Raw genomic sequence first — 72089 nt, 5'->3', positions numbered from 1 at the left:
AACCCATAAGAACATGCAGCAGGTCAGTCATTTAGTATAGAAGGTGAACCCTTTCTAGAATCCTCCGAGGCCAACGGCATCCTGGCCTGTATTAGAAATAGTGTAGCCAGCAGGAGCAGGGAGGTGATCATCCCCCTGTACTCAGCTCTGGTGTGGCCGCACCTCGAGTACTGTGTTCAGTTTTGGGCCCCTCACTACAAGAAGGACATTGAGGCCCTGGAGCGTGTTCAGAGAAGGGCAACAAAACTGGTGAGGGGTCTGGAGCACAAGTCTTATGAGGAGCGGCTGAGGGAGCTGGGATTGTTTAGTCTGGAGAAGAGGAGGCTCAGAGGAGACCTTATTGCACTCTACCACTTCCTGAAGGGGGGTTGTGGTGAGGAGGGGGTGGGCCTCTTCTCCCTGATAAATAATGACAGGACGAGAAGGAATGGCCACAAGTTGCGCTGGGGAAGATTTAGATTAGACCTGAGGAAACATTTTTTCTCTGAAAGAGTGGTCAGGCACTGGAATGGCCTGCCTAGGGAGGTGGTTGAGGCACCATCCCTAGCGCTGTTCAAGAAGTGTTTAGATGAGGTGCTAAAGGATTTGATTTAGTAGTTGGGTAGGGATAGTGATAGGAGGATGGTTGGACTAGATGATCTTGTAGGTCCTTTCCAACCTAATGTATCTATAAATCTATGAATTCAAGACTGACAAATTACACACCTCTTCCAGATATAATTCCTTTCCTATTCAACTGCTAATCTCCACTGGCAATACTTAATTCTTGTCTAAAAAAAAAATAAATTATCAACTACTTTTAAATGGCCTTGAAAAATCCTACACACCATGCTGTGGGACATTTTATCAGATTATATTTTAGTTAAAATGGTTATGGACTTTATCATAGAGTCCAGGCAACACTTTTCAGTTACCTATTAACCACTGCCACCCACTAAATAGTTTTAAGCAACTATTTATGGCATCAACTCAAAGACAGACTTTCATAAAATCACAACTTTTAATCTAAAAATTCAGATCTGTTTAAAATGGACAATTTTTTTGTACCCCAGAACATTTGCACTGAAGTTCCTGACACAAAAGAAGCACAATGACAAGGTGTTTTTACCGTTTCACATGACATTTCCCAGTTAGGGACATGGCCCGTCAATCTGCAGTAGACCTATGCTGATAACTCACAGAATTAACGTTTCTCCTCATGATTTACAGTCTAGAAGATCTGGGGAGGCAAACATCTGAAGGAGACATGCAGAACTTCTTGGAGCTGTAGGGAGCCTTGAGCAGACATATGGGACATATGTCAGCCTGTGTCTGACATCAGAGGTCATAGATTGGAACAAATTGCAAGTGGTGATCCAAACTGCCTAATTCCCACAGGATCAAGTCCAGCTCCTGAACAGCCTTTGGTTTGCCTTAGCATGGCAGTCCATTGTGATACACGTTCTGTGAGGTCAAGTTCAGGGCACTACATGATTGCTCCTCATACAGGTGCTGTGCTTCAACAACACCTGTCAGCCTTCTTCAGCACATAAAGCACTGGCTGCTACAGAAGCCAAGTGCCAAAGTGGCTCTGCAGGGTCCCTGTGATGTCCCGAGCTCTGGCAGCAAGCCAGGGCTAAAGAGCTCAGCTGGAACTGTGCCACTTTATTTTTTGCAGAATTCTTGTGCACCTCTACCATTCCTAGTATTCTGTTATGAAGGTACTATTCTAGTACTCTACTATTCCTAGTACTTTTTTCAATATCCATAATATTTCTTCTCCAATCTTGCTATTGATTGGGCCCTAGTCTTAAATCACCAAACTGGCAATGGTAGCTTTGAAGTTAATTTTGCTGCTTTAACACCAAGAAAGAATATTAGCCATTTTTGTTTCATTATCAGGAGCATATACTATCAAAGGCACTAAATGTGATCTTTTTATTTACCTTGGTGCATAAAATTGATAGTTTCATAATGTTGAGAAATACAGGGAAGTCAATGTCTTGCTGATTTTCTTTTTTTTTTTTTTCATATGCATCCTGGCTTTGTTAAATGGGCTAAAGCCCGCTGAATTCTTGACTGTCAATCACCCATTCCCTTGTTTCATTACGCAACCCATTTCTTAAGGTTTGTCACAGCAGGAATTGTTTTCATTTTTGTTCTGCTAATGGAACCTGATTTGGAAAAACTCAATGGAAGTCATTTAAGGAGCCTTAGCTTCAAATGAAAAATATGAAACAATTTAGTTCCCAGTGGGGAAAAATGTGGGTTGGAGAAATAAAAAAGCAGTGAAAGAAAGAAATGCAGATAGATATAGAATCACAGCTCAGTTTAGAGTGTTGGAGCCCAAAACACTGCAGCAGTAATCCATGCAATGAACCAACTGTGTGAGAAACCCACAGGGAGTTTCCAAAACATTTTCCCTCTGAAGGAGATAAAAATAATTTCCATAAGAATTATAGTCAGGGGTTTGTAACCCACACAAAGACAGCATACTAGGTTTCTAGCCAACTGTTTCTCCAGTGTGGCTGCATAAAAGTTTGTAAAGCTTCCTCCTGTTCCCAGATAATGGACTTCATTCTACAGCTCACGCAGTAGAAACATTCTTGTTTCAAGTCCTGCTGACACCCCTCTTAGAAAGGTTGCTTGCTGTATCTCTGGATAACTTTACACACATGTATATATCCAGGTGACATAATATCACTGTACAATTTTTGTTTGTTCAAAGTTCAGCCTGAAAAAGTTTTCATGGTACATTTACCGCTTTATTTAATCATTTTCTCTCTTCAAAAATTTCATACAAACAAAATAGGTTATTTTTTCTATCATTTTTTTTTTCAAATACTGTTTAGCATATGTGTAGCAACAGAATCAGAACATTCACTATTTGCGACTCACTTTATCTAACTCTGTGACTGGTTTTACATTCACAGATACTCAGCACCATATTATCAAAACACTTTGTCAACAAATTTTCAGTAAATAATCGTCGGGAAAAATAAGTCAAAAAACATCACATGGTACTGTGGTATTTAACTGTGATTTAATGTAAAGGAAGCAGTCTTAATTACATCGTCAAAAGTTTTATACAAGTTTCCTATCAGTTCTGTGAATTATCTTTTTTTTTTTTTTTTTTTTAATGATAGTAGCACTGGGAACAGCATGCAACACAGAAAAACTTAAAAACTAAGCAGGTTGGACAGCCAAAGGTAGTGTTAGCAGAAAAGCAGTGAATACTCCAATATTTGAATCCTTCTCTCAGGATGATGTTTGGAAACCTCAAGGAAAAGAGTTTGAAGAAAACCCAAGTCAGACTCTGCATGCTGCTTTCTGATCAACCTATTATAAGCTAAACAGGAAGTCTTCCAGATACACACACAAAAGAGAATTTCTCCATGTCCAGCTCCACCAGTGAGCCTAATGGTGAACTTCTACTCTCAACTCTTTATATTTGACAAGATAACTGACATGCCCTTGGATCATGTCTGCCCTGGTTTCAGCTGGGACAGAGTTGATATTCTTCATAGTTGTTGCATTGATTTGGCTTTGGGAGAAAAACAGTATTGATAACACACTGATGTTTTAGATGTTGCTGAGTGATGCTGTACAGTCCCACAGATGTTTCAGCTTCTCTTACTTCTCTGACAGTGAGAGGGGATGGTGGGGCACAAGGAGCTGGGAGGGGATAGAACCAGGATAGCTGATCTAAACCGGCCAAAAGAATGTTCCATACCATATTACATCATGTGAAAAAACTTAAAAACCCCTTCCCCTTTCCTGGGGGGTGGGTATGCAGGTCCCCTGCACCAATTGTCATGGAACTGGGCCAAACCAGCCCGTAAAGCGTTGACAGTGGAGGAGCAGCAGCTGCTGGGCATTGATCAGTGGGTGGTGAGCACTTGCACTGTGCATCATCACTAGTTTTGTAAATACATGTTATTATAATTTTATTCTTGTCCTTTTCTCTTCCCTTTTTATTTATTTTTATTTTTTCTTGTCTTAGGAAATAGTTTTTCTCTCAACATGTTCTACTTCTTTGTCTTTTTTCCAGTTCTTGAATAAGAAATTGTGGTGCTGAGCTGCCTGCCAGAGAAGTCACAACACAGAATCACAGAATTTTTGGGGTTGGAAGGGACCTCTAGAGATCATCAAGTCCAACTCCATTTCCAAAGCAGGCTCCCTAGACCAGACTGCACAATGTCATTGCTGCTAAACTCCCAACCATCACATTTCTGTACTCAGCAAAATCCAGATGGATTCACGTGTTCTCAACAAGAGATAATTAACCTTGAAATCTATCTCCATCCTCTTACCTTGAAGTCCCATATTCCCACTATCCCAGAAAGTATACATAGAAATACTGCTTGAGACACAAGCAAATAATTTTCATATGTATTACAACCAAGGTCATTCACTCTAGAGTACCTGCCATAACCATGAAATGGATATGTTGCCTAAAGGTTTGAACTGAAGGAGGAAGAGTTTTGAAAACTCTGTTGTTATGGTATTAATAGAATAGAACCAGATGGCGCAGTCATCAATAATCTGAAAATATCCCTGGTGCATAGTCAAAAGCAAAGTAGCATGAACAATGAAGTAAAAAAAAAACCTGCACTCACCAATGAACTTTGAAAAAACCTTTAATGGCAACTCACCCTATGTGTACCGAAAGGTCACACACACATACAGCAAAAGCCTTTTGCAAAGGGTTGCATTCAGAAATGCAAATTTTTTACTTCAGAACGAAAATCTTCATACTGAAATAAGACCTAACCATTACCTGATTGATTTTAGTGTTGTGTTCTCACGCAACAGAGCTAGTAAAAAAATTTCATGTGGTAGATTTAAATGACACCAAATTTTTATTGTACATGGCCCACTTATGAGTCAAAACTTCTGACAAACCTGATTCGTCATTCTCATGTGGGTTTTGGTATTGGTCATACACAAAGTCAAAAGGACTAAGAATTTTCCATGCTGTTCAGGTCCTACTTGTAGAGCTGTTTACAGTTACCTATTCTATAGTTGATAGAACTTATAATTTTGTTTATCTCTGTAGTTATATACATGTGTATAAAGCAATGAAAGAAATTAATATATATATTGTTCCTCAAACAATATGTGCATATATATATATATATATATATGCATACATATATATTTATAAGCAGTGATCTATCCTGCTGTCTGCACAAAAAATAGTACTAATCCTCAGCTGCTACGTTTTGCATTATTATAAACCTCTCTGTATAAGTCTGCATCTGGTAGCAGAATTAAAGATAGTAAAACAAGCACCACAGCAAACTGTTATTTCAGCATTCACCAATGCTAATGAGATTTTTATTATTTTTGTAGGCAGTTATGAGCAAGAAGTCCACACATACAATTGCAATTAATGCAAGCTTTAAATTTCAAGTTCTTTAACTTGAAAACCAAAACCAAAAACACATGCACGTGTTTACTCATGTTTTAGAACCTTTACATGGATAGAATCTGGAATCTTTTTTTTTTTCCTCTGGCCTCAAGGGGAGAAATAGTATCAAAAATAAAGCAGATTTCTCTTTGCTAATCCCAAAAGAAAAAAGAAAAGCTGACACAGCATATTTTTGTTTTGTACACAGAAGCTATTTCTCAGCAACTCAGGCATTTTGTAGCGCATGTCAAAAGACAAGTAGGATTTTTTTTTCCTTCCACAAATATTCCCTAACAAGAAATCTGTGAGTCTTTGTTCTGTGCAAAATCAAGCATCTACTTCATGCCTTCAGAGATTTGCATGCTCAGAATTTGTAAAACAAAGGATACACCGAGTTTCTCAGGGCATGTCAGATTTTAGGAGTCGGAGCATCTCTTTACCAATATGAGAAGCAAATGGAACAAAACATGGCAGGAGGTTATATTTGTCAAGGAGGAAAGAGCACAACTGACACTAATAAAGCCACCCCAGCCCCACAGTTGCCTGTCTGTATTGAAGAAGCAACTTAGACCAATAATTTTTTGTGGTGATGTACAGGGAAGACTGAGTAAATCTTCAGAACAGGAGAATACCCAAGAGTTTTTTCTATTGTTTTCTTTGTACTGGTTCACTCTTCCTGCTGCCCTGTACTGCCAAGCTTCTCACAGATTCCCCTGCACAGAGACTGCTCTGGTTGGCACTGCTGAAAGACATGTGGGCTGCAGGAGCGAACAGAGAGCGTAGCTTTGGCTGTGATAGCTTTCCTAAAATGTCAAAAAGTGATTTTCTCAGGGGTTATAGGCACCAGAAAACTGGGAAGAGACATGTAAATTTGGATGCAGAGTTTGAGGCATGCTAGAGATAATGATACATATAGGATACTCACATAGATGTAAGAAGAGCCAAAATTATTTTTAAGAAAGCACCCAGTTTTAAAACATTTGAGAACTGCTTAGAAGAAAGGAATTAAAAGAAGATGTATAAATATGGAAAGGTTGCTTTTACTCAAGAGAGCAAGCAGATAAGCAACACTAAAGCAACCTCCAGCCCTGCTACAGCTGCATGTTATAAAAATGCAGTAACTTCAACTGCTGGATACTTGACCTTTCAGTGATGTAACCATGCCTGAATCTAACACAAACATATCCTGTTCCGTCAGTGATTGTAGACAGATACTTTTGGGGAGGATATTCTCTTCTTTTTCAGAAAGCTATTCACTCCATGAATCATTTCAGAGTTGGAAGGAACACCCATAACAAAAATATAAGGGCCAAGATATCCTCATTATACATTTAGAAAATCTGTAGTTTTTATATGTTCAGAATTATCGAAAAGAACATACTACTTGCGTAGTTTTTTGTTTATTTGTTTTTTAATAAATCCAATGAAAACCTATTCATTTGAACGAGATTCACTGGAAAAGCCCAAACAGAAATATGGTTTTGGTTCTGCTTTTTGCTTCCTATTTATTTAGACAGATGGTGATACCCCTCTTTCTGTGAATAATTTCTATTCATGCACACTTCAGAAATAATTTCCCAAAGTTAGCTGTACTACTTTGGAAGGAAATTCCTTTCCAGCAACACCCTTTTAAGAGCAAGGGGAAATTATTTCAAAGATACATTAGTGACTTAAGATCCCACATAATTTTCAGAAGTGATTTAAGCCCCCCCTAGCCTAGCCTCATTGCAGCCAGTAAGACTTAGGATTTTAAGGGATTTACATGGATGGTTTTCAGCTCTGCTTGGCAGAGGATTGCAAAACAACCTGGAATTCCAGCACCAACTTGCCTGAGCGCAGCTTGGGATCCCTGGACAGGAGTTTTAAGCTCCTAAGAAAGAGATTTTCAGCTTTTTAAAGCAAACAGCTGAGCAGGGACCTGCCTCAATTAGCCAACAGCGCTAGACCGAAGAATGGGGCTTATGTGTCCAAGCAACTGATGTGATGCCAGTCGAGGTGGCTCCCCTCACTCCAGCTCCTTGGCTGAGAGCTCTGCTGGATGCAGACACTGCAGCCAAGGCAGCTCTTTAGGCAGCCTGTGCCCCAGTTGTCAAAACCTCTGCCTGACTTGAGGGCCATCTCTGCTGAGCTTATTCTCCAGCTCCCTCAGCCATCATATAGCGTGGTGTTGGGTTTTCCTTCCATCCAGCAGCAATGGAATTTCTTTTTCTGTCTGGGGCCCTGGGAATCAGTGTGCTTCAAGTATTCTGGGGGCACTGCTGGATGGGTAAGCCACAGATGAAAGGTATCTTTTCATAGTCAGTTTAGTACCCCAGAATCAGGGCTTGCAGGACCTTCATTTAAGGCAGGGCTTTGAGTAGCTCTTTACTGTAGTGTTGAAGCAGTGATTAAATTGTTTTGAAAGCCTCTAAAGTCAGCATGTGGGAAAGTGTTGCTGAATTGTACTGATGTTTTCACTGTGATGTGGTTTTAGAACTCTCATTGAAGCCTCTTCAGGTGCTTAATGTGGTCTTATGATCTTGTGAAGGAAATGAATTGTTTTTGAAAAATGGGATTTATTAACATAACCTACTCACACTGAAAATCCTAAATGTGATTAGCATCATGCTAGCATAAGTAGGTAAAAATATAGGTTTCTAAATATTTCTATGAATCTGACTCTTACGAGCTTGAAAAGACATGGGTGCCTATCTGCAGCCTTAGAATCCAAAATACCTTTACATACTGCCTCTAACTCCCCTGAAACTTCGTTTTATTTGCTTGGTATTTATTTTCTGTGAGCATCTGAACTGCAGTTCACAGACTGAATATCGAATAACTATAAACATGTTCGAGAACCCTGAAAATGAACTTGTCTTCCTTCAAAGTTAACTCTTCAGCGTTGCTTATGCTGTTGAGGCAACTGCACGTTGTACGTCAGGCTCCGCTGAGATGCACTCTCCTCTCGCTGCCTGATTGCTTTGGAGTCCTGCCACCTATTGGTCAATGGAAGCAATGACCGCAAGGCTGTAATCCATGGGAAACCACAAGGGAAAACACATCCCACAACGCCTAAATGCTAAACAGCAAGAAAGCTAACAATGTGACCAGAAGTTGTTTAGCCTCTTTGCAATCAACAGACAATTTTCTGTAGGCATTGTAGAATTCTCTTTTAACTCACGTTATCCTGGTAGCGTATAACTTTCAAGGGCCTGACTGTACTCTCAAAACCCATCTGTACTGTCAAGAGCATTGGAGGATGGCAGCAGAGCACAGGCAGAAGCCCAGAGGTATGTGTGGTGAAGAAAGAAAAGCTTAATCAGTAAGGGGTAACAGCAATGGTGGGGAAGCTGTGTGAAAAATTGTTCATTTCTATGACTGCTGGTACTGAGATTTTTGACATTCTGTAAGGAAAACCAAGGATTTTTCCAGACTTAGATTAACCTGCTTTTAACTTTTCTTAAGTGCCTTCTACCTTCAAGAGGTGTTTCAGACAACAATCTTTGTCATGGAGATCCTTCATGACATCCTCCAGGGCAGAATACAACAAACCCTTCCCTCCTGAGTAGAGGAGCTTCACATCCCAGGAGGGCCAGCCAGCCTTCTGCTCTCCCTGCTGTGCAACGCAGTCTGCAGTGAGGATTGCACAGAGGAAGTAGGGATCAACATGTCACAGCTGCAACATGGGCTCTGGAAAATGAGGCGGTGTTGTCAGCATAGCTTGCCCTGACAGCTCAAGCAAGTTGTGTTGTGATTGTTCATGCAAAAGGGGCTGGATGGATAAGACAAAATATTTTAAGAAAAGGGCTTGAAAAATATATCACCAACAAGAAACTTCCAATCTGTTAGCGGTTCTTTAAATATTGGGAACATGCAACTGCTTAATTCACAAGCCTTGCTGTCTTCTGTTCATTATTTTGTGTACCCAAAAGAATTCACTAAAGTGCACTCCACACGATGACAGTATGACAAGGGCCAATTTGTGAATAACTTGTCAACAGCTTGAATGAAACTCTAGAAATCCATAACAGGTGCTCGATAGCTATAATCGAGTGACAGATGGATTAGATACATGAAATGACAACAAACTGACTGAATGGGAGAGGGAGAGAGAATGAGGGTGAGAGTGGGGGAGGTTCATTAACTATAGAAGAGAGTAAAAATACATGAATTATTGAAGAAGTGGCACACACCAATTTGTGTGGATGCTTCCTGCTCATCTTCATTGGGCCTAGGAAGAGGAGCTGTGATGCCAGCTACTGCACACAACAGCAGTACTGTTGTATCACAACTCCAGGAAGCACAACACCAGAGCTTAGCACTGGCCTTGCTTGCAAAGATCACAGTTGCGTTTCGGTACAGGCACATGAGCTGATTTGGCAGTGAGCCCCAGAGCAGCTCCCAAAGAGTCATCAGTATGACCATGCTCAGCTCCCATCAGCACAGAGAACCATAGAATATCACAAAGTTTTCCTTTATATTAAATCTACCTTTCCCTAATTTTCTTCTGGTGCACAGAGTGCCATGCCACAATCCCAGATTTGCAATCATTCTATCCAAACAATTCTTTTCCACAGTTACCTATTAAGGGAACAAGCAAAACCTTGACAGCTGGTTTACTTTCACGAAGTGACCTATCATTTTTTCTTTCCTGACAAATCTTGCTGTGCCTTGTATCTTCCCGGTGAGAAAAATTTGTAAAATTTTGGAACTCGTGTGCATAATGAACAAGATGCAGTTACTGAATACTTCAGCTGCCAAAACAAGACCTGCAATGGGTAAACATGAATTCTATTCTCTCTGCCACTAGTGCCATGTAAGCACACAAATAGAACTACTGCTTAGAAAAAATAATTTATTGTGGGAATTTTTTTGCAGTGCTGTAACCTCTGTACCAGAAATCCATATGATAACAGAGTATAACCCTCTTAAAATAAGATACAATAAGATTTTTGAACACAAACACAATTTAATCTTCTTATATTTCATCATAATTCTTATGTTCCATTACCTGTAAGATGTTCATAGCCCACCACAGTCCATGCTGCTCAGTTTTCCTAGGGGGGCTGTGTTCCCTGGCTGCATGGACAGTGGCCCCTAAAGTGTCACTCCATCCCACTCCTATTCCAAAACTAGACCTTTAAACCACAAACCTAATGTGTCAGAATTAACACAGGGAAGGCACTGTTTCCATACTCAAGTGCCTTTCAGCTCCTAACAATTAAGAAGTTGTGTTCATAGATACAGAGTGTAGGGAAAATACAGTCTTGTACAAACATGCAAGGCTTATGTGTTAATTAAATACCTTATTCTCTCATTTAAGCTCCACTTCATAGTCTTTCTGTGGTACATGGCTGCTTGCCTTGGGTGAGAGAAAAATGTCATTGTAAATTTTTTATCCCTGTCTGCAACAGTGTTCATATAATGAAGGGGCTTAACTCACCACTAACCTAACAGTAGGGAATGATAATGTAATGGTTAGTGCTTCCTAAGGCAGAACAGGTACATGCAGCTATAAACAGAAGTATGTTAAAGCAAATTGCAGATCCATAGAGAATCAACCATATTTCAGTCTCTGGAAGAGTTTGGATGCCTGGAATAATTCTTTATCACAGCACAGTAGAAACAAAAATTAGACTGGAAAAAATGACCTCAGAAAAAGATTCCTGCTCAGGAAGTCATTTTTTCCAGTCTTACTCAGAACTGTTCCTCTATTTTGGCTGAGAAACCCATTTTATGTGTACTAGTCTTGGATCTAGCAGGGTTGCCCTGTTCCAGAGTCAAAAAAAAAAAAAAGGAAAAAAAAGCTGATTGCGTGCTCTTGTGACTATGCCTCCTTTGTAATGCACACTGTAATTATCACCATGTAGAGAATTTTGCCTGTCTACTCCACAGCTGCTTGTGGGTGAAACAGCAACTATATGTGAGTGGGTACACAGATGTTCAGCTATTGAATCACTTCTTTGCAATCCAGACCTGAAAATAATTTGGATATCAGGGATCTTCAAGCATCTCATCCAATGTTGGCTTTCCTATTTTGAGAAATCAAATCAAACTTTGGCCTTGTTGATTTAAAGGACTGAATCCCTATGAAAATTGTGCTTTGCCTAACTTTTTGGAGGAGCATCATTAACTCTAAGAAGGCTATGAGGCACATTCACTAGAATAAGGGTTGACTGAACAAGCCCTGGACAATAATTTTCATTTTGTTCTGTTTTACTGCCGACAGGCCAGGCACAAAAGCCCTGTCTGAATGCCCTAACGCCTTGTTAATGGTTTTATCACCAATTTACACTTAGGATCTCATTTAGAGCATCCCAATGACCAATCCACATCTTGGTCAAGATTACTGCTGACAGAAAGATGAAAGGAACACTATTACTCCTCTAATTTCAAAAGTGGAAGAAAAGACGGATGAAACACCAGCACCTCCACGGCTGTGGATTGATGCACTTGTGAGACCAAATGGTAGGCAGATGTCTGCTTACATCTTTCACTTCTGCATGATAAAGAGTGAGAATCTGCACTATTTGCACATAATAAACTGTTTGAAATGTAAATGGTGTTTAAACCATGCGGATTTGCTTTCAGACTTTCCCCAGATCTGTAGTTTGCAGATGCTAGAGCCACAAATAGTTGCAAGTAGAGTGTCTTTTCTCTGGCATCACGAGACTTGGTTGAAAGAAAAGGTTTTCACTTGTTTGGATACGATAAACAGGAAGCAGAGACAACCCAAAATGCTTCAAATTATAACTTGTAAAATCCACTTACATAGATCATCAATGATTTACCACAAATATCCCATATGAACAAGGAAGGACTTAAAGAAAGCCATTAAAACAGCTTACGTAACTTTTTCCCTTAGCTGGTCTGACAGTCATACACGAATTTCTCCACAATTCTGATCAGGTTAGTGCTTTCAGCTTGAATCAATGGGTAAAAGGAATAGATACTCCCTACAGAGGCTGTGCCTCCGGGACATCATAAAACCTTTCATTAAGCAATTCATTCTTTGTTATTATCACTTGTCACTGGTGTAGGGATTCACGTGTAAAGACTATGTCTAGGTTGTGAATTTACTAAAGGAGGTTTTGGAATACCATGAAACCAAACATAATAAACATGACCAGATCTCCATTTAAATCTGAAGATAAAGGTTGTCCTTATAAAAAATTCCATGTGTAAACTGTAATTTCTATGTCAATTTGAGACCTGGAATAACAATACTTTGCAAGATCCTATATTTCAGAGTTAGGGCTATTCCTGTATCACTGAAATGCATGAAAGTTTATTGGGAGAGGTGATGCACAAACATAATGTTAATTTTCAGATCTTCTGCATCTTTCTGAAATACCTTTGTAGTATGTATGTAGTACCAACTATAACTTACTCTGAAGAGGACACAGAATTCAAAGGATGGAAGAACTGAATTGCATTTCAAATAAAAGTGTTCAGTCCACAGGGGAAAAGAGTGATAATATTAAAATTTTGGAAGCTACATGTGCCCCAGGCCAATGCTGTAAGTTCAGCAGTAGGCTTTCACACCCTAATTGCTAGGACTCCTTTGTGAATCAACATCTCCAAGAAGCCAATTCTCCATGATGCTTCTTTAATATACATCTTCTAATTTGCCCCATGTATATTTCAGTTTGCCATCTGATAATTGGAATTGTGTGGGTAGCAGCCGGTACCATCTGGCTTGTTAATAAGTAGAGGATAAAAATGTCTAATGCCTTGCTCTACATAAATACAAGAATTACCCTACAAATAAACAGCTCTCTGAAACCCCAACCGGTGAGAACAAAAGAAAATAATGTGGTTGTAGCTCATTAAAAAACACTGAGAGAATGAGAGAGCAGTGGCAAAGCCTCATCACTCCTCGTCTGAAGTTTTAGTGTAACTAAAACATATGGGAAAAATAATACAAAATTAAACGTGATAATGCACTTTTCACACCAAAACATATTGGGCCACTATACAAATGATGCAATTAAAACTGCTGCCTTCAGGAGCCAAAACCCAAGCTGAATAAGTACAGTACAATTAAAGTTTTTGATTTAAAACCAGCAAAAGATTTATCATAATGAACCTTGGAACTGAGATAATATGACTTGGGGGCATCAAAGCTAAGCTATAGAAAGCCACATGTCCTACAATGTGGAGTTAGAATTGGAAGACTGACATCAGCAGATTTTAGGGCACAGAAAGGCTTACAAGTTCATTTGCATGTGAATGGCCAAGACCATGCAAAATCTTGCATGTAAACAGTGAGGTATTGTAATCAATACTTTAATTAACAGGAAGGCAGTGCAAAGCTGCCTGCATTGGGGAAATAAACTCTGATCCCACAGGCTAGATGTGAAAGTCATGCTGTTGTGTTTGGATGCTGCTGGAGCTCATACAGAGCCTTATCTGCGAGGCCTCATACGCACTGCGACAATGTCCTCTAATCTGGGTATAGAAAGGGCATCACAAGTGCTCCCAAGATGGGGAATGGAGATTTAAGCCTCTTGCAGAGGAAGGGCTTCCTTGCCAGGGCCAGGACTGGGGATGGCCAGAGGAACGTGCTGGAAAGTGTGACTGCAGCCTGCTGCATATAGGTGATCACAGGGTGGGAAAGAAGCTCCCTGATGTAGCTGTAGGTGTCCCTGTTCATTGCAGGGGAGTTGGAATAGATGACCTATATGGGTGCTTTCTAACTCATTGGATTCTATGATTCTGTGTCATCTGTTCTATGCCCAGTCCGTGTCGCTGTCACAATGATCACAAAAGCAAGAATCCCTGCTTGCCTGCATAGCTCAAATATTTATATTCATGTGTAAGACTTGCAGTGCTCCATCCTTTGACACCACACCAGGCATGAGAAGTGCAGCTCTCCATCTGAGTTTGAATAGGCTGCTGCTGACAAGCTAGGTTGTGCTTCATGTCCTTGCCAAGCAAAGCATGGAGCAGCTCAGCTTCCCCCCACTCCTCTTACAGTAAATCATAATTTTACTCTTGTTGCAATTAGCTGATTTTTCACAAAATCCATATGAGATGCATTACCTCAGATAAAAGTGCTTCTGTTTTTATAGCCCTTGCTTCAGTTGTTTCCAAACTTGGTTTCTGCATTTTGAAAATTTAGTTGCAGCTTGCGCAGCAGTGCTGGCTGGAAAATATATTCAAGAGAAAAAACGTACCAGTCATAGGAATAAAATGCAGACTGTGATAATGTCTTAGGAAAAAAAGAATAAAAAGAAAAAATAGATGATGGGCTGTGTGGGAAGTACTGATAAAGTGGAGTTTTAAATCAACTGTGGGGATTTGTTCTGAGCCTGCAGAGTACAATGCCGAGCCACTTCTGATGGGCACAGGAACTTAACTGGATGCAGTAGATTTGAATGACTTCACTGGTATCATTCAGTGTCCTGAATGAAACCACAGGATCACAGTTATCTATAGTGACTGCCATCCAGGACTTGATACACAGTGTGGAATTGCAGATATCTTTCATCAAACACAGCCCACATTACCAAAGAGGCTGAGCCCTGGGGATAGCTCCCCATGCTGACATTTCCTCATCTGACTGTTGAATGTACAGGACTTTCACACACAGCAGTCAGCAGTGAAGTCCCACATGCAGCTGAGCTCTTCAGCCTGAGCAGAAAGCGCTCTGCTTTTCTCTTAAGGAATTTGATTTACATACATTTTTCCAATAGATTTTCATGAGCTTTTTAAATCCTTTCCTTCCCTAACTTGCATTAACCAGACATCAGGATGAAATAAACTGTTTCCCAGTTCTGGGCAATTCACTCCTGAAGTAACTAAATTCTTTGTGCTTCTAAAGAATCAAATCAATTTCATTCCAAACAATTTGAAATCAATGTAGAATCTGGTTCCGAATCCAGATTTTGCTTACTGTGTCAGAAATAATCAAGGAGTGCTCAGAGATTGTACATATGACTGTGATTAAAGAAGATTGCATGCCATAGACTTTAAGCCCCAGTTCTAACTTCAGCAACAATGACAGGAAACTTTTTAGAAAAATGCTATCTTCAGTTAAATAAGGAATGAGATTTAGTCCTTCCTTTTTAATTCTTGTTTTCCTTCAGAACTTAAAAAATGTGCATGGGCATTAAAAGAGGAGTTTGGTAGGAGTTAGAATTAGGCTTGGTGTAACATGAGAGATGTTTTACTCTGCAATACTGGGGATGGGTACATTTACCTGCTGAGAATTTTTGGATGCTGTGTAATTTGAATTGGCCAGAAGAATAGAATTTGGAAAAGTCCCTGCTTGGCAAAAATAGCTGAGCCTCTAGCTTCTAAAAATGAGGCCCCTTCAAAGAGATCCGAAGCTGGGCACCAAAATCACTGATCTAGTTTGAAAAAAATCTCATGCAGCAATAATTCCAGGAGGAACAAACAGCAGTTTAAATAGTAAGTCTTATCACATAGCTGAACATTCCTGAGAATTACTTGAACAATATCTGTGGAAACATTTGTTATGAACAAAAATGCAGTTGAAGCAATTTGTACTACGAAGTCAGACAGGAAATCAGGCTAATCCTTGATGAAATTATGTGTGAGCTTGGCTGTCTAAGACTCACTAGAGCAAAAGAGACAGAAGAAAACCAAGCCAGAATGAGATACTGAAAGGTACTGAAATTGGGTCACTGTCCTACATTACGCAGAAGCTACATGGAGCTCTGTCTATCATTCCACAGCAACCCAAGCGAGAGGCACAAAGGATTTTGTCAGCTGCAGATCTCCTAGGAACATCCAAGAAATGCAGCTGCACAAATCATAAAGCAAACCGTATGAGGGAAATGCTAAGGAAGTTAGAATAAATTACACAAGAAGAGAAGGACCTCCCTTCTGTCAAGACTCTGCACTATTGTAAGATCACAAATTCCAATCAAGAAAATCTGAGATTTATCCAAAAAAAAAAAAGAAAAAAAAAGGAAAGAAAGAAAGAAAAAAAAGGTACAATATGAGTAGGATGAAGGGTCTCTGAGTAGAGTTGCCATGATGTCATTAGATAGATATGATCAGCCAGCAGGAAAGAAGAGGTGCTAAATTAGTAAATGGAAATATGATTGCAGTAGGAAACAGAATCTGATTTTGCCACCATCATCTCAAAAACCTTTGCCATGAGCAGTTAAGGGACAGGATGTAGACCTCCAGAGCTGATAGGACATGCATGTATTACTGAACTTACTACTCGTCCTTCTTTTTGACATTTGGAGCTTCAGTTCCATTCCAGATAATTCAATCAATGTGATTTATACATTTTTACTGAAGTAAGCACTTCTCTGCCATTTACAGGCAGAGTCATAGAACTGTTATTCTTGATCTGATCTATCTGAATGCTGATCATGTCATTTTTTCTAGAGTCCATTTTGGCTTATCTAGCAACGTCTACTCAAATACATAATGACCAGCTACTTTATCAGCTTTAAATTTGCTATAATTTCTGAAGAAAATCATTTTTGATCCATCCATGGGAAGTTGGAATCCGAGACAAGAAATGTACCCTGAACCATCAGCATGAATCCTGAATAAAAATAGCTTGCTTTCAGTACAAGTAGCAGTGCAAAAAAAAGAAAGTCCATTTTATACTGGAAGTATCACCTTTCTAAAAGCAGTAGATTTTTATTTGTGCAATGTATAAGCACTGAAAATCTCAGAGAAAATGGCACTGTAACAGTGGGCGGTTCCAAACTGCTGGAAACTTTACAATGGTTTTTATGTTTGAACATGATTTAACAGCTGTTAAAGGTCAGCACAAATCCTGTACTTTATCAGTGTAAATGATGTCTACAATTGCCAAGAAAAGAATGCAATAAATAATGCAGTGATTATTTTCTTAGATCTTTTTTTTCCCATCAAAAATGAAGTGAATCTCTCAAGCAGTTCCACTTTTCTCCTCCTTATTTCAAACTGACAAAGTAAAACACTAATTAAATTATTTATACCAGAAATTTACTTACAGGGATGACACGTTTTGTACACAAAGCAAGTAAAACATCTGACACGTTGTATAGTGCCAGGTGCAGTTAAGAATGTGTAATACAAATCTGCATCTAGAGGCTAAAATAACCAACAAACTTGCTGCAATGTTTCATTATCAATTTTATTTCCTACCATACACCAAATGTACAGCACAGAACACAATTTTGTTGCTTTGATGTAAGAAATATTAATTGTATGAAGAAACAGTATACAAACTACTCCAAATTAAAAAATGCATACATCATTGCTCTTTACAAAAGATCTAATTTACAGTGTAGCTCATAAATGCATTTAAACACAAAAAAAAAAAGTGAAAAGAAAAAAAAAATCAGTGCACATTACAAAACACATCAAGTACAAGGGAGGCAAATAAATACAAACATACTTCACAGAACATCCTGAGCAAACAACCAAACACAGATAAATTAACCTGAAGCCAGAGTAAATCATAATAATAAATACATAGGTAAGAGATTTTTTTTAACTTAAATAAAATATATAACAAATTTGTTAAAATATTTAGTAAATTAAATTTTAGTCTTTGTAATGAGTGAACTCATTTTGTATGCATTTAACAAGTATAACAAATGTTTGCTTTTTAATTTTTTTTTCAGTGAGTACAATAACTTTAATAGCAAATTTTTGTTTGGTGTCTTCCTATTTATATTAGACAGCACGTATGGTAGCTTTTGAAAAACTGATTTAAAAAAAAAACACAGCTCCTAAGAACATACATTTCCCCCTGTCTAAACTAGGATTGGAGAGTTGAATCAACTCTCTCTCTCAAAAAAAAAGCAAGCTCCACCTAATGCAGAACAGTGACCACAGTGCATGAGAGTTTAATCACTTTTGAATAGTTCTTTTGTGCAGGAACAGTAATAATATAATTGTATATGTCAAGCCTGTGAATGCCATCATATTCAATCTAAATATAAATGAGGCTAATAAAAATAAACACTTTCATTATAGCACGGAAAAATTAAACGCACGCTAGATCCATGTATACATTTACACTGAGGCACATATGCACATGAGGTGTGTGTGCATACAAAAAAGGCAGTTTAGCTGGTTGTTTATACCTTTTTCTTAAAAAAAATAAATATAAAAAAAACTTCTGAAACAATGCTTAATTACTTACAATCCCTGAAATAGACATTGCCTCGGTTACAGCAACCGCTAATTTCTGACGGTTCAGAAACTCCAAGCGCGGGCTGACCAGCGAGGGGGGGCATGCATGGGTGGCTCTGAACAGCTGCATGTCCCCATCCCCTGTGCCTGCATGCCCTGTAGTGCCTGGTACCCTACTGAAAGACTGGCAACCGACCCAGTATCAGACTAGTCTTGGTGAATAAGGATGGGAGAAACCTATCACTGTGCTGCTACCGTTTGAATGAGATGGGCAACACCACTGCACTGGAGTAATATTCCTCTCCAGACTGCTGCTTTCTTCACTGCTGTTAACTTCAAACCAGTATTGAATGCCATTTCAGGGGAGATCTGTTTGATTCATTATGTACAAAATCTTCAGCTTGGGATATGTTTGCAATTTTTGGTTCCAAATCCATAGCAATACTGGTCACTTGGTTAAAATCTCAACATATCATACTAAAAGAGTACCAGTCCTATCAAATTATCATTCTTGTTTAGAGATAATTGTCATTTCCCTCTGTAAGCTAACTCTGAAAAAAACTGCAGTGGTAAAATAAATCTGAAGTTCTCTTGAAACATTTTAAATAATCATTCGCATAGGCTAAATCACACAGCCAAGTCAAGTGCTTTGCTGATTGCTATATTTCATTATTGCTAACGTATTCTTTAACACACTGTTTTCCAGCATACTGTGCTTTTAAGAGCCCGAGTTCCCCACTAGTGGGCACCATTTATCTTCTCAGTCCATGCATCTTCACATCTCATGTTACTGCAAACCCATTTTTGATAAAAAGCCATTATAAAAAAGCAGGATGTGAGGAAAATAAAACTAGAACCACAGTTCCATCATTTGTTACTCTCATAGCTTTTTTTCTTCCTGTACAAACCCAGCAAGTTATTTAATTTACAGTATAACTTTCAGTCTATTTAAAATCCCATTGGAAAATAAATTAATAAACACATTTGTAAAAATATGGCAGGCCGCAAAAATGCTGTTAAAAGATAAAAAAAACAACTCTTTGATTAGAAATAAATAAAAAATATAAAAAATAGTCACACACACTTTTTACATTCACTTTACAAAAACTGAGTGCAAAAGAAGAAAAAAAAAGGAATCGTACTGAAATAAATATAATATACTAACAGAGTGCATTGCTGTTAATACAAATAGTCTGTTGTGTTTTTATTCTTTTTTTTTTATGTCAGCTGGGAAAAAATTAGTGCAATGTTGCAATTGTAAATGCAGCATGGCAACCTACACCCCTTAGCAGTACATGAACTCCTAACAGATCCATCTGGAGTTTACTGCTGTTAAGTAATTTCTGTTGCCCAGCAGCTTTCACATCCTACACATGGATGCCCTTCACTGCCTGTTTGATACTTTCCAGCAGAGCTTTGCATTCGGGGGAATAGTCCCGTTCCAGATTGCTGTACATGTCTGTGAGTGTATTTACATATGCTTCGAAATTCTGCTCACTGATTGGCCCCTAAATGAAGACAAAATAGAGTATAATTGTAGGAGATAAAATGAAGGCTAAAGGAACACAGACACCTACTCCAAAACATAGAAAAGCACTGACATAGCAAATGGGGAGAAGTCATAAACACAGCAGTCATCCATGATAATAAAGGGGTTGTAGAAATTGAGGGATTTTCATGTGTTGGGACATCCATGAAAATTCCAGGCAAGAAAAGGCTCTGAGTTATTACCTTCAGTAGAAACTGCTTCTCTATTGAGACCTTATCTATTGAAGCTCTGGGATTATGGTTGATATCCCTGTAATTGTCCTTATCTAATTTCCCAGTGCCCTTCTTGAGACTGGGAAAGGGGACTGTAATTCTGGAGACCTAACTACCTTGGTGGATTTGGCCTGTGTTTGGATGACATAAAGGACATGGAGTTTTTCTGAGGCAGACCTTTGTTGGCCCAAAAATGACCACAGCACTAAGCTCGGTGACACAGGTTAAAATTCTGATCTAAGAGTAAATACAGATTCTTAGTGTGAAATTTGCAAACCTTATGCAGGGGGATGCTGAGCTAGGGAGGAATAGAGGAAAAGCTCATTCAGGGCAGAAACACCAGCGTTGGCTCAGTCCTGGAAGCAGCTGAGTCTGTTAGGAAGCAGAGTCCAAGATCCAGCACCTCCACAGAGTAAATTAGGCTAAGCAGAGCTCTGCTAACACAGCTACAATGCTCCCGCTGGTCCCTGAGCTTGCTCATCTGCTTCAGGTGCCGGCAAAACAATCTCAATGAAGGTGTGAAGCCACTGGCTGTGGTCTTACCATCTGTGGAAGCTGAATGTCAGCAAGGCTGGAGATGAGGGCTTGGCTTAAGCCAGCTAGCTCCTTCAACAGACTTTCATTGTTCTGCTCTATGAGTTTGTTCTCTTCTTCTATTGTTTTCAGGTTGGTCTCCATAGATGTGATCTACAAAACACAGACATATACAATCACACAAACAGAATTGCAGCAGTGCTGAGCCCAAACTGGCAGTCATACTGTCATGAAAAGGGCCACTGTGGGTCTGAAACTTGGGCGTTTCTTAAAGGATGGATAGAACCTCTCTGTAGAATAATCGCAGTGAGGCAGAGGTGTTCATTCTGAATCAATGGACTTTGCTGCGAGTTCACACAGAAACCCTGTGTCAGTGAGGCACTGGAGAGCACACTGAGCAGGGAAATGAGCTCAGGGGGAAAAGAGGACACACTGGGATAGAAAGTGTGCCCTCAGAGATGGTGGAAGGAAGGAGAAAGGGGCCTGATGCTTGCGTTGCTATCTTGCTCTTAAAGCATCCCTGATGGTTGGACACAATGGCCGTGACGCAGCTTTTAACTGTTGTGCTACCTCCCTGCCTCACTGTCAGATGGAGGGTAGAGCTGTGAGCTGACTGGGATAGCAAGAGGGATGGGATCAATAGGAGAAAAAAAGAGCGGGAAGGAAATTGAGATGCTGAGTGTGTGATTGCTGACATCTCTGAGGAACTAAGTGGAAACACCCGGTTTTAAAAACAGCTTAAAAAAGTACCTGAGATAGCAAAATGGTAAAATTTCTGCATGAAAGCAGAAGGCATATACTGAACTGTGAAGGTTTATAAGTCAGAAGTTGTGCTGAAAAATGGCAGGCACTGGTGCTTCACACAATGCAGACATTTGAATGGCTGCCCATGGCTCCTCAAGGCACAGAGCCACAGCATATCTGCAAGTGTTAGGCCCTCTCCACTCTCTCCTCCTTAGGACAGACATCACCCTGAACTGCTTAAATCTCTTCTTGTTGTGGTAGTTGAGTCTCCTCCATCCACACCCAGACTGCCCTTCAGGGAGAGGAACTCAGTTTGCCCAAATGCAGGCCTGTCCTCTGGAGTATGCTTCAGGTAGTCGAACTCCTGACCCGGGGAGTTTAAAATGGGATAGAGCAGAGCCGTGTAGCAAACACATTGCTTCAGATGTAGTTCAGGTTTTGTTTGTCAGACTGTTTTCAATCTTCAGTAATTCAGAGGAGAAAGCTGGCTGAATAAATGAGACCATCTCTGTGCAGAGAGAACTGAAAACAGCAGAAAAAACCTCACTGCTATTTGGCTTGGGATGGATATTCATGGGACCTTCTCAGTATGAAGCCAGTCATGTGTTTACATTAAGTGCAGGTGGCATAAACTTCACTGATGTTTAGACTATACACGGAGAGGATATTATAAAAACAGCATGAAAATCAGCACTGAGAACATTCTGCAAATACAGAGAGGTGTGGTTGCTCTCTGTTCTGGATTAGTTTGGACTTTCATTCTGTTACCAGATCTGTTCTTATTTAGGAATTATCTCCTTAAACTCTTATTGTTCCTAAAACATTGGCAAGGTTTTGCTCTTGCTTCAACCGGATTTACCCAGGTGAACCCCCAGGTGTATGTAGAGGTCTGTCTGTGGACAAACATTCCCCATAGAACCACAGTCAGCACCTGGAGGCTAACGCCAAGCTGTCAAGTTTATGAAAGAACGGCAGTTAATGACGTTTCCACGGACCCCCCCCCCAAACTAAATCTGCTTTACCAGTCAGCAAGAGGCATCTGTTCTTTACCAGTTGTTGCCTGGAGGCAAAATTCGAACTATTCGAGTAACTGTCGGTGAGTGAACCGAGCTAGGGAGATTTTCTTAAGTGCAAAAGAACAAAACCAACACTCAGTAAGAGTCAGAGTGGACTCCTAACACCTTTTCTAGCCTGGGTTCTTAGCGCACTCATGGGATTCTCTGTGGTGCATTTGACAGAGGTTTGGTCAACAAAGGGAAATGATTCTCTGGTTGCCAAGATTAGCTCTAAACTTCCATTTACCTATCAGAATAATTCCCAGGAATCTGCTACTTATTTTCAGAAAACAAACAAGAAAACTTGACAAAAAGGCGCATACGAGTTTTGTAATTTTAAATGCTACACAATGAAGGGAAAGCATGTGCATACAAAATATCGACATTTAAACATACCATTTACTTAACACTGATTTATTGCTTTTAACCATAGCATAATAAAAACTAAAATTTTGGCTTTGATATCATACCTGGGTTTGGAGTTTCATCATGTCAGCTTCAATTTTAAGATTAGATTCATTCAGTTCTTTTATTTCTTCATCCAAATGTCTGATTTCTTCATCACTCTCAATACCTGCAAATAATTGAAAACACCAATATCAGATTTGAAGTGTTTACATCTAAATTCATAGACGAATAGCAAACATTTCTGTTACTAAACAAGAGGAAGATAACAGCTTTTCGATCAAATGATTGATCTCTAATTTGCCTCTTACTTTGCTTTTATTGTCAAAATTGTTTTTTAGCTGTAAAATATTTATATGAGCTGAAACATCTAAGGGAAAACCATTGCCCTCTGAGTTTTTGTATTTCACAGTTCTCTTTTTCCAGCTTAACATGCAACCACGAACTAGCCAGGAAAAGGAAAATCTTGTAGAAATGCTAGGGAAGAGGAAAGTATATCATAATATATGAGGGAGCATTTACAATTTTTTTTTTTTTTAGTTTTAAAAGCAATGTAAGAGCAAGCCTTCATTTGCAGAGAAAACCCAAGGCTAACATCTCCAATAGTATAATTGCTGACTTTATTAAAGTCCTCTGTACCTGTTTCTGATCTTTCATGAAAATGTGTAATCATGTGTAATAATTTCCTGGGTCACAGCCTTAGGTATGTGTGGAATGTGAATGACACCAAAAGCTAAATAACATTATAGAAAAAATAAATAAAATAAAATAATAAATAAAGAACAAGGAAGGAAAAATCTCTTTGGATCTTTAGTTAAAGTCTTGTTCTGTAAAATATTGAGCAGCTACAGCTGTTGGCAGTGCATGCCTGTATTTCTGCTCACTCACTCTGAAACCAATTCTGCCTTGAAAGAAGTACCACGACTGTTTCTGCTTTAAAACCTACAGCCCTGAACTGAGTCTGCTGGGGAACCCACTTAGGAAATTTGTCAGAAGCAACTCCTCCCCCACAAATAATATGGACAGAGATGCACATGGAAGCAAAATCATTTGCCTAATGTAACGCAACTGTTTTGCTCAGTTATTGGAAGCATAAAGACAAGTTCCTTTCATCCTGGCTCAGTGCCAAGCTTTCTAAAGCATTTTGTACAAGAAAGCAAACTCCTACACACTTCCCCTTATATCTATTTGGTAGTTGTTCCTTTACTTTTACTATAAAGGTTAGCAAAATGTTCAAAACACTGCACAGAAACATAGTATTCAAGTTAAGGAGTCAATTTACGCATGCAATTTATCTCTCTTCTAATTTAGTTTAATGACTAGCCAATGTCAGCTAGCTCTTTTGATCTGTAACTACTAATTACAATAGTGAAAGCATCTCCAAAAATAAAATAAAATAAAAAATCAGAGATAAAAAGAGATCATACTCCTAAATGTTGAATTATCATGCTGCAAATGAGATGAATTTTATAATCTCTCATGCAAAGATTTTTGTTATTCAAGTTCAGTTATTGCTAGAGACAACTTAAAGGATAGAAAATTAATGCCAGAATGGCATCAAGGAGCTTAAGTATAGATGGGAGTCCAGGCCCTTCTATACACATAAATGTCATCATCTTTTACAGATCTCCTTACCACCACTTGCTTTAAGCTTGATAGTCATTAACTCTTCTATACAAATAAATGTCATCATCTTTTACAGATCTCCTTACCACCACTTGCTTTAAGCTTGATAGTCATTAACTCTTCCGAAATTTTGCCCTTTTTTATGGCTTGTGCATTCAGAGGACAACCAGATAGACTGAAACAGATAGGAAAAAAACATTAGCACCCACTTGAAAATGGCAACAATCCTTTCAGGCAATATTATCATGCACTTGGACAGACCTCTGTATCTAAGGTCACATCAGTATCTCCATTATAGCACAGTTTCAGGGAATGACATAACTCATGAAGAGCTATTTAGCTGCATATTTCAGCCTGAAAATTGGAACAAAAATCTCAACCAATAAGTAAACAACATTTAAGCATATTTCAAAATAATCAAGAGAAAATTGGGAGCTATTATAAAGTTACGTGAAGATGCATTTACAGTATTCTTCAAGTTCCATCACTTATAAACAAATAAAAACTCTATTGTTTTTATTGAGTGATTATGGTTCAGAGTAGAGTGGCAGATGGTCCTTTAAAACGTTTACCATTCTTAAAAATATAAAATTGCTAATGGGTTGATTTCCGCAGCACTATTACATTATTTTGTTGATACATAATAACAATCAATACAATAATAACTCTGGGTATACCCTATAGACTCTAATAGCTTTTTTGAATGGTTATATTATATAATCAGTTTGCTTTTTAACCACTGTTCACATTAAATTATATTTTGTTATTCCAGTGCTTACAATTTCATCAGCTGGTAATTATCTGAGGCAATTTTTATTGCCCACTAAAGGGCTTAGATGAATTGCACTGTCTTAAAAATAACAAATAAGAAATACCACGCGCTGAAGAACTGGCACAATACTTTGTATTCAGATGTAGCTAAGTAAGGAGTGAAGGAAAAACTTTTCATAGTATTATTTTTGTTTTATTTTATTTTTATTTATTTTTATTTTATTATTTGGTGGAAAAAGAAAATAAAAACCTATTCCACACGATGTTTCTACAAAGGAAACAAATAAGTCAATAAATAAATAAGTAAAAACTTTGGAATGTTTGTTTCCTGCCTGCTTAGCTAAACGTGCTATTTTTCCAGTTTTCACATATTGCTCTGGATCTCTGCCCAGAGCCAATAAGCAACTGTAAGAAAGTCTCAAAGTCATTGGGTGGTTTATTGGGTTTCAAATGTGGTAAGATTTGTGATATACTTTTCCATCCTGGGTGGTTGTCTTTGAGGACTGGTAGCCTCCCAGTAGCAAATGCTACATAATGAGCACAGAGCAAACAGTTTGATGCTTGAGCTAATGAATCCACCACAGACACAAAACTTTGCTACAGACAGGACTGATATAAGGTCAGTCGAACTGCAGGGCATTGTCCTAGCAGCTGAGCAGAGAGTTCTCTGTAACTATATTACAGCCAAATAAGGAAAACACAAGTATTGTGCTGAGCTGGGAGTGGGAGTGGTGCAGAGCCACAGTGGATTTTCAGACTTGAGACCAACATAGGAATAATATGAGAAACATCAGTGGCTCACCAGAATAAACCCAGAAGTTGAAAGGGAAAAGTAAGAGCAATGGAGCTTGTTGGGGGACCTTTAAACAACCGATTTCACAGGCTATGAAATTTTAACACACAATTCTGATGAATAATACTCAACTTCCTCTGACTGAGTTTGTTCAGGTTATGTTGGAGATTCCTCTATTAAAGAATTTGATTCAGAATGTTAGAAAGAAAGCAAATGAGGTGTAAAACAGAAATTTAATTCCCACTATGCACAGAAGATCAAACTTTACAAGGTAATGTTTTTGATTCTATAGACAGATTCTTTGAGTAGTATTGATCGAACGTGTTCAAATGATATTAATGTTTTCATCTTAATACATAAAAAAAATTTATTGCATATTGGCTATATATGTGATTCCTACTTTGTAAGGACAGTTTTGTTTGTAAAGCGGTAACTGCAAAATGGTGTAATCTATATGAGTTCGATGTGTTTGATTTTTTTGCGCAGTTCTAGCTATTTAAATATGAATTTTAGGAAAACAGGCTTGCCACTGGAAAAAAGATTAAATAAATGCAGCCATTGCTCTTACTTAATCCCTTTTGTTGACATTTCAATGATATTTGAATTTTCTATGAAAGATATACAGATCCAACTCCATATTTACCTAGGACAGAACTCTTATTAAATTTTAAATCATACAGAAACTGTTAATCTGAAGAAAAGACCTTGGAAAGTCACATTGCAAGGGGAACATAAAATAAGAGTTAAAAGTTGATCCCGACTCTCTCAAGCTTATTCTGATCCATAGTAGTTCAGTTGCAATGTAAACTATCTCATTATTTAAATGGGTTCCACACAATTTATTCAGACTTTAACTTCATTTGTTGCCAATTCAACAGTGAAATGTTAAGGAAAAAGGAAAAAGAAAACACAAAGTTATACCTTCTGTGGGTGACAAAAACATTATTAACATGACCCAGCCCGTTGCAGCCTGGCAAAGGACAGTGTGGCAGCTCTTGTTTGTTCAGTTTCCAGGATAGTGAAGAACCATTGACTGGACTCTCCTTCTGTCTCTTGGCAGCCAAAGGACAACCAGAAGCAGTGCGATGAGAAGTGTATTTACCTGATATGTGACCTTGGCCATCACAGCCTATCACTGGACATCTACAGAAACACAGCAAAAGAACCCTGGATTTTACTAGAGACATCTGGTGAAAGCAGTCTCAAAGAAGTCTGAGAAAATATGTTCAGCCACCTATGTCATTTTGCATGAGTATACAAATGCTTGGTCCCCAGGGGTGCACTATACCCAATCATCCAGTTCATGTCAAACTGAGTTATGGAGGTTCACCTAATTTTAAGATTAAGCAATGTAAAATGAAGCTGTATGTGCCTAAGAAACAAAGTCATTCATTTAGATAGTATTTTACCAGAAAAGAAAATTGAAAATCTATCATAGGCTGAACAACCTTTAACTATATCAAAAATCAGCATTCTCTTTTCTCTTTTTGACATGAAGTGGAGGCTGGGTTCAAACTTATTCTGATCCATATTACTGGAAAACTTGTATTGCCTCTTGAAAACAAACTCTTGAAAACAAAAAGAAAGGTTCGGGATCATTTATTTATTTATTTGTTCGTTTGTTTGTTTGTTTTGTGTTGCTCTGTCAGTGTTCTGGACTCCCATGTATCATTAGCAAGCTGTAAGAGCAATATTGACTGCAACTAAATCTTCATGCCTATATTCTAGCAGTTATCGCTTATTGATTTTAATGGAATTTAGTTCAAGTTAGGAATGCAGTAAATATTCACTGAATTTTCAGTTTTTACTTCAAGTGAAATTCTATCCGTTTAAAAAAATAAGGACGATACAAAAATACAGCCAGCCTTCCTCCCTGTTCAAGCTCCATAGTGATGGATTCCATCAGTTTCACTAGAAACTGAAGCAGTTGGTTTGGCTTCAGCTATTGGGTATACTGTCATGTGTCTTGGGTATTTCCTATGATGTTTCATCTCCTCAGCTCTTACTGTCTTTTTCCCCCTTCGCAATTGGCAGACTTACACATGCGTACTCACTTAAGTTCAGGGTCTTCTTTTTCATCCTTGGTAGGAGTCACTTTGATACCACCTTTCCTGGCACGGGGACAACCAGATAAGCTGCAAGAAGCACACAGAATAAAATCCACCTCTTTAGGATGCTGCTTGCCAAGAAGCCTGAGTGCTGCAATCTCAAATCACGGGACCATCCCTACCTTCTGTGTGATGCATAGTTCCCAGTCACATGGCCAGAGCCGTCACAACCAGGTGTCGGGCACCTACAGAATAATATAGGGAGCTTACATGACTTCAAAGATAGCAATGAGTACCTTTTTGACTATGCTGAAAGAATGCTTCCACCACATAGCTTTTGTTGAATATTTAAAGCTAGTTCTTGTTGATTTTTTTTTCTTTTTTAATTGAATTTTAGTAAGGAATGTTAAATGTATTGCATATGATATGTGGATTTAAACAATTCATAACAGTGTTTGCGCCAAACATTTTTCCTTGTACAGAGCCAAACAAACAAACAAACAAACAAAAAGCAGATTGATTTAGATCTATTTGTAAATTTACCGTTACGTATTTGTTTGTTATCCTTCTGATATTAACAGGTACAGATATAAATAAGCACTTTGCCAGTATTTACGGAAGGGAATATGGAAGCAGAGAAGCTGTTTTACTTTTGGACATCAATAGAGTTAGTGTGATAGCCAGAATTTGAATGTAGTAGTTTCTATATTCCTAGCACTGTAATCATACGGGAGGATATCTGTCTATTTAACACTAGATTCAGTTGGGTATTCAGCTAGGCAATTGGATTATGTTTATGTCTCATAGTTAAGGGGTTTTGTGTGTATGTGTGTGCAACAAATAGAAGCCTTTCAAGAATGAATATTTAGTACTAAATACAATCCATACAATGAAAATAAATTTAATTGTATGAAATAAATTTCATTGTATGAAAATAAATTTCATTGTAAATCCATACAATGAAAAGAAACAAATTTTCCTGTTAATGTATCACTGCTGGTGGTCTGGGACAGTAGGCTGTGCTGCAACTAGTAGTACACGAAAAGTACACTTCCAAAGCCTACTGGATTCAGTAGGTCTTTCCACTGACTTCTGTGGTTTTGGGAGCTGGACCTTACTGATATCACCTTTCACTGGTGAAGCAGTCTTTCAGACTAATCTTTTTTTGTCATTTTGTCATTGAATTTGTGTGCGTGTGTTTTTATTAGAGAAATGTCTCAATACATAAAGAAGCATAAGCAAAATATTTACCTTTAGATGTTGTGCCAGCCATTTCCACACTTCTGTGTTCTACAGCACTAGGTTGTTATGTTAACCACTCTTAAAGGCCTTTTAAATGCTATGATTTTTACAGAGCTGTGCCAAACAACTTTGACTGAACCATTAAGGAATATCTTATGGATCTTGGTTGTTACTGAATCTTGCCTGAGATGAGAAGATGGATGATTTGATCAGATTGTTGGTACGCTGCCACGGAAAACTTCTACATGTGTAATGGTAGTATCACATCTAAGTGTGCATCTTTGAATATTTGAAAACATTTTTCTTTGGGACATGACCAAATTTGCTTACTGATTCAAGTAGAATTCAGCAAATAATTTCAACTGAAGAAAGTGAAAACGATTTACTTTTGTTTGTTTGTTTGTTTTAAGTAACAATTTCAAATCATTTCATTATGATATTTTCTGAACAAAAATATTTGGGCAGAATAATATCCTACACAATGACAGAAAAGGTGGAGGTGTGGGTTGCGAAGTACTAGATACACTTGACGGTACAGCTAAATGCTGACCTGTCTGAACACTGGTCACAAGCAGGCAGTTAGGGCAGATGTCTGGAGGGTGTGAATGCTCAACAGTAAAGTCAGAATACCTGCCAAATAGTGTGGGTATTAATTTTGGCTACTTGTTTTATCAGATGATCACAGTTGGAAGAGTTGTCTGTGTAGACTGCATGTAGATTTTAATCTAGCGAGAGCTCTTTATGGAAAACATTCACATAGTGAGTCTGATAGATGTGGACATAAACGTATAGTGAGATAATTTTGAATCTCCCCATCTGCTTTTGCTTCCCCAGGTAGCAGTTAGACTTTACAACCAGACAGGAATTCAAAGTATTCTTGAGATAAAGATTTGAAGGTGAGATATTAATAATATTGTGAAATTTTGCAATACAAGATATACCAACGATGTATTGCCTTTCTATCAGTAGTACTGTGGATCCTGACCAGCGTTAAACTGGCTGATTAGTTTGAACCGATGTCCCAGGCTAGGTGGTTACCCACTGTTATTACTCTGCAGAGCCAAGAAAATCTGATTTATGTTGGAAGGCCAGAGGCCTCGGGATCTCAAACTGAACAGTGTCAGCTCTTGAATGAATGCAGGTTACAGATTCTCTTACGTTTCATCAGTTTTCTTTTCTAAGAACAAATCTCAGTGATTTTCACACAGCAATTTTTGTAACTGTGCACTGAGTACCTGCCATTTTGTGGCTGTTTTCAAGGCTGTTCTATCTTCAAGTAGGCAAACTACAACTTCACATAAAAACCGATACACTTGGCTGAGGATCTAGCAGCACATCCGATACTTCTACTGATTATAAAGCTCTAAGAGATGGTTGGATAGGAACTTAACCTAAGGTTAACCCACACAGGTCAACTAAGTAAAGTACTGATTAGAGCATGTCATGGTGTTGGTGGATTATGGATAATTTATCAACATGGTATATGGAATCTACCTAGACAAATCTCTTCTAGTAATTGATCTTTAACCTCTAGAGCAACTAATATGAGGATAGGAGTATCTACCTACTTCCTAGAATTTCTGAACTCTAATTCGATATTTTTCTATAGTATGCTTTTAAACTTTCAGGTTTGATAAGCAGCTCTTTGGTGACCTGAGAGAAAATGAAATAAATTATGACTCTCCTTTATAGCTTAAAAATCCATATAGTTATCGATATTAGTGTATTTTAATTCGACCATCTTAAATTGTGTAGTGCAGTGAGAATCCTCAGATATTACATTTAATTTCTGAACGCCTCTTTTTTGTTCTTGGCTCAAATCCTGCTTCATGAGGCCTTTTTGAAGATAAGAATGTAACTGAAAACTGTGAATTATCTAGGGGCGAGTGGTGGGTGTCACCATGCCACAGCACTTCTGCTTGTGATTGCAAAGATAAGCAGAAGCAGGACAAGCAGTCTTTTTCAGGGGTGTGGCTTGAAGGAGTAGACTGCTGCAAAAGGCCATAATGCTTGTGCATGGCAATGAAGTCACCACTCCCTGCTGGCTTATCTGTTGGACCAGGTGTGTCACGCTAAAGAAGAAGAAAAAAACACCTGAGAAGTGGGGGATAAAAGGTCTCCCCTAAACTAAGGACTTTGGAGAAGAACTCCCCAAAAAAAAAGAAGCCTCTGACAGAGGAATTCTCTCAAAGAAAAAAGCCTCTTAGGAGAAAACCCCCCGGGGCCGCCTTGCTGCAAAGCTTCCTGGCTTTCTTCCATCCCCCCGCGGTGATTGAACAAGTTCCTAGGTTCAGCAGAAAATCTAGGGCTGACAATCTTGGTGGTGACTCTTTCTCGCTTTCTACGAAGACTCTTTGCTTTTATGTATTTCGTATCTTTTTTCTATCACCTGTCTTCCCTTCCCCATCTCCCTAAACGACTTGGATTTGTAATAAACTGATCAGGCAAACATTTGACATATACCAAAAAGAACCTCCTCTCCCTCCTATAATTGGAGTGAGACAGATTCAAAGATTCACTTTTTGAACGGATATTCCTTATTTCCAAACTGTAGATCACGTGGAAGCCTTGTATCTTTGCTGGCTTAGAGATACACAGTTAAAGCCAAAATCGTATCTTGATTCTGGCAAATTAAACATGAATAATATTTGGAAAAAATACACAGCTTTTTCATCTTCACGCCTAACTACATGAGAGTACTTCAGTGGCCTGATTCTATGAGCATTTATGCCCTTTGCTCACATTGCTGTGTAGTAAATCTAGCTACTAATATCACTATACTACCCCAGTAGCTTAAGATTTCATTTCATTGTTATCAAAAGCAGAATTTCGTTTAAAATTTCACCTGAATAACATTTACAGGAAGCTAAAATAAGTTGGTACATTTGTGGAAAATAATTTTATTTCGCCCTTTTCCCTTTTGCAAATTGTCTGTGAACAGATTTTGATTTTTGCTCTTTTCTAGCTAATTGAAATTAAATGCTAAGTGCATTATGCAACATATTTCTGTCTGTGAAATGTTCATGAACTTTGACTTTGTCTTTCACAACTCACTTATTATACATGGCGTACAATGTGCAGTTTGTCATTTAAGTCATATGCTGTTGCTCCTCTTTCCTTATGGCATGACCAAAACTCTAGAAGCTTTAGTGGAAAAATAACCATATTGGTATGCAAATTTTTTTATTCACACATGAATATGTGGGGGAGGGGCTGCATGAAGAGCAACTATTCAAAATATTTGTGTGAGTGTCTATGTATGGCAGAAAGCCAGAAAAAGCAGGGACAAATATATATGACTCAGCAAACAATTTCACATTTGTCAGCATTTTCACAAGTCAGTTCCCTCCTTCTTGTGCTGCTCTATTAAAAAAAATACTAAAACTCAATTTTATACATTTGAGAGTCAATGAAGTACTGTGCCAGTGTGTCAGTTTCCCGAATAAATTTCAGAACTGTTTCAAGCAGTTGCTCATATAAATTGACCTTTTTTGCCATTTTGAAGCATCTCTAGCAGGTTCACCTCCATCAGTTCATTTTGTTTGCAATTCATTTTATTGGACTAGAGAATGAGACCACTAGCATTTGATCTAGGTAAGCTAACTTGTGACTAAACACGGAGTCAAACCTTTGTGTAGTCAGTACAGCCATAAATATCATCTTAACAGCATAACTGCCATAGTTGGTCTTTATTTTCTTCTGTCTGGATTAGGGATGAACCAAAAGGACAGAAAGGACAGTCACAGGATTCTTCTCTTTTTACATGCATCCACGAGATTTCCAAGCCATCTATTACAGGATCCAATTTGCAAGATGCAGAGAGAAAGCTATGAAAGAACTCTAATTATCCTTTCCTCTTCCCCATGTCCTTATAGACAAAGGCAGTTCAATAACTAGATGACTGGTTGCCAGTGCCTCTCTTGACTACAGATTTTTGAAATATTCATATGTCCCTATACATCTGTCTATATAGCAGAGCCCGCACAGTCCTTTTGTAAGTGACATTTCATGGTGAAAATTATGCCAGCACAGAATCACGTGACTTGATGTCTGCTTCAGTGACATTAAACGCATAGTATATGGTACTGAATGATAAAAAGCGATACACAGGATTTCTGGTCTAGTTTTTAGATTTATTTTATCTATTTTCTCTAATCAGTAGTGTGTTTTAAGTATTTTCTCTTTCTTTCTGAATGAAAAATACTGTGAAAGAAGCCTCTCTTAGAGTTTTCAATATTTATCTCCATGTCCTGGCTAATTCATGAAAATGAAGGGACACCAAAAAACAGGAAAGGCAAATTGAAAGAAATAAACTGTTCAAATAAGTGAACTTCCCTGAAATATTTCATACTTCATTGCTCAGAGTAATTCAAATGAAAAACTTAGTTAATGTAGGGAACATGTTGATCAAAGATAAATAAGAATTACATTTTTATTATTATTAATACTTACTTAAGCTCCTGAGAGTTAGCAGCCATAAGGGATTTTAGTGTCTTGTCAGCTAATGGGCACCCAGAAACACTGAAAAATACAATGTAGAACGTTTAACTGAAACAAAATTTATAGATTTTTTACTTAAGACAGAAATCTTTATAAAAAATGTGACTTAAAATGTGAAAAAAACAGACCCTCAGATATTTCCTGTTGCCAAAGGAGGAACAATCTATGCCAGACTCTATGTCATGAATTACTGGAAAATATATATAGTTAGGGGTAGAGTTTTCTACGTCCCCGTAAAGCATTGTATGGCAATGCAGTGTTATACAGAGCCCTTTGTACATAAAGGGCAGGTAGAGCATCTGGTCCACGTAGCTGCTTCTGTCTCGCACTCAAAAGGAAACATAATAAATTATTGTTTCAACCCCCAGGTAGACAGTAGGCAGAAGAAAATAATTGGCAGCTACAGAATATATTGTCAGTTCTATGAATTTCAAAGCTACTTGCAGTGGTATCTACAGAAACCTTATTTAAAATCCCATTCAACATCTCATCTGTATAGAGAGTGCTTGTTCAGTTAAGGAAATGCAAACTTTACTCAATGACTTATCTATAGGTCTCTGCTAAGTCATGCAGCTTGTGTAACAAGCATATGCTGCCTAAATCCATCAGACTATTCAGTCCAGACCTTCTACAAAATATAAAACAGGAAAAAATAGACATTGAATGGATTATTTTCTTCAAATTACTTTTGAGTACTTATATGTGGTTAGTATAGAAGAAATTAAATGACAGCAGATAAAAGTAGCTCTGTTTACTGCTTTGGTTTTCTTGTTTTTCCTTACCTGCGGTGTGAGGCATAGTTTCCTGTTACGTGACCGCTACCATCACATCCTGGAGTCGGACAGCTATAAGAAGATGCAATGAGAGGTTAGAACATGTATAATATACCACATAGCTTACCCTTCAGTTAAAACATGATGATACTTAGGGCAGTCATATTCATCATAACACATCTCAATACCATCATGACACCACAAAAACAAGCAAAATCTACTCGACAGTTCTAGTTTTCAATTACTATTTAAAGCATAGAAGGAAAAAAAGTCCTATTTCCACCATGCAAATCAGTCAGAACTGTACTTTTTTTTTTATCTATGCAAGTGTGAAGCCACCTTGCTTTGCATAGATTTTTCAGTTACAGCTTGGATTCTTGAAAAGAAACATTACTATTGCTACCAATTTTTCACTGCAATTCATAAATCCTAGGGATAAAGTTTCCTATCTAAACTTGTGTGTAATGCAGGCCTGAGAACAATAATATCCCAAATCATTCCTTTAGCTTCTGGACAAAATAAGGCACTTTATTTACAAATGTATAGTTATTTGCTCATATAAGTGAGAAGCAGATGCCATGTTTGCTTGCAGAACAGAAAACCTATTAGCTAAAGCTCAGAATGAGTGTGTTTTCCTGGGACTTTTCTCAGCTGAAATGAGAAATGGCATAAAAGTGGTGTACATTTAGCACAATGGGTTTTTTCGTTTATGCCAAGAGTTAAAGGCATATTTGACCTGGAGAAAATGTTATTTTTTTCCTCAACTCGACTTTACTCATAACACTGAGATCATTTACCTAATTGGGATATATTCCTCTGCAAGTCGGCAGAAATGGCAAGAAATGCAATTTGTGGGTGGATGTGGAATGAGTTAAGTATACCCTTCTACAGTTTTTTAAAACCTCCAACAGCAGTCGTGTAGTCACCTTATAAATGGCTGTGTTTCACTGGGCCGATAGTTAAGCAGGGCAATCAGAAGCTGCACAGAAACATTTAGCTAGTGCTCCTTGAGTAAGGAATACCTCAGATCCTCACCTGGCTATTTTCTCTCGACTGGCAGAATGCTAGGAACTTTTCAAATCTGTGAAAAAGCTGTAGCAAGATATCACAGCACACTTCAACTTGAGCAATGTAGTTTTCGTTAAGAGAATCAGCTTGGAAAAATAGAAGGCACATGCTATGAGCTGATATTCATACAGTAGTTCACTACAAGTGAGAAAATGGGGTCAAATTTTTTTTTATCTGTAAGTGCTTATGTCATTTTAAAAACTTCCTCATGATGGAGCCACCTGTATTGGATTGTTCTGTACAAGTTTCCAGGCTTAGTGGGATCTCAGATATGCAGTCTCATCCCTATAATTGCCCCTAGATTCTGCTGATATATTAAAACTATTCCTTATTGAATTTTCAAGACAGCTACATTTTAGGTGTCTCTTTCTACTCACCGTGTGAAAAAAATAGAGTAAAACCACTTCCAGATTATCATTTTCATAAATACGGTGGAGAATTTTTACTTAGGAGATTAGAAAAGTATTTTACAGGCATCTCTAAACAGGTCAGTATAACAAAGGAATAAATATTACAAAAGAAAAGCCATTAGAGTCTTCAGCAAATAAACTCTGAGCATTTTTGTAAGCAGTTGTTTTAGAGGAGGCAAAACAAACACGACCTCTTTCAATTTGGGTCATGAACTACAAGTACAAATACAATGTGGTGAGTAGACAACATGCAGGCTGCACGGCATGAGGTGAAAGAATCACTCTTCACACAGAAGCTTGCCCCAGGGAGATGTTTTTTCTAAAGACAGAAGCATATCTAGCTGATTCAGTGCCACTGAATCTGGGGAGCAGGACACAAGGTGATGGGATGCAACTCATTTATTTGTCGAAGAGCTAGGCAGTGATACATTATAGACTATCATCACTAAGTAATACTATGTCCACTTGCCTAGAGAGACCTATTTTGTACTGGGGACAAAAGGAAAAGTGGAATAAATGATTACTCGATCCCAGATGGCAAAAAACCCACTCTATTGATATCAGTGTTGACATGAATCCAGTAGGCTTTTGTGAAGAGCCTAACTGGGATTTTAAAAGGCGACCAGTGTTATGAGCTGGTTGAGGCAATTTTACTGAAACTGTTCTGAACTGAAACAAGCTGTTATGCGCAAAAAGGTGTAACAGAATTATCCTGATTTCTTTGCAGTTTTTGGCAATAAAGTTTTGGACTTTAAGCAAATGAGTGTCTTTTCTTGGGAAAAGAAATCATCAGCCTATTCTCCTAGAGCATGAATTTGTGAGTCCACTGGATTTTCAGTAGGACAGAATGACAGAATGATTCGAAGAAAGCAAATTAGTGACTTAAGCTGATTTCCCACAGGTTGGAAATCCCTGGGGCAGCTCCTCACAGTCCACTATCCATTTTATCCTTTGAACTTTGTATGTTTCATATCTGCAAAATCTGCTGCACTTCTACAAAAATCCTCATAAGTGGACCTATAACAAAGACTTTCCAAATAAAGTTTATTTAATTACATAAATGTTAACCTAGCCTACTTGTAGCTGTTGTGCATTTGTTACCTATCTACATGAGGAACAAGAGGATACAGAGTACAGTACAGGTCTTGAATCTGTCCAAACTCTCAGACCTAACTCTACCATTTACCAGCTTCATGCTGACCTATAGCAGGAGCTATCTGAAATGATCAGTCATGGAAGTCTCCCTTCTCAGCTCCCTCAAATGCACTTCAAACCAGCACTCAGACAAACAATTTAGTCAGTCTTTAGAAGGGTAGAGGAAAACATGCCATTTTTTTGTGACTCACGTGATGAGCTCCTTTTTGAGGTCTCTTGAATGGAGCTTAGGTTTAGGACTTGGTATGGAGACTTCCCCTGGGTACTTTTTTTCTTCCATGTTTTCTGGAGAACTCACTGGATCTTTCTGAAATATTAGATGGGAGTGTGACAAATGGTTTCTCTGGTCAAGGCCTTTTACATATTTAACATCTTTAAAACATTTTAGAAAGTGCCACAAGAGAAGTGATTAAAAAAGGGTAATGCATCACAATTCAAAGCACTGGGAGGTAGATGTTTTAAAATGTTGAACAGTATATTTGTGAAATTATTTCTGAAGGTAGATGCTGTTTTAATGTGTACATAGGGAAAATCAGTTTTACATTTATATTACAATGATGAAGACCAAAGAAAAACACACAGAGAAAATTAAGGCAATTATTGAATGTACAGATAAACATGACTTCAGAAAGTATATATTTGCTTTTTCTTTGCAAGTGCTTCATTCATTATGTTTTATATGCAGTTGAAGAGAACAATTGTACCATATTGTGAATTTAAAAATTATAATCATAAATTAAAAAAACCCTATTGTATATAAAAATATGTAAATGCAACACTTTCTAGGTTAGTAGAATGTAGTGATTTGATGTCATGCAAAGACGAGATTCTTGACAGAATAAAAATTGTGAGAAAAAAAAAACACTGAAATTTTCTTAGCAGCAGGCTGGTAAGGGTAGTTATTGATTTCTACTATTTGTAGATTAAAATCATCATTGCTGCAGGGCTATTTGATGGATAGTATGCACTGTACATATTCATTCTCCTGGGAAGGAATTTTGGAAATCCAGAGCCCTGGAGTATAAAGCATTTTCATTTTCTGAAAAGAAAAAGAAAAAAAAACCAAAAAAACTAACAACCAAACAAAAAACCTTTGATCATTTCAAATATCTACATTTCTACTGTTTTGGGAATTAACGTCTTCAACTATTACTATTTTTGTTTTTCTCTTTTGGGAGAAATGCTGTGTGGATATTGCATCATTCAAGAAATCTTCAAAGCCCGTAGCATCAATTATTAAATCTCTATAAATCCTTGCTGGGAACTCACGTTGGGTTTGTTACTTCAATCTGATACACATGCAGGTAGCACTCTGAAATTACCACATGTAGGAGTAGAAACTGCTGCCTGCAGTTAAGGGGAGAACCTCTCAGCTTCTGCTAAACTCACAGGGTTGGTGCTGTAGATACTCTGGGCTTGTGCAGATGATGAACGTGCCAGGACAGAGGGGTAGGGATGTCTGCAGAACTCTTAAGCACATAGTGAAGGGCTGAGAAGAATCTGGACAGAAAATGGAGATTCTGCCTACTGGGACTTGTAATCTCTGCGGGAGTGTTTCTTCTGATAAAGCTTCCATATGGTCTTCAATTCTGGCAGTTCATCTTTGCCTGTTTGGGGACTGGATCTTCAATATGACTTCCTTTCTGCTTTCTGGTACTGGCTACCTACTTCTTACTGTAACTTACACTATACGTACACATGGAAATTCATGTTATATTACTGATATATCAGTTACTGCTGATTTTTGGAGCCACATTTGTGGCGTTAGTTTGTTTGGGAATAATCACATCTGCTACAAATGTACGAAGCAAAAATGCATGTCTTCTTTTCTAAACACTCTTTCATAGCAATGGACAAGTCATGCTTTAAGGTATAAAAGTAAACTGATATATTTCAGGCTCTTGGAATTGTATTTCTAAAGGAAAATTTCACATAAGGAGTAATGGAGTTTAATGGAGACCAGCATTGCTAAAATGTTCATATAGAAATACTAAATATTTGAAAGTTATCCAAACATGGAGGCCAAGAAGCTAAAAAGTGAAAATAGAGAAAGGAACTCCAGCTTTTTTCCACATTTAAGTCAACCTGAGATACTGTTTTCCAACATGAAGTTAAATCCTGATTCTAGTGACATGTGGGGATATTCTTCCTCTTAAAGCTACTGTAGAAAGAGAGTTATATTTAATTACTATGTCTTCCCTCGTGTTCTCACATTCCTTTCTTCCATACATGTAGATAAAAGCTTGTACAGGGATTGTCACTATTGTAACTCTGCATAAAATCAGAAGCTCCCAAAAGAACAGCAAATTGGTGACCTTCTCCTGACAGATGCAGGGTTAAGATATCAACATAAGTTCTGAAACCCTAGGTAAGTTTGTTTCTAGTTAATGCAGTGAATGTTGAAGAAGGTTGACTTATCAATTGTGTGCATTTTTTATCAGCCAAATCCAACAGGCTACATCTGTGTTTCTGAACTGGGGCCCAATACTTTTTCTAAAGAATTAGTGCATGCGTGGGAAGAATCTTAAAAATATATAAGGACCGGGCACACATCAGCCTTTTCCATCTCTTGTGAGTGGTTCAGATGAGAAGAGCCCGGTATTGGCACTGGTTGAAAGACCATTCCTGCATTCCACTGAGCTCCTGAGCTACATGGTGATCTTCAGGATGCATCTGCAGTCAACAAAAGTACCTGTAACTGCTCACACTGCAGGGCTTCCTAATGTTTTCAGTTACAGCTTGTGTTCTTTATCTCAAATGGAAGACATCTCTTGATCAATTGTTGGACAAGAAACCTCTGTGTGAGACATTCGTCAAGTCACTGATTGATAACTACTGCACAGAGAGGACTGGCTATTAATCCCACATATTGGGACTTGACAAAACAGCATTGAGCTTGATATACACAATTTCATTTAATGATCTATTGAATCATTAAAAAAATAGGATGGGAAGATAAAAGTTCATGTAAGTATATCTAGATGCACATATTTAATGTGTATGATATCCATATCATATTTTTTTTTCCAAAATTTAATTCTGGATTTATTGAACTAACTTTTCCGAAGTAAGATTTTTAAACCAACAGCTATACACACACTGACATGACAAAAAACCTACAAGAACTTAATGGTTGTGCTCCCTTGAAAAAGAAAAAATTCTCCCAAGGACCAAAGTAGTAATATATTTCTAAGGAATGAGAGAAGCATGCAGATATTTAAAGAGGTGATTTCCTCAGCATTTTCTTTGCAGCTTGTGAAAGACCATTATTCAAGCAGCTTGAAATCTTCAGATTTGTAGAGGCTGTAAAAGGAAGACCTCACAATAGGAATGCAAGCAGAAGAATATCCAAACTTTGCCTTTCTTGGCCCTAGAGTCAATACATGCAGCCCACAAGGGACCATGTCTACCAGAGATTTAGCTTTAGATGGATAGATAGGCCCTTGGGAAAACACTTTCAGTGCTTCCTACTTGGTCTTTTAAATGATGATGATGATAGCTACATGTATGTATAATTTTTCCTTTCCCATTTGATGGGATTTATAATTAAATGCTATTAAAAATCTGAAGAATACCAGACTAAAAGGAAAACCAGCCCAATCCATCCAAGCACTACTATTTTCTGCAGAGCATGTGTGTATTCACGCATGCACACTACAGAAAGCAAGCAAGCAATGAAACTCCATTAATGTACAGATGGAAGTTTATATTGATTTCAGCAAAGACCAGAACATAATGGTAACATGAATAACAGATAATAGCATCTGGCACTTTTAACATTTTTAAGCCCTGAAATCTTTGGAGAACTGACAGTTGAACTAACTGACAGCTCTAGTTATTTCTCAGCGCTTTCCTTTTGGAGTGATTTTGAGCTTTTTCCAAATTCAGATTTTTTTTTTAAGGGGGCATCTGGACAGGCTATTTCACTGAGAGAGAGAGAGACAATATTTTCTGGAAATTACCACCAAAATTAAGCAACTGTTGTGCATATGAACCAGATAACAATGAATTAGAAATAGATCTAATCAGTCATTTTCTTTGCATGAGGATAACTGCCAGTCTTCGATTTCCAAACAGAGCCTCTGGCCCTGAGATCACTGGACACACTGATGTTCCCTGGGATGGCAAAAGCTCACAGCAGAGGTCTGGGTCCAGATCCTCAATTAGGAACATGCCATATAGTGTCAAAGCATAGAGTGTGAGGGGCAAGAGTGTCTGAACAGTGATCTTTAACTCATTTTATGTAGTGTGCTGATGCCTCCAGTTCCCTATGCTGGTGCCAAGTGAACCAGGCAGCCTCACATCTTGGCTGTCTGAAAGTCCATCAAGAGTGGGACACATGGAGGTGCTTCTGCCATAGCTGCTTCTCTGATCCTCAGTTGCTGCAGGGAGGAGGGGCAACAGAACAGGCTGCAGCATCAGTTGATCTCCTGCAGCAAAGCAGTTTTCTCAAAGCTGGGGCCCTCAGCTTACTGTCTTGTGTGAAATTCACTCCAGAACACTGATACAGGTTCCCAGAGTCTTGTGGCTGAGGCAGAGAGCACAGTCAACCTCACAGAGGTGACAGCAGTGTGCACTTCAAGACAAGCCCGCCTCCAATAAATGATCCACCGCAGCACAAATTGTCTCATTATGGCAGATCTCTATCCAATCCTGTCAGATTTTTATTCATACAACTGAATTATTTTCTATTTCCTGGTATTTTTGGAATTGTAAGTGTGAATCCCCTAACTTCAAATCTAAACAGCTTTACCACACTGTATGTCTTCTTAAAGTATCAGTTTTGATATTTGAAGAAAAGATTATTTTGTAATAATTAAAATGCTCAAATGTTTTATTCTCTCTCTCTTTCTTTCTCTCTCTCTCTCTATATATATATATATGTATAAAACAAATAAAAAGGAAATGTATTCGAAGCCAAATAAAAAACTTCAAATGGAAACATTTATATTCTACTTCAGAAAGCTATCACTAAGGCTTGTTTATGTTTATTAGCAAGATTCTGGTTAATTAGACTTAAAATGTATTTATGATTCCCTCCTTATATAAGAGAAATTCAAATAATCTATATTCTGATGGCCAGACTCAAGAAAAAGAAAAATAACAAAACAAAAATTGACTGAAAGCCAAAGCTTGTCCAAAAGGAGAGAAAAACAATAGAAGAGTCAAATAGAAGGAGAGAAAAACAACAGAAGACCAGGCTGCTATGATGCCAACATGGCATAAATCTATATGATAAACAAAACCAAAATCATGATCATTACCAAGTTGGAAGGGGAAGTCTAGAAGAGTAGCCATGAAAGGTACAAAGGCTAAATAAAAGCATTTACTGAAATTTTAGTTGGTCATCTTGCTTTTTTTCCTATGTTTTCAAGTTTGACTTTTAATCTTTCCTAGGATAGGTTGAAAAGAGAAGATATTTGTATGTATTCTTCCATTTTTCCCTGATTTCTTATAGAATAAAAGTCATCACTATAGATGGAAATTACATACATATATTTTTGTGCTAATTGTAAAAAAAAAACCTTCAGGAATTTCTAACAATTTTTCATTTCTGAACTTATGCTCTCAGATGGGATTCTGAACCAATAGACTCACATGTGAGATCTAAGGCTCACTGGCAGAGATTTACTGCAATACCATTATTTGACCACTCATCCACTGAAAAAAAAATCACTCAGAAAAAAAATACCTCTTTTTCTTCTTTCTTGCCATGTGTCTTACTGTAGTTGATTGGTGTATCCCAGCCTTCTTGCTCACAGAGAGCCTGGTAGAAGGCTGCATTTACCAGAATGCTGCTTGTTTTGAAAGGAGAAGAGGAAGGAGTGGGAAGTACTGTACTGGAAGAAGTGAGAGGCGTAACTTTGTCTTGGCTTCGGTTCTTTTTCATGCTCAAATCCAGAGTGCCATTTTCATCCACTTCTATCTCAGTTCCCTGACATGCAAGAGGAAATAGAGACATGCTTAAATGCGGACATGGTGAGGATGCAACATAAACATGTGGTGCTTTTAAAGGATAAGTATAAATGCATGCTTTTATTTAAATTTATCTGAATCTAAAACCAGCTTTTCGATTTATATCAGTTAATGTCCAACTCTTAGGCAGACTTAAGAGTAGCTTCCCTGCATCTCAGCTTAAACATTGTAAGTAGAATTTAAATAAGATGCATCTAAACCATAGCCTACACACTACAAATCTAGTTTTATTTAAAAAAAGTTTAGCTTTAAATCTTCTTGATCTTTTCACTCTTACAGAAAACTATGACCCCAATTCACAGTTAAAAGCATTAATGCATTGTTTAGGTCATCACCAGCATTACATATGCTCCCTTCCCCCAATACCTCACAAATATTACATCTGCATCATGGGGGAGAGAAGGAGGGGTAAGAAATATTCCTAAAAGAAACACAGTATGAGAATCATAGAATCCCCAAGGTTGGAAAAGACTTAAAAGATCATCCATACAAATCATCCACTTATCACCGATTGGTCTCACTAAACGGTGTTCCCCAACACAACATCTAAATGTTCCTTGAATGCCTCCAAGGTCAGTGACTCCACTACCTCCCCGGGCAGCCCATTCCAGCACCTGGCAACTCTTTCGGAGAAGTATTTCCTAACATCCAGTCTGAATCTTCCCTGGTGAAACTTGAAGCCATTCCCTCTAGTCCTGTCACTAGTTATAAGAGAGAATAGGCCAACTCCCAGCAATTTTTCACAATCATAATCTGAGTTGAAAATCACCTTTTAAAGTTTTGCCACAAAACAAGGTCTGCATAGAAAGCAGAAGACAGAGAGCTACGGAATAATCTTGGCAGCAATCTCCTTGATTGAGACTTCCGATATGAGTCAACAAAGCCTTAGCTACTCTGGGAAGTACAGCAAGCAGCAGTCTCTGATTTCATCAGAGCGTGCAGTCTGGAAAGAGACCCAACTTCTCTTTCCACGCTGGGAAAATCTCTCAGAGCAGTTCCTGTTCATATTAAGGGACTGCTTAGATATATGAGGAGAACCAGGGAAGCTGGGAAGCTCAGTATTCTGCATTCCACAGTAAAAACTCCTCTTGTTGGAATGGCTAAAAGCTCCTCAAAAGTACAGCTTGCTAATAGGTGCAACAAAACATTTCACCTCATGCTCATGTTGTGAGGGCTAACTCTGAGCCCATTCTGCATTGAGAAAACAGTTTTTCTGCTTCTGGACATAGGCCTAAGTAAGTTTTTGCATGTCCACATCATCCTTTAAGAAGATGGAAAACTTTTTGCTACCGCTCACAAATGAGATACTGCTTCCTTGTCCTATCCTCATGGACAGATGACTAGCAACTTGCTGGGAATTTACCATTGAGAACTTCTTTGTGGCCATTGCAATTTCTGTGTACAGATAATTGCCCAAGATGTCCTCTGTATACTTAGGATTTTTTTGTTCCTTTGCTCTTACGATTTCAAGTGCAGGAATACTGTCTGGAATTAATATGTATGTCTTAAGCAGGGAGCAATTCTGCATATTGACATGGTGTTTAGATATGGATAAGACTGGTCCTCTACTATTGACAGCAATTATTAAATCAAGTAGCAGAGGAGGTGAAAAAGATACCTTTTGAAAGAACGCTTGGTAGCCTAGGTCTACGTGTTAACCTGAACAATATTGGAAAATATACAGACTACAGAGATCATTCAAGGTCATAGAAGTAGTACTCATGTTGAATGCTATATTTAATGCTGATGAGTCCTACTGTTGTTTTCATCAGTACTATTTTCTATTTCCATTGCTACAAAGTTCAGAAGCCACTTGGGAATTTGAGGCTAGATGGTTCTGGGTAACTTAGGAGACGGTCATATTAGCCCACATGAAGTCTTCTTATTTTGAAAAAATAAGAAGTAAGCCTGTACCGTATCTGAATCACTTAGATCCTGTGTTGTAAATAGAAAATATGCTCAGGGAGCAAGCTTTTCCATCTTACTTTGGTCTTTTTCTTAGGAAAAGATGAGACTATAGCAGCAAATCTTTTTTCCCATTAGCTATTGCTTGAAATTAGTCCATCATTTAATGGTTAAAGTGAAGGCAGACAAATTTATGTTTACTTATGGATCTTAAAAACATTTATGATAAATCAGAGAATGATTCCTCTGTACTGAAAGTGTGATATGAGAAAATCAGTTAGACTGAAGGCACAAGCTTCCTTCATGCAGCATTGTCTTCTACCACTGCCAGTGGTGACTTGTTTAAAGGTGAAGTGCATCTGATGAAACATTTTTAATCACAAGGAAAATTTTGGTAGAAAATTGAAATTTCAAGTGATCTCTCTTTACTTGGGGATCTTGATTCCATTTAGTATCCATGGTTCTGTGACAGATGCACACCTAGACTGAGGCATACCAAGCCATCTGCTTGTCCCCTGTTCAAAAACTCAGACACTTCTCACATTTGCTTTGTCTGCATGACAAAGTTCACATTTTCAATCATACAGCTTAAAGAGATGTTTTATTATATTTATGGGAAGTAAATACACTTCTAATATGTTCATACTAAGACGCTTTGGTTATATCTTTCTGCCCCTTTTTAGTAAATAGTTTAATCTCCTGTGATAGTTTTAAGCCCTGAATTTGACAGTGCAGCTTATCCTGGATAATAACTTAGTATCCACAACATCTTATGCCATCTGTATAATATCAAATACATTTTTATACCAGCATTAATAAACCTTAGTTACAAAAATCCAAGATATTAACTATATCAGTGCCAAGTTCACAGTCCAGGATCTGACAATACAGCTCTGCTATGATCGCCCCAGTGTTTTTTGGCTTCAGAGTTGATATGTAACTATAGCGATGAAACAGAGCTACAGTAATCAAGTTTAATGACCAATGTAAAGTAAAATGCTAAATATTGTAGTTGCTGACATTTTTCGTAATAAAAAAACTTGGGTTAAGTCTGCACAACCAACATTCACATAAAATTCCAGACCTCTGTGACAGATGGCTTAGAAAAGGAAGCCATGTGACTGGGCTGCAGTAGTTTTATAGTGCAAAACCCATAAATAGTGCAGTTTCTCTGTCACTGACAAAATATCAGCTACTCAGAAGGCAACAATGGCAACAAAAGGGACTAAAAGCATTCAAGGTTCCCTCCTTGTTGAAACTGTACACTGGGAATATCAGAAAAAATATAGCCCCTGAGAAGCAGCTACCATTAGCCGAAACAAGAGTTTTGGGTGATAAGGAGAATATTTTACTAATGTCGATATTTAGATATCAGCACTTCCTTGAAATTCACGCAGAAGCTGTGTTGTCCAGCGCACCTAATTCTGATCAGGAAAGGCAGGGTTGTGTGTTTGTGGAGTAGAGTACAGATGGGGTTTAAGTGAGCTCACAGATGCATACAGCAATTAAATATAGTCATGGAAAAATATCCCCTTTTGCCCATCACAGGATGGATCACACGTTTACAGCATGGGTTTTTATTCAGAACAGTATAAAATAGCTATCACTTCGCTACATTCATAGCAAACTCCAAATGGCAGAGAGATGATGGTCAGAACTACAGCTCCAGTTTTCATTCCTATTCTCATCCCACCCTCCTCTCAATATGTCTACTTTGCTTGTTTTACCACATTTATTTTTACATTACTTTTAAAATGGAACTAAAAAGACAAAAATGGCACAAATACTAAAGCAGTGCTGTGGCATGCTGACAGACAATGCCACTTACTATGCTTATCTCAGACTTGTAAACGTTGTGTTCTCCTCAGTGAAGGCAAGACCAGTTGACTCTAGGCTATAAAGGAATTCTCCTGTTTGTCTATTTTTAATTACATATTTAAATGTAACTTCAGAAACCAGTGTATATTTTCCGACTTTTCCTTTAAGATTTAAGTAAAATAAAGACGCAGATGTATCTTATTATCTCCTTACATATTAGTTGGGTGAATTATTAGAATCTGATTTTGATCTCATTTACATTTACACTGATATAAACCAGGAAAAAATCTGCTAAAGCAATGAAGAAAAATCAATAAGAGTGAGAGGAGAACTACAGTAATTAAATTCAGGTTACTCCTTATCTGCTCCCACATCAGTGACAGTGTAATCATTCCCACAGGTTTTACAAGCATCTGTGAAAAGGAGTTCAGAATGAAAATCAGAGAAAAAAGACTGAAGCATATTTTCTTTATTCCAGGATCTACTCAGTGAAAAGATAAGGTACAGGTAGTACTCTTATGAAGAATATCCATCTAAAATGAAGACTAACATAAATTATAATAAAAAATGGTCTCTATCTTCTTCAAGTGCTTTATACTTTAAGGTCAGGCTTCACTCTGCTTCATTTTACGGCATAAGTATTACAAAGTATTATCTAGTACATTATTTAATACTGTCTTGGAACTCAAGTATATAAGCCAAGATAATAAATGGAGGAGGTTTTTTTATAGATTTTTTTTCCATAAATTATTACTACATTATTTCATGTGTTTTTGGTTCATTTGATAGCTCAAAACATTTAATATGCTGCAATTTGTCTCATATAACGATTACAAGTTAAGCTTTATCTCAAAGATGAATCAGAAAGAGTGAATTATTGTGTCTGTATGAACCTTATTTCAAACCTGTGACCTAAGGGAGATTGTGTCATTATATATAAGAGTTTTATGTACTCTTTGGTTGGCATCAGTCATAGCTCTTAATACTAAATAAGTCCAAAGAAACAACAATATGAATGATTTTGCCTTCCCACTAGCAGTTCAGTCTGGTCTAGAAAGCTCAAAAGGGCTTTTCAGTTCTAGCATTAGGGATGACTGGAACTAATATCTATCTTGCCACATGTGTGAATGCTATTCTTAGTTTGACTCCATCTGAAAGACTACATTTTTTTTTTCCTATTCACAACCAATAAGAATAAATGCATGCTTACCTCAGATGTAAATTTAAACAATTGAGTTATTCTGTAGTAAATTACAATACGAAGGCAAAGAAGGAAAACTTGTAGCTGCCTAGCAATATTTGAGATACAAATGAAGTCACACTTTCAGCCCAGAGCAATTCACAAATTAAATAAATGCAGCCAAGAACTTACTCAAGGAGCAACATGCACAGCAGTATAGCAGAATGGAACCTAGTAATATTCTTGGCTGATTTTTCATTCTGTATTTAGGTTTTAAGGTATTTGGAATAAAGGAGTGCCTGACAAACACATTAAGTACTGCTACTTTGTTGAAATAATTGACATAATTATCACCATCAATATCCAAGAATTTAGAGATGTCATAATTTTGTTCAAAAACACAATTTGAACTTTAAATATTTTTAGCTAGTGTCATTTTTTGTTTTCTTTCAAGGCATAGCATGCATATGCCATTTTGTCTAAACAGGTGGGAAAAACACCAAAACATTCAACAAAATGTTTGGCAAGCTGTAGTGATGGGGATACAGTTAAATTGCATTGCTTGCAACTACCTCTGTGAGATGTGAATGTTGTGAGGACTGTAAATAGTGAATGGATGCTATGATAACGTAGACTCTTGTGCTGTGCTGGAAACTGCAGGTTAAGTGTTCAAGGGGAGTCCTGTTTACTTCAATAGGAGTTCTAAGAAGCGACATGAGCTGGAAATCAAACAGATTGGTGTACTAGTTTGGCATATAGACTGCATGAAAACTGGCTGATCAGCATAAACAAGGGAACAACTTACTGGTGTCTGCACCTGTGAAAGTGAATGGCTTTGATGTGGAATTACTTATTTTAAATGTGGTATAATCAAGTATCTGATTATCTTGGTATATTGCACAGAGCTAATAGAGATTTGATGGGGAAAGCTTAGGATCTATTTTATTGCCCATTGAAGAATAAAAGTATTCTTTAAGTTGTCTAATATATAAATTAAAAAATTTTATCTGGGAATATAGACTACCTTCTTATGTTGATTCTCTTTGTGAAGTTCTTTTTACTGACAGCAGTGGTAATGTGTAATCACATTTCTCTATCATTGCTACACTTCTCTTTTTTTTTACTTTTTTTTTTTGCTTTAGATTCTCCTTTTTGAACTGATATATATGAGCATTTTCTAATAAGATTGAAAATCCATTGAATGAATAGCAATTGAAACTTGCAGTGAAAAAAAAAGGTCTCTTTTTCATTTAAGTATTATATATCTATATTTGTGGAAAATAGTGACATTGAAGTTAAAATGTCCAGCTCTCACTAATCAAATGACAAGTGTTTGGAGATCAATAAATAAAATTTGGGTAAAAGAAAGAAAGAAAAGAAAAAAGACTTCAGGAAAGCACTTCTGCTAAAATCATTTGGGTGTTTCTCCCTTTTGGTCTTTAAGCAACATACAATGCACCTTGAGAGAAAACAAGAAAATGACAGTTGTTTAAAATGACTGAATATCAAGTTTTCTTTTAAAACTTAGAAGCACGAAATTTAACAGATGTGACTATTACAGGTGTATTTGGAAAATGATTTCCATATCCTCTGTGGTCCTATTGCCCCTTGTTCTATCACTCAGACTCCCATTTGCTAAGTGTTGTGGTTTGGATTGGTGGAAGGCTGCACGGTGCTCAAGTAATAGCAAAGACCTTTACAGGACAGGGAGTTTGATCTGCTAAAGTAAGAATGATGCTAATCAGGTTTTCTTTGGCAAGGAACAAAATAATGTGGGAGGGTCAGGGCTCAGAGGTCTGATGCCATGGAGCTCTAAACTCAGCCATCCTACTCAAGTATTTTCATACCTAGTGAATGTTATGTACTATCAAGAACAGGAAAAATAAATTGTTAAATCTATAGTCATCTGCTTATAGTGAATTATTTGAGTTCCAACACTGAAAAAGTCCTCAGGAGATGTTTTTTGATGATCTAATAATATATGATATTCTATCAGTAAAAAATCTACCTTTGTGACCAATACAAGCCACAAAAGAATTCAGAAACACTGACAAACAAATACATGGTTGCATCTTTTAGATATAGCCTCATACATATTTCATTTTTTAACATAAAAAAAATCGACACTAAAGAGAGTTTTCTAGAGATCTATTTCTGAAATTCCCGCATGAGTTCTGAAAGTAATAAATAGCCAAAACCAAATAAAAAGAGTTTTGTGTGGGTTTTGGCCTCCAAATCTGTTAGGGGCTTACTTGCCTGTTTTCTAGCCAGAAGCTAATTCTGATTCTTCTCTCAATGTTTTGTAGCAGTATGCCCTCCAGAAAGTCTGGCAAAAGCGGATGCAGGCAGATAGCAAGGTATGCAGGTGATTTTCTTTTAGGTTGGATTCCTAGCTGTGGAAAAGGAGTAAGCTATGTGCCCCAAGTGTCCTTCTGTATCATTACTGTTATATTCACTTCCATTCAAACCTTCCTCATTATTTGGCAACTGTGAAGCAGGTATGGAGGAGAAAATCTTTGGTTTATGTCTGGTCCCTTTACTGCTCTATTCTGGCAAGAAAGTTATATTGTTGAGGTCAGCCAAAGGCTGCGGCAGCAATGTAATCCAGCCATTGGCATCATATTCCATTTTCCTGCTAGAAGTCTCCATGGAAGATCAGTGGAAGGACCTCTCTGAAGCAGCTGTCAGGGACAGATCTGTCACCTGAGAAAAGTTTCATGTGCAGTATTAGGGGTAGATAATATCTAAATTATGGAGAATGCACGTAGACACACTAAAATGTATACCCTGTGTCAACTCCCAGTGCTGGTTTCAAGATTCAAGACTCTACAAATGGAAATAAGAGTCAGAAAAGTAAGAGATACTGCTATGAAAAGGAGAATGGCTTGTAATGCCTGACAAGGTGTCACATTTTTAGTAAAATAAGTGTTTCCTCTCAAAGGGCAGCAGGTTGTCTCTTAGCAATAGTGAACAGAGGCCTGACAAAATTTGTAGACCAACAGCTGCAGAAGCCACTTCTAGCCAGCTCGAGACTTGCAATGTAACAATCGACAGTCATTTGAAATACATATCAAGACTTGGAGTCCCTTAGCAGAAGTGCACCTGATAATTTGTGTCTTGATAAATACACCTCTTTTCACTCCCCAATGATTTCTTCTCCAGTTCTCGTAATGGCAAATCCTCATCTACACAGAGCTCTCAAAAGTTCTGTTGTAATGGAGCACGGGTAACTTTAATGCAAATAACAAATCACAGTGCTCCCACAAGCACAGCCATCAGAAGAAAATCTTGTCTGTTTTCATCAGCGTTACAATACCATGTAATGGCACAGAAAATAAGGCTCATAGCTCACACAGTACCATTTGTAAATCATAAAGATCCGTGAGGAAACGTAGAACACAAACCAAAACATGAAAGCCACACAAACATCTACGAGATTAGGCAGCATTCCATTATGACAGACTTGCCCAAATTATCTATCTCCAAATACTGTGGGTCTGATTCTCCTCTCTCACCAGCAGAAACAAGCATTTTATCCAAGTCAGTTGTTATTTATCTCTCTACACCTTGTCAGATTGTCAAATGAGCTCAGGATACAGCAGACTCAATAGATGTAGTCCTGTTTCATTGCAAGCAAAATATGATCTTGATTAATCACGTTTTTGGTTTTTATTTTAACAGCCTCCAAAACAGTCGTTTATGGCAGGTTTCAGAGGGAGAAAACATATCTACATCTAGCATATCTAACTATCCAACACAGATCATTGATCAATTTCATATATCCTTCTTTTTTATTCCCACAAAACTCCCTCCTTGTATTTAGGGCTCAATTATGATAAGAGTAACAACATAATTCCTGCTATTTATTTATGTTTATAAATAAATCGTCACTACCTTACTGATTTTTTTTCTGTCTCTTCAAAAGAGCATGCAAACAGAAGCCTTCTTTTTGGGGATTTAATGCAGTCACTAACATGAAAGACAGTTTATTCGCACAGTTCAGTAGCTAGCACACCCTCCAGGTTCTTGGACTACCCTACCTTGGCAGACAGACTCTGTGGTTTGTTGGAGAGGATCTCTGCTGCTTCCCTGCAGCGGGTGGAAAGGTTCAGGATAGCAGCAGCTGCTGCTATGTGGGTGTCTTCACTACATTGACCGTAGCTATAAGAGTTGGCATGGCAAGGGCTCTGTGTGTGGGCGCTAGCACTAGGCAGTCGATTAGAAAATTTCACTGGATTTGAAAAATGCTTTGCTGTTGAAGAGAGATTTGATTAGCAATTTTACACATGCGATTTCTTTCCATAAAATAGTCTTGTTTCTCAGACTACCATTTCATACATTAAAATATTCAGAGAATACATGTAAAACAATCAGTTTCTTACTGACTCTAAAGGTTTACTGTAAAAGTGGCTTCAGAAACATGAACATTTAATTTTTCCAGAAAAATAAGTACAAATCTTTCAACAAAGCATCAGAGACATTTACTCAGAATTTTCTTATTCCTCTGTCAGTCATTAAACACAATGATGTCTAAGGAAAGACTGAACAAGGATTAATGCATTATCAAATTTGATCTGATGACACTGGTAATAAAATGCAATTGTAAATAAGTCCTTGTGAAGGCTTCCCCTTGCAGTTCTATTGTGTGAAAAGACACAAGTGACTTGTCCAGTCTTAACTAAAACAACATTGCTTACCTTACTTAAAGGAATAACTGTTACTTATGTAGCTTTGTTTATATGAGTATGGAGAACAAGATAAGGCTCTTGAATAAACTGCAATTGTCATATAAGAGCATTACCTGCTAGTAGTAGGTAGTTCTGTTTTTCTGGAAACTTTCTGTAATTTGAGTTTACCCTTTAGAGAATTCCAAAAAAACCCCAAAACAGCAACAAAATAACCCCAAACCAAATATTCCCTTCCGCACAACAAAATAGCAAGTGGAAAAAACAAAACAAAACAAAACCACAAAGCAGTGAATATCCATAATAAAAGTGGTCTTTGCTGACTGTCATTTGGAATAGTACACAGATTCAGTAGACACAAAGAGGTCACTTAAGAACGAAGAACCAACAGGTGAACAGAAAAGCACTTTTGTGGACAGAAGTGGCATTGGTGGTTCTTTGTTTTCTCCTCCATCACCAACATGTACCTCAAAACAGTTAGAAAGAACTCTACTCTCTTTTCTGTATTTTAGTGTTTGAGAAATCATTAACCATTGCTGGGAAAAGACAGCATTATGATCTCAGTTCTAAGTAAGCAATAGTCGTGTATTCTGTCTGTAGCTCTGACAGCATCCTACAAAGTATGCAAAATCCAATTTCTCAGCCTACACTGAGAACAGTGCTGTGTATAGCAAACTGCTCACTGAATAAAGATCTCAGCCCCAAGGCTCTGGATATAGAGCTTTGGCTGAGTGTATTTCAGCGATAAGACCTACACAAGACATTGAAGAAGCCATCTTTCTTCAAACTTGGGATGCTGTAGAAGAAATAGTTGCTTATATGCTCTGACTGTAGTTGAATGCCATGTTTGGTTTTTTTTAAACACTTAAAGCAAAACATAAGAGCTTCATGATTCAGCTCTCCTTTTTTCCAGCACAAATGGAAAAGGATGAATCTATCCATCTGTGAAACTATAGAACAAGTATGAGGGTCTTCATTTTTTGCAGTTACTACAGCAAATTTCATATTATTTTTAACAAGTGAAAAGGTATCTTTTCTATTAACCACCCTAACAGTAAAAAAAAAAATAATTAAAATCAGGCTATGAAGGATGCACATTTTGTCAACAAATCAAGTTTATAAATGCAGAATCCACAGAGGAATAATGATGTGGTTCTGGCTAGCTACATATTTACATAAGATGTTGAACCAGTCTGTAAATCACAGCTTCTTACTGCCAACTTTTATGCATCTGCACAGCTAAAACACTCACCTGCTCTTTTACTTTCACCTTTCCATTAAAATAATAACTGTACACTGCAATCTTTGTAAGAACAACAGGCCATAAACTTCAGTCCTGATATACATTATACAGAAATTGCATATGTATGGATTTGCATTTGTATAAAAACATTTCAATCATTTTTTCCTTGAGATGAACCTGTGAAATAGACATGCATCTGTGCAAAGAGACAGCTAATAGGGTGTATTCAATTTTACAAACAAAATTGGAAAACCTGCCACCCAAAAAGCTGGCAATGCACGTATTTGCTTACATCTGAACAAGCCTATTTTCCAGTCCACATAAATATCTGCTTTTCATTTGTAATTTAATATGAGGTATTTATATATATACATATATACAAAAATACATAGGTACCCAACAGATATATTACATATATACATGTATATAAACATCCTCAGATACTTGCACAAATAAACTCACTTTATAAGTATACATAAATATATATAATAAATTCTTAGAATAATTATGTTGTATGTATGTATAAACACATTTTAAAATAATCTGCTTTTCTGTTCACCTTACTACAGATGTTCTTGCTTTCTAGAAGTTAGATGAAATTTCCTGTTTTTGATTTTCATTTACTAATTTTTTTGTCATGCACAAGAGAGTTTTCTGTCATATAACTTTGGATCTATATTCTTCAGTTCCCATATATGGTGCAATTAAACTATTTTTTTTCCATTTCCATCATGGAAACTGAGCTGTGTGGTTCTTGAAACTAAGAAGTATTTTATAATGGTCAATTATACAGCAGAGTCTTGCTGAAGTTTCCCACAAAGATTGTGAAAATGTGTCTGCAATAAATAATCACTGTTTACACAGTGGCATTTCATTTCTACAAAGCATTACTTCAGCAAACGTGCAAGTAATGCAAGCAGGAGCCTCTTGATAATGATTTGACTCATACAATATGTCTTCCCCACAAATATGGCATAATACAGAAATATGAGAAAACAAAATAAATTAAATTCAGGCCTGAATACAATACAGCTGAAGCACATGGTTTAGGAGGAGGAACATGTGTATGGATGCAGCTAAAAAGTGTCTGAAGTGTCTTTTAAAACCAAACTTGAAATGTTTTTACACTACAATTCATAGCATCTTGTGATGACATATTCTATTGGGCTTCTCGTGGCAGCATACTACCACCTGAATATCACAATTTAGCCAAGGATGAATCCAACAGATGAGATGAAAATCAAATTTTTTTACTCTCCTCTTCCTCTGATAATTGCTTTTCAAAGAAACATCAATAAAGTAAACCTTATAGTGATCATATTTAGCAATATTTCCTAGAAAGACTTTTTGAATTCTATAAATTTGAAAGCAAAGCAAGCATCAAAGAGAAAAAAAAAAGCCTATTTCACAAAATAGAATGGAATGGAATTTCAAACTTACATTCAAGGAACTGTGGTGTTTTTCGCCCTTGCACCACGGGTGCCATTGTGCGTTTGCCAAAGACTTGTGCATCAAAGCTGGCATAATCAAATGGTACTTTCCCAAACTTCTCCTTTTCTTTTGTGAGGGTGGTTCTGGAGGAAGAGACTGACTGTGAAGTTCTGTAATTGAACTGAGCTACCTCAAGCTGCTTAGTTAAATTTGTGCTGCAGAGAGAAGAAGGAAAAAAATGAGAAAGACAAGAATAGAAAAACAAGAATATCTTTAAATAATATTTTACTGAAAAGTAGCAGACAGTTGCACTCTACTATCAGAAAGCGTGGTGTTTTCAAACTTAGAATCTGCTGGTAGATGCCTACAAGAAAGAAATCGAAGTATGGTGATTGATCTATTAGTCAGAGTACTTTGTCTTCATACTAGTTCGAAGCTGTACATGTACAAAATATTCTCTAGTAATGTTGCAGGCAATTTTAAAGAGAATACCAATTTACTTTTGTACCATTGTGTTTTCTTTTATTTTTTTCTAAAAATTATCTGGATTTTTCTAAGTCGCAAAGAACTTGTATTTTTATGGATCACTATTGTTCTCACTTTACTGTGAATGACTGTGGTAGAAATTTAATACAAGATGATCCAAAATAATTGCTTCTGCTATTTGGGAAGAATGATTTACAGTGTGTTATTCCATTTAGTTACTGTTCAGTAACTACTTGTCTTCAGTAATTTCCTAAGGACTTTTCATATGTAGAGTTAAGGCATGTGCAGTTGGCAGACACATGGACATAATATTCTATAATGGCTCTGAAGGAACCATTAGAGCTGATCATGTCAATAATCCACAAATTAAAGTGTCCCCAAATAGACCTGAATATAATAGGTTGTAATGGTCGTGGTGCCAATGATGTGCAAATTATGCATGTCTGTAGGGTCCATATAACTCTGAACAAAATACTATCACAATAAAAAATGTTTTCTCTTTTTGATGTCATTATATAAAAATAAATTAAACTAATTAAATCAATAAACTTAAAATAAAGAAACTCATGACATGAATTAATCAATGGTGGGGAAACTGAAAGAGCAGAGTTCTCAACCCTCTCAGATAACTGCATCATCAATACAACCCACTACTTGGGATCACTGAAAGATACCTCTGAAAAGAATCACAGAACAAATTAGCCCTGTGCTGCTAGAAGTGCAGTGAGTTCAAAATGATCTTAAATAATGTTTTAGTGGCCAAAGCAACAAAGGAACAGTTCAGGAAAATTATTTACAACATTTCAGCAAAGATAGCAGATTTTGTTTACAGGAGAAAGACATCTGAGAATCACCCATTAGGATACTTGTGCTGAAGTAATGTTTAGTAGAAGAAACCGAGTTGCTTTTTGAAACATATGTCTATCGTCTTTAGTGTCAGGCACACTCACAATGGCCACCAGAATGCCATTTTGAGATAGTCATTTACCTTCACAGAGCTTCATTTTGCAAAACTGAAATATCTCTGTAACTAGGACCCAAAAAAGGACTGATTGATTGAGTCTGTGCAGAATACTTTGAGCAGGCTAGATCATGTAGCCTCCTACCTGTGAGTATGATCATGGCACTGCCCTGCTTTTGGAGACTCGAGCTGGTTTTTTTCCTGGGACATTGCCAACTTTTCAGCTGCAGCAATTGGACAACCAGAAAGGCTGTTTAAAAACAAGGTGAAGGAAAGAAACAAGAGGAAAAAAACCTTAAAATGAAATTTTAAGTAGCAGAAACATGCTGTGGAAACCCATGGCTTCAAACTTCTCTGGGACCCTGTGCATCCATGGGAATAGGAACTGCCCTTTAAAAGTCAGATTCATTTGTTTTTCATACCTTAATGCAAAACAGTGAAATCTGCATATTAGAGGTGATATATATATGGAAACTAAACTGTAGGAGTTTTCCAGCATTTAGCTTTAATGTTTTGTGGCTGACAAGTCACAATAAGGTTTATTTTATTTTATTTTATTTTATTTTATTTAACTTTATGAGCTAATTCATGGGTGTAAACTTTCTAATTACTAGAAAATGGATTCGCCACTTCTAGCTCAGTTCTTTTATTCATTTATTTATTTATTTTCTTCTTTTTTTTTCTTTCTCTGTTTGCATTATTACATTAAACAACGCTTTCTTACCCTATTCATGGTTTGCTTATAATACACCTGATATGCTGCTAAGATGGCTAAGGATTTAAAACAGATAAAACATTAAAAAATAAAAATGGTTCCTTATATTTTGTGTTAGACAATGTCATGATCACTGTAGTTAAGACTTCATGCTAACTTTTTGCATCAGAGATAGTAACGTAGTATGATAATCCTTGATTTTGGAGCCCTTTTACAGTAACCAATTAACCCAAATCAATCAAGCAAAAAGGAAAATCCCACAAAATTCAATTCAGCCAAGTTGTTTTTGACATTTTTTTCCCCAGGTTTGATCATTAGATAGACGACATATTCTTCCAGGGGAATGGCCCTCCATAAGAACAATAATGGCATATTTTGGCTTGCTGCCTGCCAGCAGAAAGCAGTGCTCTCAGGAGCCATGCTGACAACAGTGGCTTCAGCTCTCTGCCTCACCTGCAGCCCAGCTGTGATTCCCCAGTTGCCTGTCTGGAAGGCTTTCCTCAGTTTTACTTTCTCCCTGCAGGCAGAAAGTTAAACAGAGAAGGGTGTTCCAAGCAGGAAGATAACATTCCTGAAACTAATGCATGGAGTTTGCTTTTACAGAGATTCTAAAGTGTTGCCCGTAAAATTTCATGCTTGCTGAAGCTGAACATAGTTAATTCCTGCGAAGGACTGCTATGTATGTAGTACAAAACAACAGGGCAGATTTAGGTTAGATATTAAGAGGAAGTTTTTCTCTCAGAATGTGGTGATGCACTGGAACAGGTTGCCCAGAGAGATTGTGGATGCTCCATCACTGGCAGCATTCAAGGCAAGGCTGGATGTGGCTCTGGGCAGCCTGCTCTAGTGGTTGGCGACCATATTCATGGCAGGGGGTTGAAACTAGATGATGTTTGAGGTCCTTTTCAACGCAGGCCATTCTAGGATTCTATGATTCCATTGGGGTTTCTAGATAGCACATTAATAATGTGTTTGTTCATTTCTGCTTCGTTTCTGTGATGGCATTTCGCTGTGAACACTATAGCGACACTAAAGTTTGAAAACTCATCTGTGAAGAAGACTAGTGGAATCCACTACCTACAGTGCAGAAGCCATTTTTTATCTAATTAAATTGAACACAATTTTTTGTTAAAATAATATAGACTAATCTTGTTATTCATAAGCATTCTGCAGTAGAGAATATAGCATGCGATTCCAAGGCATGACCATCAATTTATTCATTAGAACATGCCAGATTTTAAGAAGCATCAACTGTTCTGTTCTGAACTACCTTCTGTGTGTGTTGCGATTGCTGTTGACATGTCCTCTTCCAGTGCATCCTGGAGTGGGGCACTTTAAAACATTTTCATGCATGGCAAGAACTGAGGAAGAAAAACAATTGATAACATACATCACTGAATAATACACATGTTAAAAAAATAAGAATATTTCTTCTTAAGACTCAGAAGATTCTCAATTCTGTCATACTGTGACCTCAAAAGATGAGAGGAATGCAGCAAGACCAGTGTCTCCAGGGCAGACCATTTTACCACTACTTAGTTTCAGTACGATTTCCAACATGCAAAACATTTTTTCTAGAGTCTTCACAAGAGCAAAGGTGGAATTTAGCAGGGATGTTAGGTCATGAAACCTGTAGGCCTCCGGTTCACACCACTAACAGCAAATCAAAAGAGATAAAACCACAGTTAGGGTACTTATAGTTGCAGTCCCCCTCTGGCTCAGGAATGGATAGCTCTCAGGTACAGGAAGGCTTTTCACACCTTTCACCATGTAAAATGATCTGTTCTGAGTTTATCTTTTTGAATCCTAATATATTCTGATCATCTGCTCTGTTCTGAATCTACTTTTGATCAATTGATCATCCCTCAAGCAGCAATTTACACTCTCAGCAGGGATTACAACTGGTTGCATGTACATTTCTTATGTGCCGTGATGTCTACCATCCTTACTGAGGGTGAGACATATGTCTGTGTCAAACAGAAAACATCTTTGTATGTCTTGTCTCATGTCTTCATTACTCCTTTAGGAATACAGTGTGTCAGGAAAACTGTTCAGTCGAATGATTTGTTCTGTCAGGAATCCTTTTATTTACTGTCTTGCATGCTACTGCAGAAAACAACCTGACTATCTAGGTTGTTTAAACAAATTTTTACATTGTATTTTGGCTTATTATGCAACAATTAATTGCATCACATTGCAGGATTTACACATACACACATACCAGTTTAACATGATCAGTACAGTTAGAAATAAAGAGGGAAATTCAGGCTAGACTAATCACACAAAGATAATACAGCCCTAGGAGAGGGACTTGCTGTGGACCAACACTAGGATGTGTGGATGGAAGTAATCTCATTGAGCTCAGTGGTAAGAAGAGTACTGGAAACATCTTTGGACAGTCATGCCCAGGACTCTATATTACTTTGAGAACAGCAGCCATGGTAGGCTGTTAAAGAAAATCAAATCAAGTTAAAGCTCTGAAATAATAATAAAGGTAATCTCTGTGCTGAAGTACTTATGGAAAGGCATGGGCAAGCAAGATACTCAAGCTACTGTGTGCAAGTCTTCCTGAAAAATGGGGACACTTTGGCTCTGATCTTTGTCTTCCCAGGCCTTTTGAGGAGTCTATTGTATTTGTAATGACTCTAAGCAGAGCTTGAATATCATGAATACAAGAAGTGGGAATGACCAAGATCTGGTTGACAGCTCCCAGACTCGTTCTGCAATCTCACCCAGAAAAAGTAGGTTTCCTTTCCAGCAAGAACACTTGCTACCCACAGCACTAGTCCAGATCCAGTTACTCTGGACTTCAGGGCAATGATACTCACTTTCTAGTGGCACTCTAACTTTGTGAGGGCAGCCTGAGAGACTGCGGTGGTGGGGGTACAGCCCAGTCACGTGCCCTGTGCCGTCACATCCTGGGATGGGACATTTGGTTTCTCTCTTTTCAGGCCTGGGTGAGTCTGCAAAGAAATCAGATAATGATTTTGATTGGTTTTAGACCCCACCTGCACTCAGCTGAGTGCACTTAGCAAGATGACAGTATCTCTTTTGTACTTCAGACATAATTCCTACACAAAAGTTTAGCACAGTCTTAAGTAATTTCAGCATCCGTAAGTTTTTAAACACTGTGTCCTTAAAGTATTGGCTCTTTGCTCTTAGTAAGCCATTTATTTGGTAGACCATATATAGCTTTAGGATTGTAGTGTCATTTATTCCATTCAGGGCTTCAAACAGGACTGAAGCCACAATCCAATAAGCCAGAAAACTGGCAGCATCAGCCAACAGCAAGATCTATAAAGGAATAAATAAATTAAAAAAAAAAAAACAACAAAAAAAACCAACATAAACAATCCTTTACTCTGATAATGTCAGACTGCAGGAAGCAGGGACAACCAAATAAAATAAAAGATGAGGTGTGAAACAAACAAACAAAAACAAAAAATCATTTCAACCAGAAGCCATTCCTTAAATATCGCAGATCTCTAGGCTGTAGGTTCTTTGTTAGGAAACTGAATGCATGCCACTTTACATTTGAGAGGCAAGGCAAGCAGCTCCCTCTGGTACAGATGGCAATGCTACTTTGTGGAATAGCCCACAATGACAGAGTGGAGCAGCCGATACCCTTTCAAAGAGGAGGTCTCAGCCCAGCCCCAGAGCTACCTCTCTGCAATAGCCACAGTGCAATCTCAATTTTTGTTTCAAGCACCTAGAACTGTGCGAGAAGCTATGGTCAAAAAGCTTTTATTTGATTTCCAATGCAGGATCAGAAGTCTGGGCGAGAAAGGAATGTATTCTGGTCCAGAAAATCTCTTGTGAGAAATCTGCAGGAAGTGGCCGCATAAATTGCTGAGGATGGTTTTAGCTCAATCTGTGATTGGCTGCCAACAGCATTCGGTGCTGGGGGAGAAAACAGCTGCAGCCAGTATAGGGAGCAGCCTTCTTCAAGCTCATTTTGTTGGACCGTGAGGTAGGATGTGCTCAGCGGCAGGATCGCCAGAGACAGCTGAGGGTTAAACTTCCTGGCAAGACTTTAGGTAAAAAAAAAACAAAAAATTAAAAATCGAGGAGGAAAGCAAATAGAATGAGCATCAACAGGAGGCCACATGCTTTTTAGAATGACTGCAAATGGAAAGTACTGCAGCAGTGGACAGAGAATAAAGAGAGACCCTAAAATATGATTTAATTTTTCCTGCAGTAATTGGAAAGCTTTATCAGTAAAAAGATGGAAAAATGTAAATTGAAGCCATGTTCTTCTGATGTAGCATCCAAGAAAGAAAATTAAGAGCTGATGGATTTGATGGTGGATTTTCATCGCTAGAAATAAAAAACAGTTATTTATGTGAAAAAAAAAAAAAGTAAAAAAAATCTGTGGCTGATGTTACACTGAATAAAATAGTACAATGTTTATACAGCCTGGAGACAGTCTAACTTGTTCCTGTATGAATGTAACCCCTGAACAAACCTGAAAACTACTGCTAATGATAATATGAAATAAATCAAGGGGGCTAAATTTTTCCATGCTTACCATCACATCTTTCTCTGTGTACTGTGAGAAAGTCACATTGACTCCAATGTGAACCCTACTGAGCAAACCTGGCCTCAAGATAAAAAAATGCACCTGCAAAATTTCTACATGTATCATAGTCATCTGAACAAATAAAGCTTACTGTAGTTTTGCACAGAGGTAGACAAATACCTTGCACAAACAGCTTATGAGATATGTTAATGGAAAGACAGAAGAATGAGCTATATGACATGTATTTTCAGCATGAAAACAATACAAAATATAGCATAGTTGCAAATACTGAAAAAAAAAGTGTAAGCTGTCTTATAGACTAAATGCTTTAGATAACTAAATAACTATAATATTTGCAAATGCCACAATGTCATCTACCTGGACTTTACAGTGCCACTTTGAAGAGTTACCCTAAAGTAATTCTTCCTAAAGTACCCTCTAGAAACAACAAATCCATTTGTTTAACAAAAGCAGAAAATGCAGCTGTGCTAGGGTGGCTTCACCATATTTGAAAGCCAAAAAGGAAAGGTCAAAGGTCAGACTAATGTAATGTTTCTTAATACAGCAGAAAATGTGCTTAAAAAATGACATTTTTCAATGTTCTATAATTACTGTCAGTCAAGGATTTTCATGTCAGACAACCCAGTTTACAAATCAAACCTGAATCTTTTAAATCTCCAGTTCTGGAAGCCTGATTAGATATGGAAGATGGAACAATGTTGCTGCAGTCTTGTAGGATGCCACACAGCACCAGAAACAATAAAGATTTTGGAACTTATTGGTAATTCTACTGATAGTGAATGAGGCAGAGGAGCACACTTGTGTTTTCCTGGCTCTGGTGTGCTGGCTATAGTAAAATGTAAATTTGATACGTGAAGTAGAGAGACCTCAGGAAACACATGGCTTAGGAATTAGGTGATATGTTTGGAAGAGGCCAATTTTTCACTCTAACCAATCCTTAAGCACTGTATTAACGCCTTCTTTTTTGGCTGCTGAAATTCAGGAGGCATGTATTTACACTCTTTGGAGAAGGAGGCAGAGGAGGAGGAGAAGGAGTGTCACTGCCAGCTACACAGCCCTTTTAGTAGCCATTACTGTTCATTTCACATAGCAGTTTGGCAGGAAGCCAGGTACCCAGTGTTTAACCTGGTCAGATGTAAGGCACTAGTGTGAAGGTACATAATTAGCGAAATTACCAGCTACATTCCAGATTCTTTACTGTTTCTATAAAACCTAGCTCGGAGCTCTCTATCAGTCACAAGATAAATACTTAAGTAAGAACAGACAAAAATGCTTCCTTACGTTTGTTGCTAAATAACTGTCTCCCACCAACATCAATTACTTTGGTTTGTCTCCTCTCCCCTGCTAGATGCTCCAGGAGAAACCTATCCAGTTCCTTGTAGGTGCTGTGAAACACATGCCCTTGCTCTGCCTGCAGAGCTATTGCTTCTTCTAGCAAACTCAAGTTCCCTTTTGCTTTGTCCAGCTCAACTGACATTTCTGTGGTTTCTGACAGGCACTCGTTGTCATCTTCTTCGCTTTCAGGGAACGCATTCTGAATTCTCTTCTCAAAAGGATCTGGGAGTGACTCCTGGGGTGCTCTTAGCTCTGCTTCTGAATCACAAAGTGTTTCACAAGGGTCAAACTCATCCTCCTCCTTCTTAATTTCTGGGACTTCCAAGATGCTAGGTTGATTACACTCTACAATGTATTTCTGAGTTACATGGGGCTTTACAGTAGTTTCTTCTGAGAAATTTGAGGAGCTGTCCCACTCATTATCCATCATTTCAGAGTTACTTTCGTTTTCCTCAGATGAACAATATTTTGGGTCAGAAATAACATTTTTTTCCTTTCCTTCAGCTGAGTCAATCATGTAACATTCATCAGTGTCATCACTTTCTATTTTTAAGGATTGAATGCCACTGTCATTTAGATTTTCTGCCACTGATTGACTGGGTGCATCTTTTGCAATTTTTCCACTGTTCATCAGAGATTTGGCCATGGCATCTTGGTAATCGTGGCATCTGGTGTAATTCTCTTTTCTTTGACTGGAATTTTCTTGCCCACCTGAATGAGGGGTTTCCTCAGATGGTTTTGCAGTCCTTTCCTCTGAATGAGAAAATAGCAAGAGGAAAACATGTAAGAAATACTTTTTTTTTTTTGTATCTTTTAGAAGTGATATGAAGATATTAAAATTTTCCATTTCTTTACTCAGAGGTACCCTTAAATGGTTGAATTCACCAATGCTGTATTTGAAATTACTATCTGTAGCATCAGGAAAAGTCCTTCTTTATGTTATAGTTTATTATTGCCACATTTGGCTGTTGGTGAATAAATATACTCTCTTATAACATACACTTTCACATATATTTGTGTAAATATAATATGCTATATATATGCACGCATAGAGGTACTATATATGCAGAACCTATGTCATATACACATAAACATATACAAACACACACACATTTGAAAATTCCTCTAAAATAAATTTTCACTTTCTTTTCATCTAAGATTCCTAAGTATTTTCTCAAAGTAGATGCTAATTACTTTTTGAGTCCCATGAAAGACCTTGAAGAAAGAAAAATATCCATACTTCACTAAGGGCAAGCTCCTGGTCACCATTGCAATTGCCACATTAAGTGATAGATCAGGTCATGCACAGGCAAACAGAAATGGTTGTTATGTACAGATTCATAAAGGGCTTGTTAAAGACACCACTGAAGTGCATCCTGTCTTTATAAACATCTTTCTTCAGAAGAAAAGCAGCAGGCAGATGGTAACAGAGGCTGCATGTAGGAGAGGTAGACGGTGTGGAAGACAATATGCTTTTTGTATCTCATTTAATTTTTTTATAAACATTTCCTCTGACAAGGACACTCAAAAATACATCTCCATCATCTTCCTTTCTGGTAATTATCTCTCTAAAATCAACACTGGTTTGCCAGGATCAAGTAAATATTGCCATAGTAACTAAAAGCATTTTTGGATGAAGGGAAGAATTTAGTCACAACACTAGCCCCTTCAATAATGCTGATTATAGGGTACATTCTTTTGTTGGGATCTATTCAACATAAACTGAAAAATTTAACATTTTACTTCCTAGAAAGGAGGATGAATAAACAAGCACAGACTATTTCCCAAGATGTGTCAGTTCTCTCTTGAATCACAGGAACTCCAGGTTTAAATAATAAATTAGGCATAGTCTAAAATGCAAATGAAGTTTCTCTCCATAACACAGTGAGCTATTAAGAGAAAGTGTAAAGGGTTATGATAATTTTAAAGTATTATGAACTACAGAAAACAAATAAAAAGCATTTTCAGTGAATATGTCCAATTCATTGAACTATTCTCTCAATCCACTTAACTACCCACATGTGTACAATAATGATTTATAGACATTATACCTAATTATGCATATTTGGGCTGTGTTAGAGTGCCTAACAAAAGCTCTAGAAAGCAACAATTACCTCTGTTGCTTAGCTACATAGTTTAAAATATTCCTATTAAGTGCAGATTATTGTGGAGGGGAAAAGGGGGACAAAAATGCACATGTGCACCACAATGCATTTCACTTTACTGCTGCCAAACTGTTAGCATTTTGGGTCATTTCCAGTTTACATAATTGTTTGGTTCAACTGTTTGTTATATGTTAAAAGAAAATATTGATTAATTCTTATTATTCTTCAGAAAATTGGACTCACGCAGGGAGAGGTGGTCTTGTGCACTGTGTGCATGAAGTTGTGTTTTAAAAAAATGTCTGTAGTCCTTAGTGTAACTTTTTAGCAGCTGTTCTGCTACCACACACATTGCTATATTCTGAATAAAGAAGTCTGTTGTCTTTACATCTCAGCAAGTAAGAATGATCATTTGGCTCTATAACAAACTTTAGTCAAATGGGTTTTATTATTTGCTCTTCTGCCATTTGGAGAATGACACATTAACATCAATGAGTCATTTCAAAAAAGTAAGAAGTTATTTCTCCCCACTATTCAGAAATAAAAATAAATTTAAAAACTTGTTAATAGCAGTACATATTTTCAATTATTTTTCTAGATAAAAGATGAAAAATAATACAAAGGCATCATAACTTAGGTGATTGCTCCTTAAACCATCATGATTGATACTAAAATGAGGAATTTTACAAATGCAATGTTAAAAAGTGCCTTGTTTAACCAGTTTTAATGATTCAAATGTCTCAGCTTTGCTTTTCACTCTGTAGATTGTAAATTTAATTTAGAAATAATCAGAACGCAGCTTAGTTTACAGTTGCACCAATACATTATCTGACGTATTAACAGGTGAACTAACAAGAATGAAAACTTCGCAATAAAATTAGTAATATTAAAGTAAGAATTTAAAAGTAAACCTAAATATCCAGTTAGCTTTATGTTCTAGCTGAATTTTGTTCATAGATACTCAACTGGTAAAATGAATCCAGAAGGAATAGATTGCATTATCAGTGACAAAAACAATTGCAAGAAGTCTAATATGTATCAGATTCACCTTTTTAAAAAAAAAAAAATTCTCATAACTGAATGAGTGGGTGGAAATAGGGTTCTCCTACATTTATGTTAATGGTCTGGCTCAACACTTGTTCTTTTTTTTACAAAAAAAAAAAAATTAATAAGTTAAGTTCATCTGTACATGGCACAAGTTCTACCTGTATAATCATCAAAATATTTTCCCTTCATTGAGTTCTTCAAGTTGTGCGAAAGAAAGACATGAGGAAAATTAAAACAAACTACTCAGGGCAGATCCATTTTTGCAGGAACCAGGCTGAATCCATACAAGATAGATCAAATATAATGTATGTATCTTAAAAAATAATAAAGAAAAAAATAGGGGGAGGAGAGAGAGAGGGAGAGGGAGAGGGAGGGAGAGGGAAAGACGAACTATACCTATATCTTTCTGTATCCCTATGCTCTTCTATATTTTGAAGTGTACACATTGTAGAAGTTTCAATAAACTGTCAGGCATAGCTGGCTTAGCACAGTTTAAATAACAAGTATAAAAGTGCTGAGTCTAATAATTGTGTTAATCAGAACACACCTAGCAGTCACTTGCATGAAATTGCTTTGCTAAATGTTAAAGTCAACAATGTTTTGCTAAGCACTTTTTTTCCTAAGAGCTCTATATATTCTGGTGAAAATCTGCTCTTCATAAATGTGCTTTTATCTGGTGGGCTTAACCTTGTTCTTTGACAGAGCTAGTGGAGAAGCAGATGCTGCTCCATATCTGACCTGCTGCAGTAGTTGTCTCTCTGTGTGACCTACAAAGCATTTACTAGGCCCCAAAAGGAGTTTGTATAAAATAATTGGATGGTTAAACCTAGATAGAAATGTGCTATTGCAACTCCATTATAGGCTGAACGTATTCTGCATCCTTTTTGAAAACAATATTTCATAGTTTCTGTTCTGTGGAACGCAGGTATGAGTGGAGCTACATTACACGATTACCTGGAATTGAACTGCTATCGAGGACACCGATACTCTCCTGTAAATCTGTCCTGTCTTCATTTTCTTCTTTGCATTCCACACTGGGACTGTAGTGGCGAGGCTTCATTAACAGAGACTTCCTTTTGTTTACAGGAACACCTGAAATCTGTTCTTCAGCTCTTCTCTTAGCCATGGAGCATCTGTAGGCACTGCAATGATTAATGGACAATGACAGAGAAAAAAAGTGAGAGAAGCAAAGGATAAATTGTTTAAAAAACTACAATCATCCTCCCATTTACATTTCATGTGTGCAGGAGAGGACTGACACAATACCAATTCACTTAAAGCTGGGGCAAATTGTGTTTAGCGAATATTTAATTTTAGCTCGCATAGTCAAAGTTTTCATGATGCTGGCAAATTCTCTATTCTTTTGAGCACTGCCAAAATCTCTCTGGGGGAAGGGGAATGAAGAGGAAGACAAAATTAAAAGACCATAACTCAACATGCTTAATCTTAAGTAATCATATGTTAATCCAAGCTCTGCAGTAGAATAAATACACCAGGAAGGGATGAACAAAGATGTAGGCTTGGCTGATAATCCAGAAAAAACAGCTAATGGGAAAAATATACCACCATTTATACAATATACTTTAGGTCCACTGTCTTTACACTAGTAGTACATTTGCTTGTGTACTTTGTGTTGCTGACCACAGAGGTTTTATCCATTCATTTTTTGATAACTGGTTGACATCACATTTAAGATAAGCATGTTACACTGTGACTTAATGTTCAATTTTATTATCTTTGATATTAACTAAAAAAGTCCACACAGAATTGGGGTGGAAGAATGTAATAAATGTCTAATTTTGTTTTTGGATTTGTATATCAGATGCAATCATCAGGCCCCATTCAGACTGTGCAATGGTTCCCACTTTAATACAGTTCTCCATATCTGCTTATGCTAACAGAATTGCAGCAGCATCACATCTTGGAATGTGCCAGAATGTTGGCACATGCCAATTTCTTGTTACACCCAGCTCTGTAGATTGTGTCTTCTTAGGTACATTTGTTGCTGCTTTGTGAATCCTTTTTGAACAAACTTCCTTGTCATCTCTATAGACAGAAACATGGCAAAGCTGTTTATAATAAACCATGCTTATTATAAAACCATGTTGAGACTTTGACACAAACAGGTACTGTGTATGATGAGAAAATACAACACATATTAGATACAATCATAGAAATATTACAGATGAGAGATCATATTTTTCATTCCTTTGCTTTGAGCCAATTCTTTCCACATACTCACAATAAGCTGAAGAAGCAACCACATATATTGAATTCAGTCATCACATGCAGTTCAACAACATAACACATTTGAAAGACACTGCACATTAATCCCACTAAAAACTAGTTTTTTGTTATAAACTGTGCAAACCATCCCCTGAGAAAGACCTTGTCTAAATATTTTACTTCTGTATGACTGACATGAGAAGAGATAACTGATTTATAATGAGGAAGATTTTCAGCAGATTTGATATATTTCTTTCAGCTCCTACAAGGTCTATGTATTGATCTGTGTATTAATATGCTTTCAGAGAAATTTAACAAAGCTTTGTCCACCATACACCTGATCTGTATGGTATATAGGTGTTACATTGTGCAGTACCTCACGTAATAGGCTCAAACTTTCACCTCACTCTTTAAAATTGCTTTTTGGGTAAGTGATATTGTGCAGTTTTATTGTTGTCCCATACACAGTATTCTAAGAAATTTATGCAGTATGCATGATGGTATTCATATTATGTCTGTCAGCAATGAAATAAATAACTATATGAGTCTGTGTAATCCATTCAATGGTTTCTCAACCCTAGGTGCCCTCAGGGTGCATTACAAGTCTACAAGATGCCCTTAGGTGCTAGATTTTGCATTTGGCTCACTGACTTAGCTGCAAGATTTGCAAAAAATAAAAAGAAAAAACATCCATGTCTGCAGATAACTCCTATTGGTTAAACATATTACAAGCTCTGCAGCACAAATTAATCCTTCCAAGGTATCTTATGTGCACTAAATTGGCTCAGGTTCTGATTGTTTTGGATGAAAGCATATGACTTAACTTCAGCATTTTGTTTAAAAAGATACCCATTCTTGGCTAAGCACCTTTTTGGCAATTCATCACTGCAAACATGAAGGACATGGAAATATGATGATCTGCAGTTTAAGGGGAATGTTACAATTCTACCATATGCACCTTAAACACAGCGGATATTCATGATCTTCTGAAAGCTAAAATGCTATGGGCATTAGCATCACTGGACACTAACCATCATCTGTAGTTGAATATACTCAGACTTCTTAGTTATTTCTCTGTTTATGAATAGAGGATAACATGAATACCATATTAAAGGTCAGAATCACAATAGAGTTTAAGTGTCCCCTTCAAATTATGTCTATATAACAGACATCAGAGATGGATGTAGTACAAATATGCACAGTTTCTAAAAAAGTACAATCCAATCTTTCTAAATTAATAATTGTGAATGACAGTACCATTCATGCTGGTTCAGGCAAAATGAATAAATGACAAATGTTTGAATACACACAATTGCTTTATTAACCAAAATCTTCGCAGAGTTTCCCTTTGAATCTCCTTCATTTATTTGTCAAGCTTCACATTTATCGTCATAGCTCATGTAACAGCATTTGGTATAATATAAATTTCCAGTGTTTAATTCCCCTTTGACAAAGCTACAGCTGTTTCTTACACAAATATAATTAATAGATTTTTAGAACAGAAGATCCAATCAGATCATCTAGTATCCTGCCCTCTTTAACACAGGTCACAGAACTTCCCCTAGCTCTTCAGCATTAATCCTGTAACTTGTCTGACTATTTTATATCTTCCAGTCTAGGTAAGGAAAAACATAATCGGAATGCAAGGTGATCGCTGGATTCTTGTTCACTACCTACAATATTTTTCTAGGAACTCAGTGTTAGCTGTCAACTCACTGGTCTTTCACCATGAAAGACAGCCAAACTGACATTTGTACACCATAGACAAGATGAGCCTTAGAGTACTGCTGCCATCTGCTACCTGTATTCTTTCTTTGAGAAACAAGAGTGCAAGAATACCACTTGACAGCAACTATTACAGTCTGGCAGGAGCAGCAACAGCTTGTTAAAGGTTACTCATAGGACCCCATTGTCCCCCATGTGTTCTTTTGGTTCATAATGGAGCAACATTCTGAAGCAGAAGCAACTTCAAGATCTGTTTTGATCAAACTTTGTCCTCAGTATTCTCAGTTTACTGTACTAAATCAAAAACTGCTTCACCACTGTCAGAACAGAAAGCCTACACATCTGCCTGGAAGATCATCAGTCATGTTACAAAGTTTTCTGTCATCTTGTTCTTATCCTATTTGTTTCCGTACATGAATACCCACTCACTCAGATTTACTCTATACTTCCCATCATTTAACATAAGTGACTACATAAGATTCAACCTTAAAATAATTCCTGATACCTTTCATTCTGATTACAGAGGGATAAAAAACAATTGTTACTTCTTTCCTAGGAGAAGCAAATTGCTTTCCACAGGCCAAGAATAGGTTTTTCAACTCCAGCAGGATACTCTTGTTTTTGATGGTGACTGTTTAAACTTCAAGTTTTGTCTTAAAATGGAATTGACTAGTTTGCAATAGGCAGTTTAAAGATCTATCACATAACAGAAATCCCCTTTTTTTTCTGCATCAAAGTGCTTAAAAATACAAATGAGAATAAAACCAGGAAAACAACTCCACAAGTGGTTGCTTTTTCAATCACTTACACATTATTTGTTTATTACTTCATAGTGGACACTGTGAATTTAACCACTTTGAAAGTAAAATGTTTGTGCCTTTGTAACATCCATGGCATGTTGATTTTATCTCTGTCTTAAAAAGTTGCAATTTCTCTCTTTTCCTTCTGCGTATTCACACACACACACACACACACACACTCACACACATACGTACGTTAGCACAGATTTGTCAAGCTGTAGTTTTTCAAATGGTAAACCTATAATTTAGCTTCTCTATTACTCATCCCATAAATTCAACATCTAATAATTTTGTTGCTATTTATCAATGGCTTGCTTGTTGTCATGGAACACTGATTCAGCTGTCAAGGTTATTTGGCAATCTGAGGCTTATAAACCAGGAGAAGTTCTTTTTGTCATGAACTCAAAGTCAATGCATAATTCTTCCCCAAATTAAATGTACTTATATTTTATGAATAATAAGTAATTTTAGCACTTTTATAAAGAACAGATTTTTAATGTTATTTTTTTAGTCAATGACTCAGCTAGTGTCAGATGCAG

General features: G+C 37.4%; 1 protein-coding gene across 4 annotated transcripts; it reads right to left on the bottom strand.

Moving 5' to 3' along the window:
• Positions 1–19639: 19639 nt before the first annotated feature.
• ST18 (ST18 C2H2C-type zinc finger transcription factor) lies at positions 19640–67940 on the bottom strand. 4 transcript variants are annotated; one of them, XM_065752495.1, is made up of 19 exons: positions 67754–67934; positions 64018–64403; positions 63597–63939; positions 60604–60738; positions 59046–59136; positions 57206–57310; positions 55623–55828; positions 52295–52506; positions 43068–43310; positions 37567–37682; positions 34752–34814; positions 33922–33990; positions 28410–28472; positions 28234–28314; positions 27101–27322; positions 24702–24790; positions 23055–23158; positions 20795–20938; positions 19640–19998 (listed from the first exon to the last, which is right to left on the bottom strand). In XM_065752495.1, exons 1-19 carry the CDS (start codon positions 67923–67925, stop codon positions 19858–19860), a joined length of 2985 nt encoding a protein of 994 aa, XP_065608567.1. In that variant the 5' UTR covers positions 67926–67934; the 3' UTR covers positions 19640–19857. The 4 variants fall into 4 exon arrangements, with proteins under 4 accessions (XP_065608567.1, XP_065608566.1, XP_065608568.1 ...); XM_065752494.1 differs by having other exon boundaries at positions 63597–64403; positions 67754–67940; XM_065752496.1 differs by lacking the exon at positions 43068–43310 and having other exon boundaries at positions 63597–64403.
• Between the last annotated feature and the right edge of the window lie 4149 nt (positions 67941–72089).

This window comes from Cyrtonyx montezumae, unplaced genomic scaffold (genome assembly GCF_038088225.1).
Source record: "Cyrtonyx montezumae isolate F1298 unplaced genomic scaffold, pur_monq_1.0 scaffold_8, whole genome shotgun sequence".
NCBI lineage: Eukaryota > Metazoa > Chordata > Aves > Galliformes > Odontophoridae > Cyrtonyx > Cyrtonyx montezumae.
Note: the sequence above shows the minus strand (reverse complement) of the source record. Positions and strands in the feature narration are given on the sequence as shown.

Excerpts from the sequence above, each read along its gene's own strand:
- ST18 (XM_065752494.1), bottom strand. The coding sequence starts at position 67,925 with ATGGCTAAGAGAAGAGCTGAAGAACAGATTTCAGGTGTTCCTGTAAAC. Across the intron at positions 43,311-52,294 it reads CACAGAGTCTGTCTGCCAAG|GGAACTGAGATAGAAGTGGA; the intron begins GTAGGGTAGTCC and ends CTTGCATGTCAG. Across the intron at positions 20,939-23,054 it reads TGATGAAACTCCAAACCCAG|ATCACATCTATGGAGACCAA; the intron begins GTATGATATCAA and ends TGTGTTTTGTAG.